Raw genomic sequence first — 72,089 nt, forward strand, 5'->3', positions numbered from 1 at the left:
ATGCCATTCCAGTTTGGACCCAGCCATATGCAAATCAGTCTTGACCCTGTTCCCCATGGGAACAGTCCAGCCCGAACTGCCAGGCCAGGTCTTCCCTGGAGTGGAAACAAGCATCCTGGGACTGGTTTCGGGGTTTCACCCCTCATCAGCCAGGCTAGCTTGAATCCAGTGGCATGGGAAGCACAGGACCCACGTCTGGGCATACCCTTCCCACTTAGGGCGACATTAACAACACAAAAGAATGATGGACGGAGTGCTGACAATGCAAACACTCACCCCCAGTCACAGATCTGGGTTTAATCCATCGTTTTTTTGCTGCCCATGCCATTCCAGTTTGGACCCAGCCATATGCAAATCAGTCTTGACCCTGTTCCCCATGGGAACAGTCCAGTCCGAACTGCCAGGCCAGGTCTTCCCTGGAGTGGAAACAAGCATCCTGGGACCAGTTTCGGGGTTTCACCCCTCATCAGCCAGGCTAGCTTGAATCCAGTGGCATGGGAAGCACGGGACCCACGTCTGGGCATACCCTTCCCACTTAGGGCGACATTAACAACACAAAAGAATGATGGACAGAGTGCTGACAATGCAAACACTCACCCCCAGTCACAGATCTGGGTTTAATCCATCATTTTTTTGCTGCCCATGCCATTCCAGTTTGGACCCAGCCATATGCAAATCAGTCTTGACCCTGTTCCCCATGGGAACAGTCCAGCCCGAACTGCCAGGCCAGGTCTTCCCTGGAGTGGAAACAAGCATCCTGGGACCGGTTTCGGGGTTTCACCCCTCATCAGCCAGGCTAGCTTGAATCCAGTGGCATGGGAAGCACGGGACCCACGTCTGGGCATACCCTTCCCACTTAGGGCGACATTAACAACACAAAAGAATGATGGACGGAGTGCTGACAATGCAAACACTCACCCCCAGTCACAGATCTGGGTTTAATCCATCGTTTTTTTGCTGCCCATGCCATTCCAGTTTGGACCCAGCCATATGCAAATCAGTCTTGACCCTGTTCCCCATGGGAACAGTCCAGCCCGAACTGCCAGGCCAGGTCTTCCCTGGAGTGGAAACAAGCATCCTGGGACCGGTTTCGGGGTTTCACCCCTCATCAGCCAGGCTAGCTTGAATCCAGTGGCATGGGAAGCACGGGACCCACGTCTGGGCATACCCTTCCCACTTAGGGCGACATTAACAACACAAAAGAATGATGGACGGAGTGCTGACAATGCAAACACTCACCCCCAGTCACAGATCTGGGTTTAATCCATCGTTTTTTTGCTGCCCATGCCATTCCAGTTTGGACCCAGCCATCTGCAAATCAGTCTTGACCCTGTTCCCCATGGGAACAGTCCAGCCCGAACTGCCAGGCCAGGTCTTCCCTGGAGTGGAAACAAGCATCCTGGGACCGGTTTCGGGGTTTCACCCCTCATCAGCCAGGCTAGCTTGAATCCAGTGGCATGGGAAGCACGGGACCCACGTCTGGGCATACCCTTCCCACTTAGGGCGACATTAACAACACAAAAGAATGATGGACGGAGTGCTGACAATGCAAACACTCACCCCCAGTCACAGATCTGGGTTTAATCCATCGTTTTTTTGCTGCCCATGCCATTCCAGTTTGGACCCAGCCATATGCAAATCAGTCTTGACCCTGTTCCCCATGGGAACAGTCCAGCCCGAACTGCCAGGCCAGGTCTTCCCTGGAGTGGAAACAAGCATCCTGGGACCGGTTTCGGGGTTTCACCCCTCATCAGCCAGGCTAGCTTGAATCCAGTGGCATGGGAAGCACGGGACCCACGTCTGGGCATACCCTTCCCACTTAGGGCGACATTAACAACACAAAAGAATGATGGACGGAGTGCTGACAATGCAAACACTCACCCCCAGTCACAGATCTGGGTTTAATCCATCGTTTTTTTGCTGCCCATGCATTCCAGTTTTGGACCCAGCCATATGCAAATCAGTCTTGACCCTGTTCCCCATGGGAACAGTCCAGCCCGAACTGCCAGGCCAGGTCTTCCCTGGAGAGGAAACAAGCATCCTGGGACCGGTTTCGGGGTTTCACCCCTCATCAGCCAGGCTAGCTTGAATCCAGTGGCATGGGAAGCACGGGACCCACGTCTGGGCATACCCTTCCCACTTAGGGCGACATTAACAACACAAAAGAATGATGGACGGAGTGCTGACAATGCAAACACTCACCCCCAGTCACAGATCTGGGTTTAATCCATCGTTTTTTTGCTGCCCATGCCATTCCAGTTTGGACCCAGCCATATACAAATCAGTCTTGACACTGTTCCCCATGGGAACAGTCCAGCCCGAACTGCCAGGCCAGGTCTTCCCTGGAGTGGAAACAAGCATCCTGGGACCGGTTTCGGTGTTTCACCCCTCATCAGCCAGGCGAGCTTGAATCCAGTGGCATGGGAAGCACTGGACCCACGTCTGGGCATACCCTTCCCACTTAGGGCGACATTAACAACACAAAAGAATGATGGACGGAGTGCTGACAATGCAAACACTCACCCCCAGTCACAGATCTGGGTTTAATCCATCGTTTTTTTGGTGCCCATGTCATTCCAGTTTGGACCCAGCCATATGCAAATCAGTCTTGACCCTGTTCCCCATGGAAACAGTCCATCCCGAACTGCCAGGCCAGATCTTCCCTGGAGTGGAAACAAGCATCCTGGGACCGGTTACGGGGTTTCACCCCTCATCAGCCAGGCTAGCTTGAATCCAGTGGCATGGGAAGCACGGGACCCACGTCTGGGCATACCCTTCCCACTTAGGGCGACATTAACAACACAAAAGAATGATGGACGGAGTGCTGACAATGCAAACACTCACCCCCAGTCACAGATCTGGGTTTAATCCATTGTTATTTTGCTGCCCATGCCATTCCAGTTTGGACCCAGCCATATGCAAATCAGTCTTGACCCTGTTCCTCATGGGAACAGTCCAGCCCGAACTGCCAGGCCAGGTCTTCCCTGGAGTGTAAACAAGCATCCTGGGACCGGTTTTGGGGTTTCACCCCTCATCAGCCAGTCTAGCTTGAATCCAGTGGCAAGGGAAGCACGGGACCCACGTCTGGGCATACCCTTCCCACTTGTTGTTTTTGCTTTGTCGCCCTAAGTGGGAAGGGTATACTCAGACGTGGGTCCCGTGCTTCCCATGCCACTGGATTCAAGCTAGACTGGCTGATGAGGGGTGAAACCCCGAAACCGGTCCCAGGATGCTTGTTTCCGGTCCAGTGAGGACCTGGCTTGGCAGTTCGGGCTGGACTGTTCCCATGAGGAACAGGGTCAAGACTGATTTGCATATGGCTGGGTCCAAACTGGGGTGGCATGGTGAGCAAAAAAACGATGGATTAAACCCAGATCTGTGACGGGGGGTGAGTGTCTGACAATGTTCAGCATTCCGTCCATCACTTGTTGTTTTTGCTTTGTCGCCCTAAGTGGGAAGGGTATACCCAGACGTGGGTCCCGTGCTTCCCATGCCACTGGATTCAAGCTAGCCTGGCTGATGAGGGGTGAAACCCCGAAACCGGTCCCAGGATGCTTGTTTCCGGTCCAGTGAGGACCTGGCTTGGCAGTTCGGGCTGGACTGTTCCCATGAGGAACAGGGTCAAGACTGATTTGCATATGGCTGGGTCCAAACTGGGGTGGCATGGTGAGCAAAAAAACGATGGATTAAACCCAGATCTGTGACTGGGGGTGAGTGTCTGACAATGTTCAGCATTCCGTCCATCACTTGTTGTTTTTGCTTTGTCGCCCTAAGTGGGAAGGGTATACCCAGACGTGGGTCCCGTGCTTCCCATGCCACTGAATTCAAGCTAGCCTGGCTGATGAGGGGTGAAACCCCGAAACCGGTCCCAGGATGCTTGTTTCCGGTCCAGTGTGGACCTGGCTTGGCAGTTCGGGCTGGACTGTTCCCATGAGGAACAGGGTCAAGACTGATTTGCATATGGCTGGGTCCAAACTGGGGTGGCATGGTGAGCAAAAAAAACGATGGATTAAACCCAGATCTGTGACTGGGGGTGAGTGTCTGACAATGTTCAGCATTCCGTCCATCACTTGTTGTTTTTGCTTTGTCGCCCTAAGTGGGAAGGGTATACCCAGACGTGGGTCCCGTGCTTCCCATGCCACTGGATTCAAGCTAGCCTGGCTGATGAGGGGTGAAACCCCGAAACCGGTCCCAGGATGCTTGTTTCCGGTCCAGTGAGGACCTGGCTTGGCAGTTCGGGCTGGACTGTTCCCATGAGGAACAGGGTCAAGACTGATTTGCATATGGCTGGGTCCAAACTGGGGTGGCATGGTGAGCAAAAAAACGATGGATTAAACCCAGATCTGTGACTGGGGGTGAGTGTCTGACAAAGTTCAGCATTCCGTCCATCACTTGTTGTTTTTGCTTTGTCGCCCTAAGTGGGAAGGGTATACCCAGACGTGGGTCCCGTGCTTCCCATGCCACTGGATTCAAGCTAGCCTGGCTGATGAGGGGTGAAACCCCGAAACCGGTCCCAGGATGCTTGTTTCCGGTCCAGTGAGGACCTGCCTTGGCAGTTCGGGCTGGACTGTTCCCATGAGAAACAGGGTCAAGACTGATTTGCATATGGCTGGGTCCAAACTGGGGTGGCATGGTGAGCAAAAAAACGATGGATTAAACCCAGATCTGTGACTGGGGGTGAGTGTCTGACAATGTTCAGCATTCCGTCCATCACTTGTTGTTTTTGCTTTGTCGCCCTAAGTGGGAAGGGTATACCCAGACGTGGTTCCCGTGCTTCCCATGCCACTGGATTCAAGCTAGCCTGGCTGATGAGGGGTGAAACCCCGAAACCGGTCCCAGGATGCTTGTTTCCGGTCCAGTGAGGACCTGGCTTGGCAGTTCGGGCTGGACTGTTCCCATGAGGAACAGGGTCAAGACTGATTTGCATATGGCTGGGTCCAAACTGGGGTGGCATGATGAGCAAAAAAACGATGGATTAAACCCAGATCTGTGACTGGGGGTGAGTGTCTGACAATGTTCAGCATTCCGTCCATCACTTGTTGTTTTTGCTTTGTCGCCCTAAGTGGGAAGGGTATACCCAGACGTGGGTCCCGTGCTTCCCATGCCACTGGATTCAAGCTAGCCTGGCTGATGAGGGGTGAAACCCCGAAACCGGTCCCAGGATGCTTGTTTCCGGTCCAGTGAGGACCTGGCTTGGCAGTTCGGGCTGGACTGTTCCCATGAGGAACAGGGTCAAGACTGATTTGCATATGGCTGGGTCCAAACTGGGGTGGCATGGTGAGCAAAAAAACGATGGATTAAACCCAGATCTGTGACTGGGGTTGAGTGTCTGACAATGTTCAGCATTCCGTCCATCACTTGTTGTTTTTGCTTTGTCGCCCTAAGTGGGAAGGGTATACCCAGACGTGGGTCCCGTGCTTCCCATGCCACTGGATTCAAGCTAGCCTGGCTGATGAGGGGTGAAACCCCGAAACCGGTCCCAGGATGCTTGTTTCCGGTCCAGTGAGGACCTGGCTTGGCAGTTCGGGCTGGACTGTTCCCATGAGGAACAGGGTCAAGACTGATTTGCATATGGCTGGGTCCAAACTGGGGTGGCATGGTGAGCAAAAAAACGATGGATTAAACCCAGATCTGTGACTGGGGGTGAGTGTCTGACAATGTTCAGCATTCCGTCCATCACTTGTTGTTTTTGCTTTGTCGCCCTAAGTGGGAAGGGTATACCTAGGGGTGAAACCCCGAAACCGGTCCCAGGATGCTTGTTTCCGGTCCAGTGAGGACCTGGCTTGGCAGTTCGGGCTGGACTGTTCCCATGAGGAACAGGGTCAAGACTGATTTGCATATGGCTGGGTCCAAACTGGGGTGGCATGGTGAGCAAAAAAACGATGGATTAAACCCAGATCTGTGACTGGGGGTGAGTGTCTGACAATGTTCAGCATTCCGTCCATCACTTGTTGTTTTTGCTTTGTCGCCCTAACTGGGAAGGGTATACCCAGACGTGGGTCCCGTGCTTCCCATGCCACTGGATTCAAGCTAGCCTGGCTGATGAGGGGTGAAACCCCGAAACCGGTCCCAGGATGCTTGTTTCCGGTCCAGTGAGGACCTGGCTTGGCAGTTCGGGCTGGACTGTTCCCATGAGGAACAGGGTCAAGACTGATTTGCATATGGCTGGGTCTAAACTGGGGTGGCATGGTAAGCAAAAAAACGATGGATTAAACCCAGATCTGTGACTGGGGGTGAGTGTCTGACAATGTTCAGCATTCCGTCCATCACTTGTTGTTTTTGCTTTGTCGCCCTAAGTGGGAAGGGTATACCCAGACGTGGGTCCCGTGCTTCCCATGCCACTGGATTCAAGCTAGCCTGGCTGATGAGGGGTGAAACCCCGAAACCGGTCCCAGGATGCTTGTTTCCGGTCCAGTGAGGACCTGGCTTGGCAGTTCGGGCTGGACTGTTCCCATGAGGAACAGGGTCAAGACTGATTTGCATATGGCTGGGTCCAAACTGGGGTGGCATGGTGAGCAAAAAAACGATGGATTAAACCCAGATCTGTGACTGGGGGTGAGTGTCTGACAATGTTCAGCATTCCGTCCATCACTTGTTGTTTTTGCTTTGTCGCCCTAACTGGGAAGGGTATACCCAGACGTGGGTCCCGTGCTTCCCATGCCACTGGATTCAAGCTAGCCTGGCTGATGAGGGGTGAAACCCCGAAACCGGTCCCAGGATGCTTGTTTCCGGTCCAGTGAGGACCTGGCTTGGCAGTTCGGGCTGGACTGTTCCCATGAGGAACAGGGTCAAGACTGATTTGCATATGGCTGGGTCCAAACTGGGGTGGCATGGTAAGCAAAAAAACGATGGATTAAACCCAGATCTGTGACTGGGGGTGAGTGTCTGACAATGTTCAGCATTCCGTCCATCACTTGTTGTTTTTGCTTTGTCGCCCTAAGTGGGAAGGGTATACCCAGACGTGGGTCCCGTGCTTCCCATGCCACTGGATTCAAGCTAGCCTGGCTGATGAGGGGTGAAACCCCGAAACCGGTCCCAGGATGCTTGTTTCCGGTCCAGTGAGGACCTGGCTTGGCAGTTCGGGCTGGACTGTTCCCATGAGGAACAGGGTCAAGACTGATTTGCATAAGGCTGGGTCCAAACTGGGGTGGCATGGTGAGCAAAAAAACGATGGATTAAACCCAGATCTGTGACTGGGGGTGAGTGTCTGACAATGTTCAGCATTCCGTCCATCACTTGTTGTTTTTGCTTTGTCGCCCTAAGTGGGAAGGGTATACCCAGACGTGGGTCCCGTGCTTCCCATGGCACTGGATTCAAGCTAGCCTGGCTGATGAGGGGTGAAACCCCGAAACCGGTCCCAGGATGCTTGTTTCCGGTCCAGTGAGGACCTGCCTTGGCAGTTCGGGCTGGACTGTTCCCATGAGGAACAGGGTCAAGACTGATTTGCATATGGCTGGGTCCAAACTGGGGTGGCATGGTGAGCAAAAAAACGATGGATTAAACCCAGATTTGTGACTGGGGGTGAGTGTCTGACAATGTTCAGCATTCCGTCCATCACTTGTTGTTTTTGCTTTGTCGCCCTAAGTGGGAAGGGTATACCCAGACGTGGGTCCCGTGCTTCCCATGCCACTGGATTCAAGCTAGCCTGGCTGATGAGGGGTGAAACCCCGAAACCGGTCCCAGGATGCTTGTTTCCGGTCCAGTGAGGACCTGGCTTGGCAGTTCGGGCTGGACTGTTCCCATGAGGAACAGGGTCAAGACTGATTTGCATATGGCTGGGTCCAAACTGGGGTGGCATGGTGAGCAAAAAAACGATGGATTAAACCCAGATCTGTGACTGGGGGTGAGTGTCTGACAATGTTCAGCATTCCGTCCATCACTTGTTGTTTTTGCTTTGTCGCCCTAAGTGGGAAGGGTATACCCAGACGTGGGTCCCGTGCTTCCCATGCCACTGGATTCAAGCTAGCCTGGCTGATGAGGGGTGAAACCCCGAAACCAGTCCCAGGATGCTTGTTTCCGGTCCAGTGAGGACCTGGCTTGGCAGTTCGGGCTGGACTGTTCCCATGAGGAACAGGGTCAAGACTGATTTGCATATGGCTGGGTCCAAACTGGGGTGGCATGGTGAGCAAAAAAACGATGGATTAAACCCAGATCTGTGACTGGGGGTGAGTGTCTGACAATGTTCAGCATTCCGTCCATCACTTGTTGTTTTTGCTTTGTCGCCCTAAGTGGGAAGGGTATACCCAGACGTGGGTCCCGTGCTTCCCATGCCACTGGATTCAAGCTAGCCTGGCTGATGAGGGGTGAAACCCCGAAACCGGTCCCAGGATGCTTGTTTCCGGTCCAGTGAGGACCTGGCTTGGCAGTTCGGGCTGGACTGTTCCCATGAGGAACAGGGTCAAGACTGATTTGCATATGGCTGGGTCCAAACTGGGGTGGCATGGTAAGCAAAAAAACGATGGATTAAACCCAGATCTGTGACTGGGGGTGAGTGTCTGACAATGTTCAGCATTCCGTCCATCACTTGTTGTTTTTGCTTTGTCGCCCTAAGTGGAAAGGGTATACCCAGACGTGGGTCCCGTGCTTCCCATGCCACTGGATTCAAGCTAGCCTGGCTGATGAGGGGTGAAACCCCGAAACCGGTCCCAGGATGCTTGTTTCCGGTCCAGTGAAGACCTGGCTTGGCAGTTCGGGCTGGACTGTTCCCATGAGGAACAGGGTCAAGACTGATTTGCATAAGGCTGGGTCCAAACTGGGGTGGCATGGTGAGCAAAAAAACGATGGATTAAACCCAGATCTGTGACTGGGGGTGAGTGTCTGACAATGTTCAGCATTCCGTCCATCACTTGTTGTTTTTGCTTTGTCGCCCTAAGTGGGAAGGGTATACCAAGACGTGGGTCCCGTGCTTCCCATGGCACTGGATTCAAGCTAGCCTGGCTGATGAGGGGTGAAACCCCGAAACCGGTCCCAGGATGCTTGTTTCCGGTCCAGTGAGGACCTGCCTTGGCAGTTCGGGCTGGACTGTTCCCATGAGGAACAGGGTCAAGACTGATTTGCATATGGCTGGGTCCAAACTGGGGTAGCATGGTGAGCAAAAAAACGATGGATTAAACCCAGATTTGTGACTGGGGGTGAGTGTCTGACAATGTTCAGCATTCCGTCCATCACTTGTTGTTTTTGCTTTGTCGCCCTAAGTGGGAAGGGTATACCCAGACGTGGGTCCCGTGCTTCCCATGCCACTGGATTCAAGCTAGCCTGGCTGATGAGGGGTGAAACCCCGAAACCGGTCCCAGGATGCTTGTTTCCGGTCCAGTGAGGACCTGGCTTGGCAGTTCGGGCTGGACTGTTCCCATGAGGAACAGGGTCAAGACTGATTTGCATATGGCTGGGTCCAAACTGGGGTGGCATGGTGAGCAAAAAAACGATGGATTAAACCCAGATCTGTGACTGGGGGTGAGTGTCTGACAATGTTCAGCATTCCGTCCATCACTTGTTGTTTTTGCTTTGTCGCCCTAAGTGGGAAGGGTATACCCAGACGTGGGTCCCGTGCTTCCCATGCCACTGGATTCAAGCTAGCCTGGCTGATGAGGGGTGAAACCCCGAAACCAGTCCCAGGATGCTTGTTTCCGGTCCAGTGAGGACCTGGCTTGGCAGTTCGGGCTGGACTGTTCCCATGAGGAACAGGGTCAAGACTGATTTGCATATGGCTGGGTCCAAACTGGGGTGGCATGGTGAGCAAAAAACCGATGGATTAAACCCAGATCTGTGACTGGGGGTGAGTGTCTGACAATGTTCAGCATTCCGTCCATCACTTGTTGTTTTTGCTTTGTTGCCCTAAGTGGGAAGGGTATACCCAGACGTGGGTCCCGTGCTTCCCATGCCACTGGATTCAAGCTAGCCTGGCTGATGAGGGGTGAAACCCCGAAACCGGTCCCAGGATGCTTGTTTCCGGTCCAGTGAGGACCTGGCTTGGCAGTTCGGGCTGGACTGTTCCCATGAGGAACAGGGTCAAGACTGATTTGCATATGGCTGGGTCCAAACTGGGGTGGCATGGTGAGCAAAAAAACGATGGATTAAACCCAGATCTGTGACTGGGGGTGAGTGTCTGACAATGTTCAGCATTCCGTCCATCACTTGTTGTTTTTGCTTTGTCGCCCTAAGTGGGAAGGGTATTCCCAGACGTGGGTCCCGTGCTTCCCATGCCACTGGATTCAAGCTAGCCTGGCTGATGAGGGGTGAAACCCCGAAACCGGTCCCAGGATGCTTGTTTCCGGTCCAGTGAGGACCTGGCTTGGCAGTTCGGGCTGGACTGTTCCCATGAGGAACAGGGTCAAGACTGATTTGCATATGGCTGGGTCCAAACTGGGGTGGCATGGTGAGCAAAAAAACGATGGATTAAACCCAGATCTGTGACTGGGGGTGAGTGTCTGACAATGTTCAGCATTCCGTCCATCACTTGTTGTTTTTGCTTTGTCGCCCTAATTGGGAAGGGTATACCCAGACGTGGGTCCCGTGCTTCCCATGCCACTGGATTCAAGCTAGCCTGGCTGATGAGGGGTGAAACCCCGAAACCGGTCTCAGGATGCTTGTTTCCGGTCCAGTGAGGACCTGGCTTGGCAGTTCGGGCTGGACTGTTCCCATGAGGAACAGGGTCAAGACTGATTTGCATATGGCTGGGTCCAAACTGGGGTGGCATGGTGAGCAAAAAAACGATGGATTAAACCCAGATCTGTGACTGGGGGTGAGTGTCTGACAATGTTCAGCATTCCGTCCATCACTTTTTTTTATTTTTTATTTTTTATTTTTTTTATCTGGGTTTTCTAACAATGTCAGCCAACAATCTGCCCAAAGTGATAGTTTTGATAGAAGATATTGCTAACCGAACTGTAGTGAGGTACTCTGGTTGTATTTTGTAAAAAATCAAATAATAAGGGGAGGTAAGTCTGACATTTAAAATGTGTAATATTTTTTCTAGCTGCACAGACCATTAGTGCCAGGGTCAGCGACAGTGTGTGAGATGCAGCAGAGAAGGCAGATCGAGTGGGAGTCCGAGCAGTGGCATGGATGGTTGGTGGTAAGTGGCAGGGACGGTTGGTAGTAAGTCACATTGCTTGCTTATTGACAAGTTAATGATAAAAATGTAAAAAATTATTCTTGACATGTACCACATTTTTCTGGCCACGTGATTTATGTATATATATTTCATGACCTCCATATTGGATTTATGCCTTTTCAAAATTTTCATTTGTCACCTACACTGACTGACTAAGCCAAAGCTTAGCAAATGATGGTCTGTGACACCACTATTTTATAGTCAAACCTTTACCTACCCTAATAACTCTAACTTACCCTGCAGTAGAGGAAGATTCCTTACTGACAAGTGAAGGCATTTAATGAAAGTAGTTTGTGGTGCAGGGCGAGCCCAGGAAGTAAAGTGGGAATAGGTGCCTGATTTAGAGTTTGGCGGATGGGATACTCTGTGACGAACATGGCAAACAAAATCTATATCCCATTCCTTTCCATGTACTGCAGTGGATAATTTTTTCCACTGTTTACTTACGGTAGACAGGATATCTGCATTTTATATATGACTTGTGTGATGTAGTATTACTGTTATTCATCTGACCGTATGAGTCAGGATAGAATTGAAAGGCAGTCAGAGAAGAGCAGGCCATTGGAATTAAAGTAAGATAGTAAATTTCCCATTTCAGCTGCCCCAAAAACCAGCTGCAGACTGGAGAGAGAAGCAAAGTACCCAGTATGCTAGCATGCTTCCATTAATTTAACACAACAAGAATACTTGTGCTGCTGTCAGAGTAACCAGATCCTTGGGGTCTGCGCACGTTCCCAACATGTCCACCACAAGACAGCTCCAATACTCTGATTAGAATGTCACAGAGTCTAAGAGAGTCCAAGTGGGGAAAAGAGGATTAGGTAGGAAACAGCTGGGAAGGAGACCTGTAGGAAGCAAAAGGTTAAACAACACAACATCAGAATAAAATCACATTGACTGTTACTAGATTATGATTCTTAGTATTGTCTTACTGTAACCATGCTCTAAGGAGTGATTTTTAACTAGGCCTAAAGAACGTTGTATACCTGGAGTAAAATCAAAGATGATTAATGCAATGTTTCATAAAAGCTTTTCATAACATGTCATGAAATGTCTAGAAATACAAGAACCTTCTAGAATTTAGCTTCAGAACAAACACTGCCTTTTTTTAACATAAGGACTAAAGGCTGTCTGAAAACCATCTCTGGAAAACAATTGGAACTATCCCAGGAACTTTATATGCACTAGAACGTCACATTTAGGTTTTGTCATTTTCTCAAAAAGAAATGTGTGCACATTAAATAACATTACACTTCAAAGTTCTTTTGTTGTATGGCCATGAACTGATTGTACACACTGTTTCCGATCTGGGAATCAAGTTTTACATGAGGGAAATTAATTGTGTACTCTGACGATTCCAACAGGAATATGTAAATGTCTTGAAATGATCGCGCAACCATTTGCCGATCTGAACACCAAGTTTGTCATGCAAGAAATGAATCGCGCACACAGCCGATTCTAACCAGAATATGTAAATGCCATGAAATGATCGCGCAAGTCTTTGCCGATCTGAACACCAAGGTTGTCATGCAAGAAATGAATCGCACACACTGATGATTCTAACCAGGATATGTAAATGCCATGACATGATCGCGCAAGCATTTGCCGATCCGAACACCAAGGTTGTCATGCGAGAAATGAATTGCGCACTGCCGATTCTAACTAGGATATGTAAATGCCATGAAATGATCGCGCAAGCCTTTGCCGATGCGAACACCAAGGTTATCATGCAAGAAATGAATCGCGCACACTGCCGATTCTAACCAGGATATGTAAATGCCATGAAATGATCACGCAAGCCTTTGCCGATCCGAACACCAAGGTTGGCATGCAAGAAATGAATCGCGCACACTGCCGATTCTAACCAGAGTATGTAAATGCAATGAAATGATTGCGCAAGCCTTTGCCGATCCGTGCACCAGGGTTGTCATGCAAGAATCGCATGCTCAGCCATTCCGATCAATGTATGCAAATGTCATGAAACAATCCCGCAAAACCTTTGCCGATCCGTGCACCAGGGTTGTCATGCAAGAAATGAATTGCGTGCTCAGCCGATTTGAACAAAGTATGCAAATGCCAAGAAACGATCGCGCAAACCTTTGCCGATCCAAACATCAAGATTAACACCAAAACAATGCTTTGCGTACTCTGAAAGTTTTTAAGAATAGGCCCAAGAATTCAAGAGTCTTTTTAGAGAGGGGCCGGGGGCCCAGCCCGACCACCGTCTTACCACCCTGCTCTAGGATCACCTAGATAATGCAGTGCAGGCCTGGAACTTCAAAGTAGGCCTCCAGAACAGGAGCTCAGGAAATTGCTGCTGCTCTGTAACGGGACCTCTGAATATTGAGCACATGGAGCTGGGCTGGCTCCCTTATATAGAGTCTGGCCCAGCCCACAAACCACACCCAGTCATGCTGCAGGGAAAGCTTCTAGAAGGGCCTAGAAAGGGACCACACCCTAACATATTCAATAAGCCTGCAGGAATACATTGCAAATGAACAGTTATTGCAAACATCATTAATAGTGTTTTTCAAGGTTAAAGTCTGCAATGCAAAAGGTTAATATACTGCATATAAATACAATGCATGAATTATACTCTTGCATAGAGAGCGCACTATCCTGATGTTGACAGCTGCACAGTGCATAATGCCTTACTCACTGATGAGAAATATATACTTTTCTTTTACACACAAAGGCCCTCATTACCACCATGGTGGTAAATGCCGCCTACCGCCGTCCTGATGGCCGACAAGATACCGTGACCCCGACAGTATACCGCTACGGGTATTATGACCCACACAGAAAAATCCGCCACTATACAGACACCCACACAAGTCCGCCAGACCAAAGGTCAGTGATAAATTGGCGGTACCAAAACTACACACACCTGACACACATACACACACCACACCCACACACTCAGACGACTGTAAAATACACACCCACATTACCCACAACCCTTTCAACGAAAAAAAAATATTGCCAACAGAGAGAGAGAGAGAGACAAGCCAGGCGCAGCCACTCAATATGAGCTACAGAACACCATCACCCATACTCCATCCATGCAGCTCACAGCACACACCACAACACATCATCCCACACACCACCACACACATCCTCACACATATCACTCACACCACATCCATGGCACCCCAAAGACACCCCAGGTTTTCAGAGGAGGAGCTAAGGGTCATGGTGGGGGAAATCATCCGGGTAGAGCCACAGCTATTCGGATCACAGGCGCAGCAGACCTCCATTGCTAGGAAGATGGAGCTATGGCAGAGAATTGTGGACAGGGTCAACGTCGTGGGACAGCACCCCAGAACAACGGATGACATCATGAAGAGATGGAACAAACTACAGGGGAAGGTGCATTCTGTGGTTGCAAGACACCAGGTAGCAGTATAAAGGACACCCAACCTCCTTCCCCACAACTAACAACATGGGAGGAGCAAGTCTTGGCGATCATGCATCCTGAGGGCCTCACAGGAGTAGCAGGAGGACTGGATTCTGGTAATCAAATCTTTACTACTATATCCCCCACCCTACCAGCATGCCATCACAAACTCCTACCCCTACCCTCACCCCATCACTCCACCCCCTCACATATACCCCACTATCACAACGCACCCATTCCAATACCAAGCCCTGCATGCCACAACAATCCATGGACCTCCATCACAGACCTGCATGGCACCCATCACCACAGCATGCCCATTAGAGAGAATCACCTAGCTCACAAAATCACCACGCACACAAGGCAAAGCTGACAGGGCAATCACAACCATACAGGGAAACACACCGATACACAAGATGGCACACGCAGATACAGTAACACTGCATTTGCATCCCCACAGGACCCCTACTCAACGTCACCGGAGAGGAGTTGCCAGCAACATCCAGTCCCCCCCAAGAGGAGGCCCGCAGTGATGACAGCAGCTCTGCATGCCTGGATCACACTGACCAACCTGGCCCATCAGGGACCTCTGGACAGTCGGTTACCCTGCCACAGTCCCAACCCACCACAGACCCTCCCCCCTCAGGAAACACCAGCACAGCACCCACCCAGCAGGCCCATGCCACTGTTCCCAGGACACGTCAATCAGCAGTGTGTCCACCACTACAGGGACCCCAGACAACCCCACAAACACAGGACAATCAGTGACCTGGGGTCAGTGGCAGTGGGAATAAAGTTCAGGGGACAGATGCACAGGACAACAGGGAAGCTGGGAGGACTGCTGTGCGACAGGGGGACGACAGGCCCAGGGAACCTACTCTCCAGGAGGCACTCACCAACATCCTGGGGCATACCACCATTTGCAAGAGGCGATGGGCCAGATACTGGCCAAGTTGCAGGAGACCCAGCGGCTGCTGTAGGGACAGTACCTAGGGATCAGGGAGGACCTCAAAAACATCTACACCATCCTGGTCACCATTGCAGGGGTGCTGGCTGACATGGGCAACACCATGAGGGAGGCAGTGGCACAACAACGGGCCCCTGACACTAGCCACACTGTAGAACAGCCCTCCACCTCCGCCAGCGCTAGTGGACAGGAGGCCCTGCCATAGGAACAACAGGCCACCAGCACCCCACCCCCTGCAGAAGGAGAACCACCCCACAAACGTTTCCTGCGATGCAGGCAGAAGCCAGAGAACATTGCCAAGACCCCCGCCAGGAAATAGGACTCTCCTGATTGGCACCCTTCTGTCCCACTTGTCACACTGTCCACTTGGAACTACCATTACCCCCCTTCCTATGCCCCATTGGACAATTCACCTGTGATACCAAGAGACTGGACTCTAACTGGACATTCATCCAACATCACCCCAGCCCATTGCACATCCCCCTCTACCTATGAGCACTTAACTAAACACCCTTGGAACAAATACAAATCTGGAGTCTGTCAAATGATTGAAATATGTATTAATACAACATTCAGAAAACATTGCAAGTCATATGTACAGTTATATATACATTGGTATGACCTTTAGTGGGCAGCAGTAAACATACCAGGAGCCAGAGTGGGTGGGCCACAGAGATCTGAAAATAGAGATGCCATCAGGTACAGTAAGTGGCCATAGACATAGGGAAATCAGGCTGCCATGTACAATGTCCAACACAAAACTGAAAAGTAAAGTGGTTACATTGTCTTACCTGTGTGTCACTGGAAGTACTGCTGTATGATATTACTTCTGTTGTCCACATCTTCTTCCTCTGCCTCCTCTTCCTCACTGTCCACAGGCTCCACCGCTGCCACAAGACCATCTCCAGACTCATCCTCCTGCAGAAAAGGCACCTGGCGTCTCAAGGCCAGGTTATGCAACATGCAGCATGCAACGATGATCTGGCACACCTTCTTAGGTGAGTAGTACAGAGAGCCACCTGTCTGAGGGAGGCACCGGAACCTGGCCTTCAGGAGGCCGAAGGATCTCTCAATTATCCTCCTTTTTCACCCCTGTGCCTCATTGTAATGTTCCTCTGCCCTTGTCCTGGCGTTCCTCACTGGGGTCAGTAGCCATGAGAGGTTGGGGTAACCAGAGTCACCAGCAAATATCGAGGGACAACTGTTAGACACACACTAACCCCTAGGGACATCCCATACCCAGACACCAACATATTCTGGGTGGGAACCTTGGGCTCACCTATTAGCCACACCCGGTGCCTCTGGAGTTGGCCCATCACATATGGGATGCTGCTATTCCTCAAGATAAAGGCGTCATGCACAGAGCCAGGATACTTGGCATTCACATGGGCGATGTACTGGTCCACTAAACACACCATCTGCACATTCAGAGAGTGATAGCTTTTTCTATTCATGAACACTTGTTCATTTCTCTGGGGGGGGACAAATGCTACATGTGTACCATCTATGGCACCAATGATGTTGGGGATATGTCCCAGGACATAAAAGTAAGCTTTCACTGTGGCCAGATCCTCCACCTGGGGGAATAAAATGTAGCTGCGCATCTGTTTAAGCAGGGCTGACAACACTCTGGTCAACATGTTGGAGAACATTGGCTGAGACATTCCTGATGCCATGGACACTGTTGTTTAGAAAGAACCACTTGCCAGGAAATGGAGCAGTGACAGGACCTGCACTAGAGGGGGGATACCTGTGGGCTGGCGCATAGCTGACATCAGGTCTGGCTCCAATTGGGCACACAGTTCTTTGATTGTGGCCCAATCAAGTCTGTATGTTAGGACAATGTTTTTGTCCTCCATTGTCGCAAGGTCCACCAGGGGTCTGTGCACAGGAGGATGTCGCCATCTCATATTCATCCTCAGCGGTTGACCTAGGGAGGAAAACGGTGGGCAGAGGGTCATAATCACACATCTACTGCAATAATGATGCATTTTTACATTTACAGAACCAGTATGTGAATCAGAGAGTCAGTTGCTGTGCCAATGTCTGCTGTGACGCAGTTAGGTGCCATGACCTGTGCCCCCCTGAAATGGCAGCTGCCTGACCTGTGAGGTGGGACAAGTGGAAATGAGATAATCCTGCTGGTGTTGTGCGCCGTTGCGGTAGGCGGTCGACAACCACCGCGCAACTTCGCATTGGTTATCATTGGACCCTATGGGTTCCAGGAATCAATGGCGATGTACGCCGGTGGTGACGGTACGCACCGCCGTGGACAAGACCGCCATTTTCTATCTCTTCACTTACTTGCTACCTGACCTTCAACAGGAGAGGACCTACACTGCAAGTGCTGCTGTAACCTGTGTCTGGAAGCGAAAATGGCTCATGTGTCTGTGGAAAAGGCCCCTGCCTTCACTGCAGAGGAGTTGGAGAGACTTGTGGGTGGGGTCCTACCCCAGTACACATTATTCTATGGTCCTCCAGACAAACAGGTGAGTACACTGTGAGCATGATGCGTGGGCCATGAATGTTTGGACTGCTGTGTGTGTAAGCCACATGTAGGTGGGGGCTGAGGCGTCCTGGCCAGAGTGCTGCATGTATGGTGGTCAATGTATGTGCCTCAGGGGATGGGAGGGATATGGTGGGCCATGAGTGTGACGGTCCGGACGGTTAACTAATTCTCTTTTCTGCTGTCTTTTTCCTGCAGGTCAGCACCCATCAGAAAAAGGGTATTTGGCGTGCCATCGCCAAGGAGGTGTGGACCATGGGGGTCTTTGACAGGCGGAGCACCCACTGCAGCAAACGGTGGGAGGACCTGCGCCACTGGGCAAGGAAGATGGTGGAGGCCCAGCTGGGGCTGGCTCCCCAATGAGAAAGGGGTGCCCGTCGTACCCTGACCCCCCTGATGTTCCGCATCCTGGCGGTGGCCTATCCGGAGTTGGATGGGTGCTTGAGGGCATCACAGCAGCCACAAGGGGGTGAGTACAAATTCTGATTCAGTAATTTCCGCATGTTAAGCTTTTAACTGGGTGGGGATGCGGACTGTGGGCACCCCTAGGCCAGGGCGAACATGGCAGGGTAGGTCCCTTGTTGGGCAGGCTCTGAAGCAGTCCAAACCCAATAGTGTTAGTGGGCATCTACTACTGGTCAGGGCCCTGTTTGTTTCAGGTGTGTAGCTGATGGCGCTAGGCATTGTACCCCATGGGCTGGTGACTGGCATTGTAACTGGTAGTGCATGGAACAGTGCGTAGGGCTGTTCCTTGTGAGTTGTGTACGCCAACGGTAGTGTTGTTGCTGGCATTGACCAAGTGTATCCTCTGTCACTCCCCCCTCTTTCTGTTTGTCACCCTGTCCTTGTGTGCGTTAGCATCATCTAGTGGAGGAGCAGAGGCACTGGCGACGGAGGGAGCTGCATCCCACATGGGCCTGGAGGCCGAATCCACCGACGGTGAGGGCACCAGTGGGTCGGGGGCGAGGGGAGCACCACGAAGGGGACAGGAGGGGACACCACTGACAGCAACTCCTCCTCTGATGGAAGCTCCCTGGCGATGGCGGACACCTCTGTGCCCACCCCAACAACAGGTACAGCCGCCACCCTCCTACCAACACCACCCTCTCAGGAGCCCCTCAGCGTGTTTCCTGTGCCCGCTCACCCAGGAGGGTGGGCATCTCCTTCGCACCTCAGGTCCTGCCCCAGTCAGCCTTGCTGCCCCCCTGAGGAGGCTATTGACCTCCTGAGACCCCTCACTGTTGGGCAGTCAACCATTTCGAATGCCAACAAATGCAATGTGACCACAGCACACAGATAAAAATAGTCCAATAACGTAGCAAGGATATGTATCCCTGGTAGAGCGGTTGGGGTTGGAGAAAGAATACGTGAAGATCCCAAATTCATTGGAGAAAGTGTCTTTAATTGTAGGCACAGTTTGCCTCAAAATTGTGCGTTCTTCAAAATACAGCCAACACGTGTTTTGTCACTCAGGTGACTTCATCAAGGCTAGGCCGTCTGGCCAGCTAGACAAACTTGGAGAGCATGCGGTAAGGCAAGGGAGTAGAACTCTTGCAAAGTAGAAGGTCAATTTGGGGTAGTAACTTCAGAGCATCGGGTGCTAGGGGTCCCAGTGATGACCAAGTAAAATGAGGAAGGCCCTGATAAGCCTTTTATCAAGAAACCTGGATGAAGAGCCGGAGCAGTCGTACGTACGTTGGGTAGCAAATATTCGAATGCCATCCAGGGTGTCGAGAGGCATTTACAACAAACAAATGCATACCTGGAGGGCATTCACTTTGGCTTGGTGGCCCAACAGAGAGCATTTCAGGCTCCGGCCTCTGCACTGATGGCAGCCATTGTCCCTGTATCCAGCCTCCCCCCTCCAACTTCCTCTACCCAGTCCCTATCCCCTCAACCCCAGACTATCCCAAGCATAACTTCAGACCAGCATTTACCCAAACCAACACACAGAAGTGGCTCAGGCAAACACAAGCACGACACGTCATCTCACAGGCACTCACACAAGCACCATCCCCATGCAGACACACCGACATCCACTGCCTCCACTTTGTCCCCCTCCTCCTCCTCGTCCACCTCCCTCCCAGTAACGTCTCCGCTCACACTTGTATGCACTACATCCTCATCCGCTACCTCCATCAGCAGCACGCTTATCACTACATACCCCTCCCTTGCAGTCACCACCCCCACATCCATGCACACGTCCTTTGTGTCCTCTCCTAGTGTGTCTGTGACCCCTCCTCCCAAAGTACACAAACACAAGCACCCACCCACCCAACAGCAATCCATCTCACAACAGCATTCCGGTCATGCACCTACACCCAAACTCAGCAGACAGACACCTCCTACAACAACTCCCTCTTCCTCCACTCCCAGACCTTCTCCCTCTTCCCACCCCAGTGTCCTTAAGAAGATTTTCCTGGCAAAACATTAACCTCTTTCCTATTCCTCCCCTCGCCCTTCCCCTCAGGCCAGGGTGGCCAAAACCCAGCCCAGCACCTCAGCCACCAAGTCCACGTCCGCTGTGGTTCCTGCAGCCCATCAGAGGATCAAAGGGGGCACCCGTCAATCCAGCCAGTGTGCCACCAACCCCATCCAAGGCAAAATCCATTCCACCACCTGGCAAGTGAAGAAGGGGACAGCATCCAGCAAGGGGAAGGAGCCACAACCACCCAGCAAGGCCACCTCAAAAACTCCAACTGCCAGACCCAAGCTGACACCATCTGCCAAGGTGAGGAAGGGGCACAAAACACCAGGCAAGGCACTCCAGCTGTCCGAGGCTGCAGGTGAAGGCCTGATGGCTACCAGCACAACCGCCAGCACCGCCACCTGCACCGCGGGCAGCACCACCAGCAGCCCCGCCACTAGCACTGCCGCTAGCACCGCCGCAAGCACTGCCACCTGCACCTCCACCTGCACCGCCGCAAGCACCAGTACTGTCAGCTGCAGCAGCACAGTGGGCAGCCAACCGAGGCTGCAGGAGAAGGGCTGGAGCCTCCCCCCACCACTGGCAGTACAGGCACCTGCACCGTGGCCAGCACCGCCACCTGCACCACCACAAGCACCACCGCAAGCCCCACTGCAAGCCCCACCACCTTCACCAATGACAGTAGCACCACTGCCAGCAGCCCCAGTGGGCAACCGTCCAAGGTTGCAGGAGAGGGGCTGGAGCCTCCCTCCACCACTGGCAGCACCCCCTAGCGGCACTGACCCTACCACCACTGTGCAGACATAGGGGGTCATTCCGACCCTGGCGGTCCATGACCGCCAGGGCGGAGGGCAGCGGAAGCACCGCCAACAGGCTGGCGGTGCTTCCTGGGCTATTCTGACCGTGGCGGTAAAGCCGCGGTCAGAAAAGGGGAACCGGCGGTTTCCCGCCGGTTTTCCCTTGTCCCAGGGAATCCGCCATGGCGGCGCTGCTTGCAGCGCCGCCATGGGGATTCCGACCCCCTTCCCGCCAGCCTGTTTCTGGCGGTTCTCATTGCCAGAACTAGGATGGTGGGAACGGGTGTCGGGGGGCCCCTGGGGGCCCCATACAGATTTTCACTGTCTGCTTTGCAGACAGTGAAAATCGCGACGGGTGCCACTGCACCCGTCACACCCCTGCAACTCTGCCGGCTCCATTCGGAGCCGGCTTCCTCATTGCAGGGGCTTTCCCGCTGGGCCGGCGGGCGGCCTTTTGGCGGTCGCCCGCCGGCCCAGCGGGAAAGTTGGAATGGCCGCCGCGGTCTTTTGACCGCCATAGTCCCCGCCGGATGGACTCTAGCCCTGCCTCCATGGACTATCATGCATCCTGGTCACTGCAAATCTCGTGGCTCAGACACCCAGGTGAGGGACTGTGAACTGCCACACCCCAAGTGTTACATCACTGGACACAGAGCCCCCACAAGAACCAGTGGAGAAATGCATCCACTCACCCTATCCTTGGCAGGATGAAGCACACTGGGCACCAAGCCCCCTCCAGAACCAGTGGAAGAAGGCATCCACTCATCCTATCCTTGGCAGGATGAAGCACACTGGGCACCAAGCCCCCTCCAGAGCCAGTGGAGAAAGGCATCGACTTGAGTGACTGTGGCTTTGCTCTCCCCAGGAGCAAGCAGTGGGCAAACCACCCACTAAAGAGACTTGAGAGATGGGTCTTTGAACTCCCAAGGACCAGGCAGTGGGCAAACCACCCACTTGGGAGACTTGAGAGACTGTGGCTTTGAACTCCCCAGGACCAGGCAGTGGGCAAACCACCCACTTGGGAGACTTGAGAGACTGTGGCTTTGAACTCCCCAGGACCAGGCAGTGGGCAAACCACCCACTTGAGAGACTGTGGCCATGCACTCCCCAGGACATCGCTGTGGGCATGGAGTCCCCTCCAGGAGCAGTGGCGTTGTCCCATCTTCCAGCTGAGGTGCCCCCCCTTCCCCGTCCCCCTGAGGTGGCGTTTTCGACCTGATGCCCCTGCAGTGTTCTCTTCGTATTGAGGCAGAAGTCAAGTGTGGACTTGGCCTATGTGATATAGTCCTGTGGCCCAAGGACATTATGAGTGGACAATGTACCGCCTTATGTACATATTGTATATATTGTAAATACTGTTTTTGAATTTGTAACGTATATCTGACTATTTCTAATATGACACTCATTTGACTCAATTCCGTTTGTCCTTGCGTTCTTCCAGAGGGTTACGGGGTGTATATGTAATGTTGATGCATGTGTTTGTGTGTATGGTGTTGGGGGTAAGGGTGGGGGTGTTGCGTGTTGCGTGTGTGTGTCACTGTCTTTTTCCTCCCGCCTCCCCTGTGTGCTAGGTGCAGTACTCACTGTGGTCGTCGCTGCCGTCCGTACTCCTGGTAGATGAGAAGATACACCAACATCGGTAACACCTGTAGTTCGGGCTCCATGGCGTCCTAGTTCTTCCTTGACTGTCGAGAGGTGAGTGGTTTCCCTTCTGTGTACTGTTTCCACCGTGCTTTTGATGGCATTGGTACCACCCCAGAAAAGCTGGCAGATGGCCAGGTTGTGATGTGGTGGGCAGTACATTGACTTCTGCCTGTCTGTTGGCGGGTACCGCTGCGGTGTTTGTTGCTACCGCCTTGGGAGTCGGAGTATTAAAGTGGCTGTCTGTGTTGGCGGTTTCCGCTGTGGTCATGATTCCATTTTTTTACCGCCAGCCTGTTGGTGGTATTACCGCCGCTTTAACACCGACCACCAGGGTTGTAATGAGGGCCTTAGTTTTAATCTGGTGGTATTCTGATTTAATTACTTTCAGTCAGTCAGTGATTTTATGTAAGACATATGTGGGGACAACTTGGTTCTGTGAATAGTACTTACATAAAAAATTGCAATGGCCGTAAGGGACCAGTAATGTACTGCTTAGGGGTCACTATATAAAATAGGGGTGGGCAACCCCACGCCCCAGAGTTTTGCCTACTTTGCCGTCCGCTTGGAGTGTAGAGTGCAAGCAAAACTCCACCAACCACCATGTGGTCAAGTTTTTTTCATGCATGGCTCTCCATATTAAGATGGTGAGCATGAGTGAGAATTTGAATCTCCTGGTGCAATTTATGGGTGCTAGAATGCCTGTAGGTGTGATTTCTTAATGCAGGCGGTCATGACAGTTGACTACTGCTCGCAGTGAGAAAGCTGATGCTCACTTTGAGAAAGCTGCTGCTCGAGTAGAAAATCTACTTGAGGTGCAGGAAAAAGCAGCGCCCTCTGGTACACCCCGTGGTGCTGATTGCACTGATTTTACAGCGTGGGACAAGCTCCAAGCACTAAAAATTAGTGCAAGCAGCAGAACGTACCAAAATTCTGCCACTCGCGGAACTCAAGGAAATCTGATGAAGTTTTCAAGTAACTCCCCAGAATTCTGCTGAGTGAAACTCTGTAAGTTCAGCTCAAGCCTATTGCACAGACCATTCTTTACAATCTGTCTTTTTTCTTTTTTTCTTCTTTGTTGATATAGCTACTCTTGCTAGTCCACCATTTCAGCAGGAGATAGCAGCCTGGCTCCAGCGGCACCTCAGGGCGGCAATCCAGACTGAATATCATCAGCTGGTGACGCTGGAGGAGGAGTAGGCAAAGCATTAGACCCTGCATCAGGCACCCATTCTTCCAGCCACCCACCAGCACCTCCATACTGGCCGCAACATCACCAGTTTCGCTAGCAGCTGGGATCCTTCCATTCCTTCATTGCTGCTCCCCCACCCAGAACTCTTCTAATGCTGCATTCTGCAAGACCTGCCACTGCTTCGTCAGGAGGTGACAAACCTTCACCAGGAGTTGGGAAGCCTTTGAACCAGCAGAGAGGAAGCCCTCTGATACCCTATTTTTATTTTTTGCTGTGCTGGGAGGCACTTGTGGGTGGAGAGGGTCAGAATAGGGAAGGGTACGGTATGTTGGACTTTTCTTTGGACATTTTGGACATTGGTTGGGGACAGGGTTGATTAGAGAGAGGAGTGAGCCTGTTCTGGGTGGAGAGGGTGGGTCTATATCTTTAAAGAAAATGAAAGGGAAATTATTCTTGTACTTTAGGCCTGAAATAATTTACTTTGCACTGCTGCCTTTTAGTGCAACCTGTTTTTTAATCCATTTATCAAAGTGTATACTAGTTATTTTTACCCTTGTCCTACTACCCTCTTTACCTATATTGACCACGAGGGGGTATGTTATTGCCTATATTGCCTACAACATCCTACATAAACAACACCTTAATCTACAATAGATGTTGGTTGCTAACTAAACTAGGTCACTTCACTCCATAGATCTCTGAATAGATGAAGTAATGGCTACTACTTTTCTCAATCTTCCAAAACCTTTCTCCAGGGTTTCCCAAGGCGCCTTCTTAATGGTGGTGGTAGTAGTAGCAGTCTAACACACTAAAAGGGAAGACATCACAAGCGAGGTTCCACTCCCACCTAGGGGAACTCCAACTGTAGGATTAATCAGAAGGAGTATCCATCACAGGCAACTAAATTGAGAGAAAACAAAAAAAGTTAGTGGGTTATCTATTTATATCATAACTTTGCAAAGCCTGAGGCCAGACTACTACCATGACAAAAAGACCTGATATTATAGCAAAAACTAGCAATAGTAACTTCTTCTAAGCAATGAGGAGCTTTTATTTATTTAAGCCTAATGAATCCTAGAGTCAGAAAAAGTGGACTCGGGAGTGGATAAGGCTAAGTGTTTATGCAACACAAGGCCTAATTGATGATGTTGATGAATGTTGTGAGATATATCTAAATTATGGATCATTTTATGTGCGGGTGGGTAAATGGGGCTGGATAGGGCAACTGCTCAGGTACTCACCCACAATGAGTTGGTGTCGCTTTCACCACATCCTCCCCACCAAGAGTCTGATGCATTTATGGTGCAAATTAAGTCACACCCAAATAAATCACACGGCCTGGGGGAAGTGGGTTAGGGGTCTGATGAATGGATGGGAAGGGGGGGTGGGGAACGGCGTGACAAATACAAACACTAAACAACAACAACAATATTCATCAGGATGATGTGCAGCACATCATCAAATCTGTTGTGGAAGGAAATTAATAAATGACAGTTCAATTAAAAGCATTGGAAACTGTCCTTCAGACCCAGAGACCCAAAAAATTATATATGTCATTGTTCTGTCATCTAGGTTTAAAAATACAAATTATGGCAGAGTGATTAATCCCACACAGTTCTAAAAACTATGACTGTTTAAAGTAAAATGATTCTGCATATAAATGCCAAATTGGATCGAGCAGCTGCATTCTTCTCCGAATGTCCATCTTGGGTGCCTGTCTGAACCAGTAAGGTAAGCAGGAGTATTTTTAAATCTTCTCCTTTCGTGTAGGAGAAGAGAAGGTCTGTGGATTGTATAAGAGTAAAGATATTGTAGAGTCAAGGAAAAGGACAGAAGGTAAGCTTCATGAGGAGTGGACCAAGAGGCAGAGCAAGGACATAGACTGCTACAATCACTTACACATGAGTCATCTTAATAAAAAGTGAGAAGTGGGAGCAATTATTTTACAATCAATGCCAGACCAGTAGCTGCATGTACCTGGATGATCAGTCTCACAACTGTCATAGCATTTAGCCAAGAGCGTCCATCATGTGATGCTGATGATGTGACATCATTGCATGTCAGTCTCCAGTTACAGCCCCCCTACTACAACCACACAATAGAGGAGTTTGACACTTATTTGAGCTAGCACACTACCTGGCATTTCCCAAATTAACACCCCTCTCTCCAGTCCACAGCACTGAGTAGGCCTCCTAAAGTCAACATCATATTGGTTAGGTTTCCCTTTGAAGTAGATAACTTTCTTCTTCTGGCTGTTCATATAGTCCTCCCCAAGTCCTGACTCTGAGTAACAAATCAGTCTGACTCCTGACCCAAATGAGATTGAGAGAGATAGACCTGTACTGCTGTTGATAAATGAGAAGAGCAAAAGATTTTGAGCATTTTGTGCAATCACCTTCAGGCAAAACCACCCATCAGCCCCCTAACATTGCAAAACATCAAAATCAACACCCTACCTTACAGTCTGCCACAACATGAATCATCAATCGTTACTCACGATCACTCAATAATACATCACTCATTGGTGCAATAGTTACCTGTTGTTGTTAGAAATCCTGTAATCTACAGGGGTGAGACTATACCATTTTAGCAGTGCCTCTTTGATAAGGGTATACTCCTGCCTGTCCCTCCCTTCTAGGGCCAGTAGGGCATCCCTCCTCTCCTCAGGAATATAGCTCTCTAGGCCAGTCCCCCAATCCTTCTCAGGGATCCTGCATGCAAACAGAGCTTCTTCATATTCCCTCAGCCACTGACGTATGTCTTCTCCCTTCTTGAACCCAGGCACTAGTCTGTGGGTAGGTAGGGATTGTTCCTGACACTACAGTCAATTAAGCTGACACCTTATGCTCCACCTAAGGTACGGATGAGTCCAGATTTGTCAGACTGCGCTCTAGGGTGAGTCTTTCCCTGGCAAAAGCCCTTTCAGCCTCTGCCATCCTCTCCTGGACTAAAGCCTTCCCCACTTCAACCCTTCTCTCTTCTACAGCCAGCTGGTCTAGCTGTAGCCTCAGGTCCCTCTCTTCCTGCTAATCTCTGAGCTCCTCAAGTGACAGGGAATGGGAGGTGACACTGCTCCTAGGACAGGACCCAGTAAGGGACTCCCTATCTATGAGGTCCTTACTCTCTACTGGTGTCTCTGGCCAGTCATCTTCTCCCTCTGTGTCAAACTCTCTGGGGTCACTGTCCCCCTGGGGTGTGGGCTGGGGACGCTCCCCCTCAGAGTTCTCACTAGTCCTATGGTCCTCTTCAGGGTCACCCTCACAACCATGACCCCCTTGGTCCTCCTTTACCGTTGTTACCTAGTGCGCCTCCTCAAAATTAAACAGGGCTCTCCTAAGGTCCCAGATAGTGGATTCCCCTCTCCCTGCAGAATCCCTTTAACTCCTCTTGATTGTAGAGCAACAACTCGTCTAGGTCACATGTAGATTACATTTTGATGAGAACAATCACAAGTGTAAAACAACAAGAGTCCCAAGTGCAAGAATATGACACAGGATTAATAAATAAAAAATGGCTATTTTGAGAGAACAGGAGAATAATTAAAAAAGAGAATTAGAATATGTAATGGTTTAAGTGCAATTTGTAGTGCAATAATGAGTCCCACCGCTGCCATCACTGTTAGAAATGGGGATTCTGGTTGGCTAGGTTAGGAACCTAAGCCAGGCCGAAACCACCCACTCTAGTCAGGTTGAAGGGGATACACACCCAGGATAACCCCTGCTCACCCCGTCGGTAGCTTGGCACACGCAGTCAGGCCTAACCCGGAGGCAATGTGTAAAGCGTTTGCCCAACACACACACAACACATGTGATGCAAAAAATACACCACAAAGGAAACACACCATTCAGTTATATAAAAATAAACGGTACTGCACAAAACATCATTAGACCAAACACAACATGTCAGTAATACCCTGCTACCTAAGCATTTGTCAGTACATTACCCAGGTTACTAGTACTCTGCAGAAGTAAGCAGTGGTCATAATAAAAGACATAGGAGGTCATTACAACCCTGGCGGACGGTGTTAAAGCGGCGGTAAGACCGCCAACAGGCTGGCTGTCTTTTTTTGAGTATTATGACCATGGCGGTTACTGCCATGGTCATCCGCCGCTTCCCCGTTTCGCCAGCCAGGGCAGAGACGACCGCTGGGCTGGAGACCTGGGTCTCCAGCCCGGCGGCCGTGAAAATACCGCCGCCGGTATTGTGACCCGGCTTACCGCCGTGGATTTCCAGCGGTAGGAACCGCCATGAAATCCATGGCGGTAAGCACTATCAGTGCCAGGGAATTCCTTCCCTGGCACTGATAGGGGTCTCCCCCACCCCCACCCCGACTCCCTCCCTTACACCCCCCACCACCCCTGCCACCCCCCAAAGGTGGCAGGGCCCCCCTCCCCACCCCGACCCCGACATCACCTTACACATACACACCCGACATGCACGCAGGCACCACCAACACACACACGCACACACCCCAACATACAGGCCAACATCCGCACACACACTCAGACACGTACACCCACATTCACACATTCATGCACACATCCATACAGACATTCATACAGACAGACACGCACACATTTCCGAAACACGCAACACCCCCGCAAGCATACACGCACTCACACACCCTCCCTACATACACAGACGCACACCCCCATGCACCCACACAACACCCCCCACCCCCCTCCCCTAACGGACGATCGACTTACCTGTTCCGTCGATCTGCCGGGAGGGGACGGGAGACATGGGGGCAGCTCTGCCAACACCACACCGCCAACTGAACACCGCCGCGCAGAATCACAGGACGTGATTAGCTCGGCGGTGTTCTGTTGGCGTGGCGGTGGAGGTGGAGCAACCTCCACTTCCCTGCCGCCCGCCAGTATGGCTGTTGGCGGCTCTCCGTCGGTAAAACTACGGAGGGCAGCCAACGGTCATAATACGCCGAGCGGCAAACCGCCACTATGGGCGGTCTTCCGCACGGCGGTCCCTCGGCGGTCTTCTTAAAAGACCGCCGAGGTTGTAATGACCACCATAGTTCGGATAGACACATAGGTTACTGCTTATCCTGCAACAGAAGAAGTAGTCAGGTTATCATTATAAAATAACATGGAGACCATGACTTCCTTATGAGACACAGTCCTAAGGATCTAGAGATGGCACTGGAAACAGATGCATCCCTCACTTTGTGTTAGGCTCACCAGTGTGGGTGAGCCTGATCTGGGGATAAACAGGGCATGGGGACGGGTGACCCCACTCCTCACTCGGGCCACCTCATCTTGTTGGTTTATAGCCATGCAGGAGCTCTCCTGGCCGCCAGTGTGGACAGCAACAAGTGCTCCAAACGGCACTCTGTTTCTTTTTGTAGGTGGGGGGCCTGCGGAGCAGGGGACCTCTGTCGAGGCTCCTACCCGCGCGCAAACTCAGGACTCCTGTGGGGACCCCAGTGAACAATAGAGGGGCCCAGCAGTATGGGGGACCTCCGATGAGGCTCCCACCCCACCTGTAAGCCTTACAACCAAAAATGGTGGCCTAGTGGAGCGGGAGGCCTCTGATGAGGCTTTCACCCCACCCGAGGGGAAGCGCCTGCACCTGACGCGAGCCTCCCAGGCTGCAGCAGTGAATCCTGGCCAAAGGAAGAGCTCACTGGTGCCCCGGGGGCACTCTTCTCAGCACGCCTCACCCCGGAGGCACCTCTAGGAGCGCGCTCGCTCCATCCTTCGCTTTTCTCGTGCCCCGGGGGCACCAACCACAGTGCGTCTCAGTCGCGCTTCGCTAAGGCAGTCAGCCCGGGCTGTGGCAGTGATTTCCTCCCACAGCAACACAGGAACGCGCACTCAAGACGCAATGTTTATAAAAGAAAGCGCTCTCCAGGTCCTTTAGCAACTATAACCAGGGTGCTCTCAAGGCGCTTAGAGGGATAATGGTGAGTGCTCCTCAGGCACTTTGCACCCCAGGCAAAGTCCTGGAAAACAAATAGATGAAGGGTGCAGGGACGACAGCCCCAAGCCCCAGGAGGACACAAGTGGAGCACAGGGTGGTAGGGCCCAACAGCAGGCCAGCACAAGGGGTATGCAGTCAGTTGCAGTTCCTCCTAGTGACCCAGCAGGTCACAGGTCAGCACAGCAGCAGCAGTCCAATGGGGTTCCTGTTGAGTCCCTCCAGCAGCATTCTGTGTCCAGCTCCAAGTATTTTTCTTGTGTAAAACATGGGGAAAACCACACTTATAATCCTTTTTTACCACTGTTACAAAGGGGGGAGAGGAGGCTCCAACCACCTAACTGGTTCTAGGAGTGTCCCCTCTCTCCTCCAGCACAGGCTACAGACATCAGTGGTGGTAAAAGAGCCCTTTGTGTGAGGCCAGGGCACAGCCTTTACAAATGCAGGTGTGCCCCACCTCTCCTCTCAGCCCAGGAAGACCATTAAATATGCAGATGCACCTCTGTGACACCTCTTCCCTCCCTTTGTACAGGCTGTCTGAAAAGTATGCACAAAGTTCAGCTGTCACTCTGCCCCAGACATGGATTGGAGTCAAGCTGCGAAATACCAGAGTTATAAGAGAAATGCTCACTTCCGAGAAGTGGCATTTCTATAATGGTAATAAAAAATCCACCTACACAGTAAGCAGCATTTTTCACTACCATTAAAACTATACCAAACATGCCTATGCTACCCCTCATAGATCAGACAATACCCCCTAGTCATAAGGCAGTGCCTTTCCAATGCAGTCCTTTGAGCAAGGCAGCACTCCCAGCAGTGTGAAACCAAATGGGATGTTTGCCACTGCCAGGACAGGCCACACAACCAGACACATGTCCTGCCTTCTACATACATAGAACCATGCCCATAATGGCTAGCTAGGGCATACCTTAGGGGTACATGTAGTAACAGGGGAGTTCTGGGCCTGGCAAGTAAATTTAGATGTCAGGTCCCTGTGGCAGAAAACTGCGCACACAGATCCTGTGCTAGCACGCCTGAGACAGATTTGAAAGGCTACTTCTGTGGGTGGCGCAAGCAGCACAGCAGTCCCACTAGTAGAATTCAATTTACAGGCCTTGGGTATAGGGATACCACTGTACAAGGGACTTACAGGTAGATTGAATATGCAAATCAGCTATAAGCCAATCATTCCAAGTTTACAAGGAAGAGCACATGCACTTTAGCACTGATCAGCAGTGATAAAGTGACCAGAGTAAGGACGTCAGCAAAAAGGGTCAGAAAAAATAGGAGATAGAAGGCAAAAAAATTGGGGAATGATCCTGTAGAAATGGCCAGGTCCAAACTCATCTAATTCAAGCATGGTGGCACACAATTGCATCTCACCTTTTGATGGAAGCAACACATTGGCAATTTGCCAGTATTGTAAATCGAACGCGTTTTACTGGGGCAGACCTGCTAGGAAATGTAAAAAAAAGGGTAGGCATGTGACGGAGGCAGGCGTTGTCTCCAATGTCTCCAATGTCCTTGAAGGAAATAAGTAGGCTTCTTCATTGCACACTAGTCCAAATCCAATCCGGCCACACATGTGCCTAAAATAGTGGGTCAACAACTAGGCCACCCTGTATTCCCAAGAACAAGGGTAATAAGGTATGAATGAAAAAAGTTCTGCCAGGAATTTTTAGATCTAATATAACAAGTAATGGGCCAAACTTAACATAAAAGAAGACAGACAGTAAATCTCAACAAACAAAAAATAAACAATAAACATGAGGATGTTCAGTATTGTATTAGAAAAAACAAATCAGAGAGACTGATCATCATACTGTAATCAACAATAGGTGCTCCAAGTGATGGCTCAGTGTAGGTGAAAATAAGTTAGACATATAGATTAGAAAAAGCACAAAAAATCAGTGTTTACAATATGTACAAAGGGCCAGTCCCCATTGGATGCCTAAATGAATCAATCACAGACAAATTTATATGAGCTTTTGAGTTGGGAGACCCTTCAATTAAAGATATGGGTAGGCCCATGATGTGTCGACGTTTGACCCCAATTAAAAGAAATTACATGCGGTCTTCATCAGGACAAGTAACTGGTAGTGACCTATAGACTAAATACATAGATAGTCAGTCTGAACTCAAAAGAAATCTACAAGACTAGGAGAGAGTGAAGGACAAAAGAATGAGTCCTACCTATTCAGATCGCTCTGGATAAATGTGTAAGCAAAGAATAATGGTTTTCACTCTCTTAACAAATGAAAGGGAGAAATAAGGACCTATACAATAATTTATCAGTGATGAATTTCCAGAGCAAGTGTGGGAACACGTGCACACAGAATGAGATGTGCAAGAGGTCATGCTGAGGCAGATCAAGAGTCAATTGATTGAGTGGAAACTCAGCCCATGCAATATATTATGTGAATCCTAATGCCATGTAGAGCATACCCACTAAAAATGTACCAAATGTACACATGGAACCTGATATGTAAAAACAGACATGTGAAAACACCTTTCATGAACATACCATGCCAAAATGTTGGAGCAGTAAACTATAAATACCATGCAATCCAAAAAGGGAACTGGCGTGCTTTGCCAGATCGAAGGCATATGCAGTTGTCTGTCAATTCAAAAAATACAGTGAAAATATGACCAGTACGGCTGGGTATGTGATAGACAGGCAAATGATAGATGCGGTCCATATGTGACAGACCAAAATGCACTGTAGTCGTGAGCACAAGTATAAGCGATAACATAATAGTCACCAAATCTGTATGGCTCATTTGCGGGGTAAATCACTGCATACTGGAATGAGCAGAAATGTAGTAAGACAAGTGATGGTGATACCATTTAAAACTGCAGGCAAAAAAGCAAGAGGTTACAATGTCATGTATGGTATATAATGCTAAATAAAAAGATATATGTAAAGCCTTCCAAAGGACCATCTCACACAAGGCAGTCATTACCTTAAGAAAACACCGGTCAGCAATCCCTGAAGCGTGTGGTCCCATCAGAGCAACATACAAGAATGAATGCTCCAGAGTGAAAGCCTCTGAAAAGGCACTGATTACACAAGGTAAAAGCTATCCGACCAATCACAGAAGCAGCACTGGTTTCTTAATACGTAGTGACACAAGTACGGCCCAGTATTGTGTATCAACTAGATTGGTGACTTTGAGAGGGTTCCTAGGCAACCAAATGAGTCCTAGATTGAGGCAGTGCAGTGTGATGTTCAAATCTAGTGAACAAATACACATAGGCTGCTAACAAGTATTATGCCAACAATGGTGAAGCTGCATAAGTCAGACACAAACAAAATATATAATGTTCCTCTAGATATATTCATTTTGTTTCTTGACAAAGCAGTTTAATGATAATCTAAAAGTTCTATGGTGGCATACTTAGTCATGGAAGTAGATTTCGTCCCCAAACTCGTGGTGTTCGCTTAGAAGTTGGTAAGTTAACACATTAAATTCTGATCAATCACTATCATCTTTCTCCTCCTCCTACTGAACATTGTAATTATGTGGTATGAAGTGTTGGTTCATTCTGATCATGTTCAATCTCTCCTCGTTTTGAGGTGAGAGCCTGGTCCTTCTGACTGTGACAACTGTCCCAGCTGCATTGAACACACGCTCAGCAGATACACTGGCTGCTAGAGAAGCCGGATACTTCATTGCCAGCCTGCTGAGCTCCTCCCATTGGTGCAACTTCGTCATACCAATAGACCAATGGGTTTTGATCCACGTAGACCTCTTTTGGGTCATCCATATAGTCCTTGAACATCCTCTGAATGGTCATTGGTATGATCACTAGCTCAGCCTCTTTTGCCTTCACCTCTGCTCTTGACTTACAGCCCTGCCATTTGAAACCAAGCCATTACAGAGGTTCCGTCCTATTCTTCTGTTGCTGTTGTTGATGGTGTTGACTGCTGTGAGACAGCAGCACTGCCCTCTCTGGAGGTTGAAGGCTGCATGCCACACCTTCTGTCCAGGCCTCTAACTTCCAGCTCTTCCTCTTCCAGGTCTCTCACTTGCTGAACAATACACCTCCTGTATAGTGAAAGGATTGAAAGTGGACAGTATTTTTTTGTACCCTGGATCCAGTATTGTGGCACAGATGTACTCTTTGGAGGACACAATGGCCCTCATTACAACACTGGCGTCGGTGATAAAGCGGCTGTAATACCGGCAAACAAGCCGGCGGTTAAAAAATTGAATTATGACCATGGCAGAAAACGCCAACACAGACAGCCACTTTGACACACCGACCGCAAACAAGAAACAAGAACCGCAGCGATAACCGCCAACAGCCAGGCGAAAGACAATGTTCCGCCCACTGTATTACAGCAGGCCTATCTGCCACCTTTCCCAGGGCTGTACCAACAACAACAAAAGCACAGCGGAAACAGATATCAGAAGTCAAAGGACTCACCTATGGACTCTCAGGGAAGAACCATGCCGCCATGGAGCCCGAATTGCAGATCTTCCCCATGATGGTCTACCTCCTCCTACACCAGGAATACCAATGCCGGCGATGACGACCGCGGTGAGTACTGCCGCCTAGCACACAGGAGAGGGGGCGGAAAGAGAGTGACACACAACACCTCCACCCCCAACAACATACACACAAACAGATGCAACAACATTACACATCCACCCTGTACCCCTCAGGAATAAAGCAAGGACAAAAGGAAGTGATTGAAGTGAGTGCAATAAGATAAAATTCTAGAAATACATTCTCAAAATTTAAGACAGTATTTACGGATATACAAATGGAGGGACACTGCCCAGTCCATAATGTCCGTGGGCCACAGAGCCACATCACATAGGCCAAGGCCCCATCTTACTCTTGCATCAACACAGAGACAACACTGCTGGGGCATCAGGTCAAAAATACACAGGCACCTCAGGGGGATAGGGAATGGGGGGCACCTCAGCCGGAAGATGGTACAACACCACTTATCCTGGAGGGGGCAACATGCCCTGTGCAATGTCCTGGGGAGTGCAAAGCCACAGTCTCTCAAGTGGGTGGTTTGCCCACTGCTTGGTTCTGGGGAGTGCAAAGCCACAGTCTCTCTAGTGGATGATTTGCTCACTGCTTGGTGCTGGGGAGTGCAAAGCCACAGTCTCTCAAGTGGGTGGTTTGCCCACTGCCTGGTCCTGGGGAGAGCAAAGCCACAGTCTCTCTAGTGGGTGGTTTGCCCACTGCTTGGTCCTGGGGAGTGCAAAGCAACAGTCTCTCAAGTGGGTGGTTTGCCCACTGCTTGGCCCTGGGGAGTGCAAAGCCACAGTCTCTCAAGTGGATGGCTCCTCCAATGGTTCTGGAGGAGGCCTTGAGCCCAGTGTGCTTCATCCTGGCAAGGAGGGGTTGAGTGGATGGCTTCTTCCACTGGTTCTGGAGGGGGCCTTGTGCCCAGTGTGCTTAATCCTGGCAAGAAGGGGGTGAGCGGATGACTTCTTTCACTGGTTCTGGAGGGGACTTTGTGACAAGTGTGCTTCATCCTGGCAAGGAGGGGGTGAGTGGATGGCTTCTTCCACTGGTTCTGGAGGGAGCTCTCTGCCCAGTGATGCAGATCTTTGGGAGTGCAAGGTCATAGTCTCTCACATGGGTGTCATACCAACAGGAATTGCACTGGGCAGGATGCAGCATCTAGCGGCGACGGCTGCTCAGTGGTGGCAGTGCCGGTGCTGGCGTTGATGCTGCCAGTGGTGGGGGGAGGCTCCAGCCCTTTCCCTGCAGCCTCGGATGGCTGCCCACTGGGGCTGCCGCTGCTGGCAGTTGTGCTGGTGGTGGTGCAGGTGGCCGTGCTGCCAGTGGTGTGGGGAGGCTCCAGCGCTTCCCCTGCAGCCTTGGACGGCTGCCCACTGGGGCTGCTGCTGGCAGTGGTTCTGGCAGTGGTGCTGGTGGCAGTGCAGGTGGCGGTGCTGCCAGTGGTGGGGGAGGCTCCAGCCCTTCCCCTGCAGCCTCAGACAGCTGCCCACTGGGGCTGCTGCTTCTCGAAGTTGTGCTTTCAGTGGTGTTGGTGGTGGTGGAGGTGCTGCCAGTGGTGGGGGGAGGCACCAGACCCTTCCCTGCAGCCTCTGATGGCTGAAGCGCCATGGTTGGTGTTGGGGCTCAGATTCTGTCACAGCATCAGGCCTCCTGTCCCTCCTGCCTGCAGAGGCAGGCCCTTTACCCTTGCCATCTGGTGGTGCCTCCTTGCCATCTGGTAGTGCCACCTTGCCCTTCCTCTTGTAAGCTGGTGGTATAAGCTGGTGGTGCCTCCTTGCTCTTGGCAGCTGGTGGTACATCCTTTCCCTTCCCCTTGGCAGCTGATGCAGGCACACTGCCAGTGCTGATGGGTGTCTCCTTAGAACCTCTCACACCTGCAGCTGCCGAAACTGCAGTAGCTGTGGACTGGGTGGCTAAGGTGCTAGACTGGGTTCTGCCCACCCTGGCCGGACGTGAAGGATAGAGGGAGGGAAGAGGTCAACGGCGGAAAGGAAAAGCTTCTTAGGGGCAATGGGGCGGGAAGAGGGTGAAGGTTTGGGAGTGGAGGAAGAGGGAGTGGTTGTAGGAGGTGTCTGTCTGCTGTGTTTGAGTGCAGGTGCATGGGCTGGATGCTGTTGTGAGGTGGATGGCTGTTGGGTGTCTGAGTGCTTTCGTTTGTGTACTTTGGGAGGAAGGGGCACAGACACAGTGGGAGAGGACACAGGGGACGTGTGCATGGATGTGGGGGTGGTGACTGCCAGTGATGGGCATGTAGTGATAGGCTTGATGATGATGGAGGCAGTGGGTGTGGATGTAGTGCATGCAGGTGTGAGTGGAGACGCTACTGGGAGGGAGGTGGACAACAAGGAGGAGGGGACACAGTGGAGGCAGTGGATGTTGTTATGTAAGCATTTGGATGGTTTTTGTGTGAGTGCCTGTGGGGTGATGTGTGGTGCTTGTGTTTGCCTGAGCCACTCCTGCGTGCTGTCTTGGGTGCATGCTGGACTGAACGTGTGCTTGGGATAGGTTGGGGTTCAGGGGCATGGGACAAGGCAGAGGAAGTTGGAGGGGGGGGCTGGAGACAGGAACAATAGCTGCCATCAGGGAGGAGGCCAGAACCTGGAATGATCTCTGTTGGGCCACCACGCCAGAGTGAATCCTCTCCAGGAATGCATTTGTATGTTGCAAATTCCCTGTCGGGCCCTGGATGGCATTCACTATGGTTGACTTCCCAACAGAGATGGATTGCAGGAGGTCAATAGCCTCCTCACTCAGGGCAGCAGGGCTAACTGGGGCAGGGCACGATGTACCTGGGGCGAAGGAGATGCCCACCCTCCTGGGTGAGTGGGCACGGGAAACTCGCTGAGGGGCTGCTTGAAGGGCGGTGCTGGTACGGGGGTGGCGGCCGTACCTGTAGTTGTGGTGGCCACAGAGGTGACCGCCACCATTAGGGAGCTTCCGTAGGAGGTATCACTTTCAGAACTGTCCCCTCCTGTCTCCGCTGTGGTGCTCCCACACCCTCCGTCCCACTGATGCCCTCACCGTTGGTGGTTTCAGCCTCATGGGCCCTGTGGGATGTAGCTCCCTCCGTCGCTGGTGCCTCTGCTCCTCCGCCAGATGATGCTAATACACAGAAGGACAGGATGACAAAACAAAAAAGGGGGGGAAGAGAGAGAGGATACACTTGGTCAATGGCAGCAACAACACAACTGTTGGTGTATACAACACACAGGGAACATCCCTATGCACTAGGCAATGCACTACCAGTCACAATGCTAGTCACCAGGCTATGGACAGTAATACCTAACGCTAGTTGCAGCATACCTGAGACCCACAGAGCCCTGCCCAGTAGTGGATGATCACGAGCTTGGTTGGAGGTGGAGTTCATCAGCCCCTGCCCAACATGGAACCTACCCTGCAATGTCCGGCCTGGCCTAGGGGCACCAACAGGCACACATCCCCCACCCAAAGACCACCCCACCATGCACAAGTAGTATATTGGGAACTGTACTCACCCCCTTGTGGCTGCTGTGATGCCCTCAAGCGCCCATCCAGCTCCGGATAGGCCACCACCAGTATGCAGAACATCAGGGTTGGTCAGGGTTCGATGGGCATCCCTTCCTCGTTGGGAGGCCATCACCAGCTGGACCTCCGCCGTCTTCCGTGTCCAACATCTCAGGTCCTCCCACCGTTTGCGACAGTGGGTGCCCCGCATGCCGTAGACTTCCAGGGTCCGCACGTCCTTGGCGATGGCACACCATAAACCCATTTTTTTGATGGGTGCTGACCTGCAAAGGAAATACACATAGAAAAAGGAGATCAGTCATATCGTCCGGCCTGTTACACTAATGGCCCACCATAGCCCTCCCATCCCCTTACGCACATACATTGCCCATCATACATGCAGCACGCAGCCCAGCACCCCTCAACCACCCCCCTTACACGAGGCCCTCACATGCAGCACTCCATGCATTCATGCCCCATGCATCGTGCTCACAGTGTACTCACCTGTTGGGCTGGAGGCCCATATAGCATTCGGTACTGGGGTAGGACCCCATCCACCAGTCTCACCAACTCCGCAGCAGTGAAGGCAGGGGCCCTTTCCCTAGTGACTCGAGCCATGGTCGGTTCCAGACACAGGTCACAGCAGCACTTGCAGTGTAGGTCCTCTCCTGTTGAAGGTCAGGTAGCAAGTGAGTGAACAGATAGAAAATGGTGGTCACGTCCGCGGTGGTGCGTACCGTCACCGCCGGTGTACATCGCTATTGGCTACTGTATCCCATAGGGCGCAATGTTAACCAATGAGGAGTTGCACGGCAGTACTCGACTGCCTCCAGCAATGGTGCAAAACATCAGCGGCATTACCTCATTTCCACCTGTCCATCCACACAGGACAGGCGGCCGCCATTTCAGGGGGGGCAGGCCATGGCACCTAACTGCGTCACTGCGTCTCCGTCACAGCACACATAGGCACAATTTGGGCCTAAACATGAACATACTGTTTCTGTCACAACATGAAATGCACTGTACATTTAGGAAATGTTGAAAACTGACCAGATGCTCATCGTTTTGCCCCCTAGATTACAACCGCTGAGGATGAATAGGAGATGGAGACATCCCCCGTGTACATGCCCCTGGTGGACTTGGCAGCAATGGAGGACAGGCACAGTATCCTCCCATACAGACCTGATAGGGCCACAATCCAAGAGCTGTGTGCCCAATTGGAGCCAGACCTGATCTCAGCTATCCGTCACCCCGCTGGGATACTTCTGCAAGTTCTATCTGTGCTCCATTTCTGGCAGCAGGAATGTCACAGCCAATGTTCTCATACGGGCTGACCAGAGTGTTGTCTGCACTGATGAAACACATGCGCAGCTATATCGTTTTCCCCCAGGTGGAGGATTTGGCCACAGTTAAAGCTGACTTCTGTGCAATGGGACACATCCCCAACATTATTGGGGCAATAGATGGTACACATATTGCCTTTGTCCCCCACCCGCCAGAGCATTCACTCGATGAATGTGCAGATAGTGTGCCTGGCGGACCAGTACATTTCCCATGTCAATGCAAAGTATACTGGGTCTGTGCATGATGCCTTTATCCTGAGGAACAGCAGCATCCCATATGTGATGGCTCAACTCCAGAGGCACCGGGTGTGGCTAATAGGTGAGCCCATGATCCCCACCCAGTGGATGGTGGTGTATGGGTAATGGGTTGGCCCTAAGGGTTAGTGTCTGGCTAACAGGTATCCCTCGATATTTGCAGGTGACTCTGGTTACCCCAACCTCTCATGGCTACTGACCCCAATGAGGAATGCCAGGACAAGGGTAGAGGAACGTTACAATGAGGCACATGGGCGAACAAGAAGAATTATAGAGCAAACCTTTGGCCTCCTGAAGGCCAGGTTTCGGTGCCTCCATCTAACAGGTGGTTCCCTGTGCTACTCACCCAAGAAGGTGTGCCAAATCTTACTGGCATGTTGCATGTTGCACAACCTTGCCTTACGTCACCATGTGCCTTTTCTGCAGGAGGATGAGGCCGTAGATGGGCGTGTGGCAGCGGTGGAGCCTGTGGACAGTGATGAAGATGAGGCAGAGGATGAGGATGAGGATGTGGACAACAGAACAGCAATCATTCGACAGTACTTCCAGTGACACACTGGTAAGGCACTGCAACTTCACCTACCATTGCAGTTTTGTGTTGTAAATTGTAACTGGCAGGCTGATATTCCCACTACTATGACCACTTACTGTACCCTTTGACATGTCTATTTACAGATATCTGTGCCCCACTCTGGCTCCTGGTGTGTTGACTGCAGCAAACTACAGGTCAAACCTAAGTATACATTACTGTACAGTTGAACTGCAATGTCTACAGATTGTGAAACTAATACATAGTTCATTCACTTGACGGACTCAATACTTGTATTTTTACAATGATGTTTATTCATGTGCTAATAAGTGGATGGGGTATTGCTATAGGCTCGGGGGATGGTGGTGGAGGAAAGTCAAGGATATGTATACATTAATGCACAGTTGAATTGCAATGTTGAAACCTTTTTAAACAAATACATGCTTAAATCATTTGACATACGCCATACTTGTATTTTTTCAAAGTGTGTTTATTGCAGTGCTCTGACAAAAAGGGGGAAGTGCAATGGGCTGGGTTGATGATGGAGGAAAGTCCAGGTTAGAATCCAGTCTATTTGTAGTACATGTGCATTGTCAAAGGGGGCATAGGAAGTGGAGCAATGGCAGTTCAAGGTGGAGAGGGTGACAGAGTGGGACACAAGGGTGACAATCAGGCGAGTCTTATTTCCTGGAGGGGGTCTTGGCAATGTTCTCTGGCTTCTGCCTGGATCGTAGGGACCGTTTGCGGGGTGGTTCTCCTTCTTCAGAGGGTGAGGTGCTGGTGGCCTGTTGTTCCTGTGGCGGGGCCTCCTGGCCACTAGCGCCAGCGGAGGTGGCGGGCTGTTCATCGGTTTGGCTAGTGTCAGGGGTCCGTTGGTGTGCCACAGCCTCCCTCATGGTGTTGGCCATGTATGCCAGCACTCCTGCAATGGTGACCAGGGTGGTGTGGATGTCCCTCAGGTCCTCTCTGATCCCCAGGTATTGTCCCTCCTGCAGCCGCTGGGTCTCCTGCAACTTGGCCAGTATCTGGCCCATCGTATACTGGGAATGGTGGTATGCTTCCAGGATGTTGCTGAGTGCCTCATGGAGAGTGGGTTCCCTGGGCCTGTCCTCCCCCTGTCACACAGCAGTCCTCCCAGTTTTCCTGTTGTCCTGTGCCTCCGTCCCCTGAACGATGTGCCCACTGACACCAGGTCCCTGATCGTCCTGTGTTTGTGGGGTGGCCTGGGGTCCCTGAAGTGGTGGACACACTGCTGATTGACGTGTCCTGGGGACAGAGGTATGGGTCTGCTGGGTAGGTGCTGTGCTGGTGTTTCCTGAGGGGGGAGGCTCTGTGGTGGACTGTGCCTGGGTAACCCACTGTCTGGAGGTTCCTGATGGGCCAGGTTGATCATCCTGATTCAGGGGAGCAGAGCTGCTGTCATCACTGTGGGCCTCTTCTAGGGGGGGACTGGATGTTGCTGGCACCTCCTCTCCAGTGATGTTGGGTGGGGGAGCTGTAGGGATGGAAATGCAGTGTTATTGTTTCTGAGTGTGGCATCTTGTGCATGGGTGTGTTGGCCTCTATGGTTGTGAGTGCCCTGGCAGCTTTGCCTTGTGTGAGTAGTTATTTTGTGGGCTAGGTGATTCTCTCTAGTGTGCATGCTGTGGTGATAGGTGTCTATGCATATCTTTGAGTGGTGTCCATGCATTGGTGGTGCATGCAGTGCTGGCTACTGGGATGGGTGGGCTGTGATGGTGGGGTGTATGTGAGGTGGTGGGGTGATGGGGGTGAGGGTAGGGGTGGGGGTATGTGATGGCATGCAGATAGGGGGGTGAAAGTAGTAAAGATTTGACTTACCAGAGTCCAGTCCTCCTGCTACTCCTGCCAGGCCCTCAAGATGCAGTATTGCCAAGACTTGCTCCTCCCATGTTGTTAGTTGTGGGGGAGCAGGTGGGGGTCCACCGCCAGTCCTCTGTACTGCTATCTGGTGTCTTGCTACCACAGAACACACCTTCCCACGTAGGTCGTTCCACCTCTCCCTGATGTCATCCCTTGTTCTTGGGTGCTGTCCCACGGCGTTGACCGTGTCCATGATTCTCCACCATAGCTCCATCTTCCTAGCGATGGATGCCTGCTGCACCTATGATCTGAATAGCTGCGGCTCTACCCTGATGATTTCCTCCGCCATGACCCTTAGCTCCTCCTCTGAGAACCTGGGGTGTCTTTGTGGTGCCATGGGTGTAGTGTGAGTGGTGTTTGTGAGGGTGTGTGGGGTGATGTGTTGGGGTGTGTGCTGTGAGGTGCGTGTATGGTGTATGGGTGATGGTGTTCTGTGGCTCTCGTTGTGTGGGTGCTCTTGCTGTATCTCTCTCTAGTGGCAATTTTTGTTAGTTGTAAAGGGATGTGGGTAATGTGTGTATGTGTTTAATAGTGGTGTGGGTGTGTGGGTGTCAGGTGTGTGTAGTTTAAATTGACCAATGTAGTGTTGTTTTATTAGGTTTTGTGTATTTTGAGCGCAGCGGTATGTACCGTCAATGGTTTACTGCGGTTGAATTTCCGCTGCAGTGATTCGTGGGTCATAATGTTGTGGGCGTTATTTTGTTGGTGTAACGGTGTGGGTTTTGGTACCACCAGTTTATCAGTGACCTTTGGGCTGGTGGACTTGTGTGTGTGTCTGTATAGTGACGGATTGCTATGTGTGGTTCATAATATGGGTAGCAGTATACCGCCACGGTCGCGGTATGTTGGCGACAGTCAGCATGGAGGTAAGCGGACTTAACGCCAATGTCATAATGAGGGCCAATGTCTCCTTGCAGCCTTGGAGTAACAGCCAAGCAATGGATTAATCTCTCAACCAACTCATGCGCTTCTCTGTTGCGGTTCACACTGGAGAATGTTTGTGGCACATTTTTAACTGGCCATGTAGCAGATGCAGAAATGGGATAGCTTGGCTCATCGTACTGTCCTCCTTGTTGACTTCCCGTGTGAAATCCTAAAATGGAAGTAGCATCTGTGCCAGACATTTGACTAGGCCCTGTTTGTCCGCATCCATGGTCATGCTTTTCCCAATTGCATCCCCGCCTCTTTGAATGACATAGTCATTTATCAGGTTGTACTTCTCAAACAGACGTTGCAACATGTAGAATTTCAAGTTCCAATGTGTTGGCAACTCTTATATGGGGCTTTAATTGGTACTCTCTTAGCACACTAAATGGTTCTCAGAAAATGGCTGAAATAATTGCAGATTGTTCTGCCAATGCTCAGTATGTCAGTATGTTGCTGACTATATCTTCTTTTTGAGAAAGTCCTGCACAATCAGGTTGTTGCAGTGCACCAAACATAGGGCCCTGAAATAGCCATCAGCTGCCATGGCCTTGGCTATATTACTTCCGTTGTCTGTGGCAACAAATCCAATTTGGAGTCCTCTGGGTCGCAGCCATTCGCACATCTTGCTGTTAAAGTCTTCCAAGATGTTTTCAGCTGAAAGGGATATCTCCAAGGTGAACATGGCTACCGTAACCTGCTGCTGAATGCCCTTAAAAGTATCTTCAGTGCTGGGACCTGTAGATAGCTGTTGCCTAGACCCGGCAAAAGAGATTCAGTGTGCAGTGATGCACAGGTAAACAATTGCTTGACAACTGGTCCATATTTTGTCTTCAGGTGAATATTGTGAACAGCACTCTGATGAAAAAGCTTGTCCAACCAGTTGCAGCACATCATTTCTTTTCTGGTGCTACTGATGCAGGCGACTTCTGAGAACTCGGGGTGGTAGACTCAATGTGCTTCTTGGGGCAGTCACTGCATGCTGTGATGTCTCTAGCTCACTCTTGTGCCATTTTGAGGCTGCTGAGGTAAGTAATAATGGTGCACTGCTGGGGACAGGGCTGTTTTGCGTAAAGCTGCCATCCTCTCCTACAGAGCTGATTCCCTTCTCTCATCACCATCACCACCTGCAGCATTTTTTTAAGGTGCTCCTTGTACTGGATTTCTTGATGTTTTTTCATATGGGTTGTTTGGCCTCCAGTAACACAGTATGAACCAGGCTTATCTCCACGAATACTTATGTGACAAATGGAGCATATTGCAATGTTAGCCTCCTGCTAGCTAATCATAAAAAACTCCCAAACTGGGGAGGAGAACTTTCTTAGTGGCCCACTGGTGCCACTGCCATTATCTGAAGAACTGGAGGTAGATGGGTGTCTCAACGATTGCCTTTCTTCAATGTGTACTTAAACTGAGGTAGTGGTGGATGCAGGTCTTCGAGGGAAACTTACAAATATGAAGGCTGGTGGTGGTGGTGATACTAGTGCCACACCCCTAAAAGCAGGTTGAATAAGAGGGGTAATGTCAGTGTCCTCTGAGCCATCTTTTATGACAATTGTTGGCTCATCCTCCCCATCCCCTTCCAAAATTGTAAGGCTTTCAGGAACTTTCCTTTTCTCTTATCTCTTGTGGTGGGTCTTGGACTCAGTCATGGTCCAATCCATGTTCAGATCGTCAGATGGGGGTCTTGGAGTATCCTTCCTTTTTCTTGCTGGAGCTCAGGAAGCTAATGGTTTAAGAAGAGGTACATCTTGTGCCACAAGAAGTTCAACCACCTGTTCTGCTCCTACTTCAAGAAGATCTACTATTGTTGGCTGCGGCACCTATTGTCTACTTTGCTTAGTTTCCTGAGATGACTGCGTACCTGTTTGTGGCTGAGACATGGGCTTAAGTTGGGGTGGTGCTCTTGATGCGGGAGTGCTGCTCTCAGCATGCTGGCTGAAGGACAGTGCAGCAGGCACATGCTTCTCCAAAAATGTTTGCAGCTGGCTGCACAAAATGAATGTCGGCCACATGGTCAACCAACAACAAGAAGGATGCATGGCCACAAAAAAGAACACATGCAGGTTTATGGCAAAAGCACACCGAATGCCTACATAAAATGACCACCGGCCAAATGGTCAAACAACAAGCAAGGAGGAATGGACAACAAAGAACACATGCAGACCTATGGCAATGGCTGGCTTTACGAAACAGCCGCCAGCAACATGATCACACAAAATCAACAACAGCAAGCAAGGAGAACAAGAAAGCATGCAGGCCTATGGCCAAAGCAGAACCACACTGACTGCCTACAAGAAATGACAGGCTGCCACATGGAGGCATTGGAGAACAAAGGGCCCATGCAGGCCTATGGCAAAAGCACACTGACTGCCTGTAGAAATGGCTACCAGCCACATGGTCAACCAAAAACAAGCAAGGAGTCTGGACAACAAAGAACACATGCAGGCCTATGGACAACAATGAAGAACAAATACAGACTTATGGCAAAAGCACATTGAGTGACTAGATGCAATGGCCACTGGTTACATGGTCAAACAACAACAATAGCAAGCAAGGAGGTATGGATAACAAAGAACACAGGCAGGCCTATGGAAAAACACTTAGGCCCTCATTCCGACCCTGGCGGTTTCAAACTGCCAGGGTGGAGGGCAGAGGAAGCACCGCCAACAGGCTGGCGGTGCTTCCCGGGCCATTCTGACCGCAGCGGTAAAGCCGCGGTCAGAAAAGGGGAACTGGCGGTTTCCCGCCAGTTTTCCCCTGGCCCAGGGAATCCTCCATGGCGGCGCTGCTATGTGGATTCCGACCCCCTTCCAGCCAGCCTGTTCCTGGCGGTTTACACCGCCAGGAAGAGGCTGGCGGGAACGGGTGTCGTGGGGCCCCTGGTGGCCCCTGCACCGCCCATGCCACTGGCATGGGCAGTGCAGGGGCCCCCTAACAGGGCCCCACAAAGATTTTCAGTGTCTGCTTTGCAGACACTGAAACTCGCGACAGGTGCCACTTCACCCGTCGCACCCCTGCAAATCCGCCGGCTCCATTCGGAGCCGGCTTCCTCTTTGCAGGGGCTTTCCCGCTGGGCCGGCGGGCGATCTTTTGGAGATCGCCCGCCGGCCCAGCGGGAAGGTTGTAATGACCCCCGCGGTCATTTGACCGCGGTGCGGTCTTTTGGAGGCTTCCGCCCGGCGATGACCCCCTTAGGCTGGTAGGTACACAAAATGGCTACATGGTCAAACAACAAGCAAGTAGGGATGGATAGCAAAGAACAACACATGCAGGCCTATGGCAAAAGCACCCTAGCTGGCTTCAAACAATGGCTGCCAGCCACATGGTCAAACAAAAACAGGCAACAAGGAGGTATTGGAGAACAAAGAACTCATGCAGGCCTATGGCAAAAGCACACTGACTGCCTTTACAAAACAGCTGTCAGACACATGGTCAAACAACAAGCAAGGAGGCATGGTCATCAAAGAACACATGCAGGCCTATGGTAAAAGCACACTGGCTGGCTACACAAAATGGCCACCGGCCACATGGTCAAACAACAATCAAGGAGGCATGGATAACAAAGATCACCTGCCAGCTTGTGGACACTGACTACACAAAATGGGCCACAACCACATGGCATAGAGAACAAACAAAGACAAATGGTGGCCTATGTCAAAAACATACATACACATACACACACACTGGCCAGGCAAAGGAGGCATGGTTACAATGAAGAAAATACTACCATTAATTCAGCATTGCGCAAAATGAAAATTAAGTGAGCTATAAAACTTTTACAACACACATCCTCTCCAGGCATCAAATATTACCCCACCAAACTACACTTTTGCATAAAAAAACATGAAATACAATTTTTTTTTTTTTTATTCAATCTAATGCTATCCCTGGCCTAAACAATGTTTTAAAACAACATATACCACATTAAGAATTGTTTCATGTACCCATGAGTAGTCCTGGCAGGATGCCCGTGGGCAGACTAGATCACATAGCAAAATAAATAAGTAGTGCAAATTTAACAAATATGGAGAAAATTTACTCAACTGTGCATTCTATTCCCTTTATAAAAGATACAAAACTAAATGCAAAATAATAACTAGGCCCATACTGAAACACCAGGCCACCCATCACAACCACAATCAAATTTAAAAAATGAATAAAAGTACAAATAAATACTGGTGCATTCCCTCTATCAAACAAATAACACCTTTATAGAAACGTTTTTTCAACTCACTTGTGATATCACAAAAACAAATTCCTTAAAATCCAATGTTTTTCTGCAGTGGGAATTGCAGACAAAGAGAGCGATTCTTTCACCTTGAAATCCAAATGAAAAGTGACCAGGAGATGGACAAAACACTGGGAGGTGCCTGCTGGATAGGAATAGGAAGTTGGAGGCTCTGGGGCACTTCATTACTGTTGAAAAAAAAGGAAAATAAAAAAAATGCTTTTTGCAATCAAAAACAATCTAAACAGTCATTTGGAGTAGAATATTCACTCAAAAACGTTTTTTCGAGTAGATTTAGCTGCTTCTCAAGTAGAAAATGTGCTCAAGAAACAGCTACAACCACTCACGCTCGCCAGCGTCATGAAAATGCCACCTGGAAGGCTCCATGGTGACTGGAAGCTACTCAAGCAGCCAGCAAACTTTGCATGGGCTTGCTAGCGGGCAGTACATTTTGTTGTGCTTGCCAGCATGTGCCAAAACAAGTCTTCCACATGTCAAAGGAAAAATATTCCACCACATGGCGGATGGCGGAATTTAGTAGGAGCTCCTTGTTACACATGTAGCACAAACTTCCCGAATTTCGCAATCTACACAAGCTGAATTATATTTCCACCCAGGACTAATCTGCAGCCCCTTCTGGCACACAGACCTATTGTGCCCCAGGACAATGTATCTCATAGAAGTGTTTTGAAGAAGCTGTTGTTCACTTAATAGTAAAATTGTGTACAGTGTTGGAAACAACATGTTAAAGGAATTGTGGAATGCTAGTACCTGAGGAAGCCCTGGCTATGGTTAAAACAAATCCAACGCAGTAGTACAATTATTACCAAACAGTACATACATTCTGGATTAAAATTTCAAACATGATGGCATGTGTGACTAATTAGGGCATGGAACTTCAGAATTTCTTCATTGAGGGCTAAATGGAGTATTCTCAGGTGGGTGTGATTTGTAAGTGAGGCAAACAATTTTCCACACATTTCCTAATTTGCACCCAGACCCTTCTTATAGAAAATAGCAAGTGACATATTTATGAAAAGTGGTGCTGTAAACAGTGAACCGCCACTTTTCTTGCGCCCTTTAGTGCCCCCCTACTGCCACCATATTTACGCCGTATTTAAAATACGGTGCACCATGGCGCAGGGTAGGGGGCAATAGCATCATTTTTTTTACGCTATTGATGTACTCTGCAGGAGTAGTGGCAAACTTTTGGCGCTACTCCTGCAGAGTACATAGGGGCCCATTGTATTCAATGGTATGCCCCCTTTTAACGCCTGCTCCGAGCAGGTGTTAAAAGTGCTGAGAAAAATGGAGCAAGGAAATCTCTTAGATTTCCTTGTGCCATTTTGTGCCCCCCCCCCCCCCCAATGGGGGGAACACCCCCTTTGCATACATTATTCCTGGTGCAGGCATAATGTAGCGCAAAGGGATACAAAGTGGCGCAGTGCATGCATTTCGCCCCTTTGTAAATATGGTGCAGCGTTTTTGGCTTTCTAACTCCACATTAGCATAAAAATATGATGCTAATGCGGCGTTCGAATGGTGCTAGGGGCTCTTAAATATGCCCCCAAATGTTGTTATGATCTAGGTGTTGGCGCTTGAAGTGATGTTGCCATTTTCAGCCTCACAGGTGTTTCAAGTGACTCTTGTTGTATTCACTTGCATGGTTGTAGATTTAGGATATGTTCAGCATCTTTGTCACCTTAGCAATGACCAGCAAAATAGCAATGGTGCTGAACCACATGTGAGCTGAAGAGGAATGTGTTTTGAGGCTCAGACGTGTTTTTACTCAGTGCACATCTACAGTTTTCAATCTTGATACTCCCTTAGGTGTAAAGTTGCAGGGGACCTACCTGATATGTGGACATTTAGTGGGACATGAAGGTCATGTCCTTTAAATCACCGGGAATGTTAATTACTTATGTCACGTTCAGGCCCAAGGTAATGCTGTTGCAATAATACATTTTGGCGAATTAGCAGGAATCCAGACATTTAGGAGTCATAATAACCTGTCACTTGTGTTTCATCTAGATTTTGCATACACGTGTCATCCTAACGTTTGGAGTGGGGTTCATTTTAAGCTTACAATTTAATACAAGTCTACACTAGTGTTGCTCCCTTGATAAATTCTAATGAGAGTGAAATGCGATACACCAATGATTGTATGCATTGTAGGTGTTTATGGCTTCGATTTTACTAGTGTATATGATCTGATATGTCACCTATAATGGTAATTGAATGTGTCATTTTATGATTTAAATGCTGATTATGAGTGGGAAAGGGGTTTACAGCTAGGGGTTCAAATTCTAAGTTGTGCACAGTTTACCACTTTCGTTATTTACTGGATGTAATACATTTTGCAACCTTTTTTTAATTTCAGCAGGTCAATCTGTCATAATTTTAAATGGGAAAACAGTACGTTATTTATCATAACATGGAATACTAAACAGTAAAGTCTGCATGTTATTCCCTCAAACATATGTATAGGTGCGAATTACGACACCCGAATAATATGAAAATCTGGTGTGTCAGATTTTATTGGGTATGATACACAGCACCTTTTCTCTAGGGCATTCAGAATCAGGGCTTTAGAATAGAATTGGTATGGGTGGCTTCTGTGTTGTGGTGTGTGAATATGCTTTGCTCACATCAGCACGAGCACTTTTACTTTGTGAGCCTGATGACATGTATTAAGAGGAGTTATTTGTTACCTCTCAAGAGGCGTCAGACTCGAAAAACTGTAGGGGGCAGGTGCGTAATGCAGACTCCTGTGAAGTAGGGGTGCTCCGCCCTTCAGAGGTACCTGTTTCAGCCTGTGGTCTATGACTACCTGCCAGTTGTGAGAATCTCAGGTGCCCTCAACATATTCTGCAGGGTAACTCATCATTCTGTCTTACACCAACGGCAGGAAGACTGCAACTGGAGAAAACTGGGTTTAGGTCATGCTCACATTTATAGGAAAATGACGGAGTGTGATGCTGCGCCAAAATTGGCAGCCCCACGCTCTGTCGTTTTCACAACGCAGGGAGGCACCGTATTTAATTGAAAATGGTGCACCCCTGTGTTGTCCCTTGCGCTGGCACTTAATTTAGCTGCCAGCGCCAAAGCAGGCATCCTTGCACCATTGTGCAAGGATATCTGTGTTGAGGGGTATGATTGTTTATGTGCAGGAAGGTGTCCCTTCCTGCACCTAAACAATCACTAATGGCGATTTGGCACTTCTGTGTGTGCTGCAGAATGCAGCACACACAGAAGTGCCAAATATTATTTTTCAAATGATTGTTCATGTGCAGGAAGGGACACCTTCCCACACATAAACAATCATGTCTGGCATTTTGCTCCTTCTAAGCATGCTGCAGAATGCAGCACGCATAGTAAAAGCAAAATACGAGGAGGAATAACAGTATTCCTCCGCATTGCGCCATGCTGACGCCACCCCTGGAGGTAGTTAGGGAACTAGTGCCAACATTTTTGATGCTAGTTCAGAGCTTGCAGGATTTGCATCGAAAATGTTGATGCTAATCCTGCAAAGCCAATTGAGGCCCATTATGAATAATGGTGTGCCTTCTTTTAATGCCTGCTCTGAGAAGGCATTCAAAGTGCCCCAAAAAAATGACAGAGAGAAATCTCTTGAATTTTTTGTGCCATTTTTTCGGCCACCCTAATGGGGGAACGCCCTCTGTGCATACATTATGTATGGCGCATACAAGATGTAGCGCAAAGAGTTACAAAGTGGTTCAATGCATACATTGCACAACTTTGTAAATCTTGTGCTAATGTGTCGTTAGATGGTAGAAGGGGCTCTTAAATCTACCCCTTAGTATTTATTGGGTTTTTAAATGTTATTTCCTATCTTATTTCAATGTCTTACCATAACAACGCTTTGACATTTGTTGAATTTCTGGAGTTTTTTTATTATATTCAGCCAACTCCCTGGCTACATAATGAGTTTCGCCATGAGCAGCTGGAGGGGGGAAATATGGCCATAGGGTAGGCCTTGCGCAAACTTATTATGGGTGGGAAGCTCCCCACTGCACATGACCTTCAACACTGTGTAGTCATGTATTGGTCCTGCATTGCAAATAATGTAAGCACCCAACCCCACAGTGGATTACCTAGGTCTTGCAGGGTGACGGATGGCCACAGTGTCTAGTTATTTACCAGACCCTTCTATTTTTACATTTTCTTTTGGTATTGCAGTACCACTACTAGTACCACACTAGACTATTGAAGAGTGTTCCATTTTCAGTACAGTGGTTCCAGTGGCTAGGCCCTATGACTCCGGGGGTCAGGTGTGCCCCCTCCCACAGGTCCTCGATTGTCAGCTTTCTTCCTCAGCCACTCCCGCTTGCCATGTTTTGTCATCTTGCTGCCCCAACCCCTCTCGCCCACCGAGCAGTGTCAACATGCTACCCAGTATCTCATGCCTACCCTCTGTTCTCAGCTTGCTGTCCCAGCGCCTTGACCAGCCCTCCATTATCAGCTTGCTGCCTGAGCCCTTCCATCCATCCTTTGTTGTCGGCTTCGTGTCGGACACAAGGCAAGCTTCACAGATCCATGTTGACCTACTGGTGGATTCCTTGGTCAGGTTCAGAACCGCAGTTCTGACACAGGTCCATTAAGCTTGTTCTGGTGTCACAGTATCAGACATTGAAGCTTGCACAGAGCCTGACTTTGGACAGCACATCCAATTTTGTGATCAATGAACCATAAAAGAAATTTAAATAAAAAGTGGGGCTTGGCCCTAGATCACGAAGTGTGGCCAGTCTCCGCTTGACTACACCTCCACTCATGGAGGGTATGGTGCAGGTAACTAACTAATGGATGTGGTATATGATCTAAAAATACAACTTTACTGAAAATAAGCAAAGGTTCATGTGAAGTTATGAAGAGCATTTGGTTTTAACACTGCAATGTATGTTAAAAAAATCTCAGGAATTCACAAAATACACAGTTAAAGTGCAATTTTGGTTATGAAGTTAAACAAAAAACAATAGCACTCACAAGATTTGGTTAGAGCCACAATCCATAACTCGAAAAACATCCATGCCAACTATGGCCCAGATTTAAGAGGGCCTGGCTCCTTCTTGCGCCACCTTAGCGTAATTTTTTAAGACGCTAATGTGGCCCAACAAGGCCAAATTCGCTGCACCATATTTACAAAGTGGTGCAATGCATGCATTGCGCCACTCTATAATCCCTTGCGCCACATTATGCCTGCACCAGGGCAGGTGTTAAAAGCGGGTATACCATTTTTTTCAATGAGCCTTATGTACTGTGCAGGATTAGCATCAAAATGTTAGCACTAGTCCTGCCCAGTACATTGCCCCTACTCTGCGCCATGGAGCGCCATAACTTTAATACGGCACATACATGGTGGTGGTAGGGGGGGGCAAGGGGCTGCAAGAAAAGTGGTGCTACATCTAATGTAGCACCACTTTTCTTAAATCTAGGCCTATCTTATTATATATAAAATGCAAGACTTAACACTGAACAATAATTTTACCAATAGAAATTAATACAACATAACCAAACTGGTAAATGATACTACATTCACTGTTGTCTCTGTCAAAATGCAAGAGTAATGTGATGTGTAATCCCATCTGTAAAATGATTTATAACATGTGTAGCTGCATTTTTTACACTAGGGGCAAAGTCATGAGCATTGCATTTGGTGCGCGGTTTGATCATGAAACTTGCATGTTACTGTTCTCCTTTCACTTAATTGTGCTTCAAATCATCTTCGACAATTCGGATGGTCCATAAGGTCTATCTTATGGATGCCTGTCAAAGATCACAGATAGAATTCGAGTAAGAGAATTCAAGGAAGGACAAGTGTATTCAAAGTGATCAGTCACAAAGGGCCATTTTGCAGATGGATCCAGCATTCCCTGGAAGAGTGAGAAAACAAAGCCATAAGAGTAATGGTTAGGGACAAGAAGACATACTGACCTGACTAAAATGGAGGAAGGCAGGATATATGGGCAGTGGAAGAGAGATGTGTGACAATAAAAATGATGTGAATATGGAATACAAGGAGGACAAGTTGGAAATGGAGGGAGGTACTGGGGTGACTGCAGCTGTGGATAGCAGTAACGCAAGGAAAAGGGTGCTTGCTAGGAGTATCATTGTCTAGAGCGAGAGGAAGCAGGAATACCTTGAAGCTCAAAGGGTGATAGAACCCAGATGCGTCCAGTAGGCCCCCTGCACCAACACCCGCCAAACGTAAAACCGACAAAGTCTGATTGTTTTTTGGCAGTGGAATCATTTTATTTACAAAAGTCATTTAATTAAAATCATAAATCATAAAAAACATATTGTCGTAGTTTGGACTCTTGCTCTAGGCAAGACTGCTGATTAAAGGATGACAGTACTTTTGTTTGTGGGTGACTATGCCTATCCTACAACAAGTTGCAACTGTTGTCCCAACCTTACCGGCTCACTAGCAGCACCTCACCAGAAACACAACAGTAAAAGGTGATTTGTGGCAGCCTTTACGCATGGACTCGAGAATAAGACATCTCAGGGAGTGTTGTGATTAAAGGGACATTACCCCTTTCTCACAGATATATCATGTCTCATACAAACAGAGGCAATGACAAAGATGCAGTAAAGTTTCATAGTTTTTATTCAACACAACTGCAATTTGCGATATTTTTCATGGGCTGCAATGATTAGGATAATGAATAATGCAAGGAACAGAATTGTGAAGACGAGAGTCATTATTACAAAGACCCCCACCATCTTGCAATGCATGTAAAAGACATACGAGATGTAATATGCCCTAATATCCTAATGTGATAGGCCTAACCTCCTACCTAAAGGAGAGCTGGGTTTGCTAAACATAATCTGCCAATGCCAGGTCCATGAGAGGAGCCCCCAACCCTCGTTACCTTGGAATGAGGCCTCTATCTCAGACTCCTCAGGGACACAAAGACTGGGTCAGCATCAAGAAGACGTGCAGCATCGGTATCAGCGATGGTGGCTATGCCCTCTGGTCGGAATCCCTCTGATTATCTGTCTAAAGTGCAATGTATTTATACAGATCTACCAGGACCCTGACGTAGGTGTGTTCCCAAACAATAGATAACAGACATGCTTGGGACAGCAATTATTAGAAAACAATCCCTCAAAAGTATAGAGAGGGAAAATCCCTAAGTGTGAACACCTACTGTTTGTTTGTCTTTACTGCTTGATCTTGACGCCTTAGCCCAATGGCAATGATAATGCAATACATAACAAGTGGCCTAACTATAAACAAGGCAGCCATGTTAGATGAATTAAATAATTAAATGGCTAAAACAGAGCAAGCTAAGTAGGTTAAAAGTCACTAGGTGACAGGGGCATGAGTCTGCAAGCCAGAGGCTAAGCTAACTCCTGTTATCTCATTAAAACAAACTAGGATTCACTACACCCTCCCCATTGCCGTAACAGGTATGACGAAGGTACAGGAACCCAAACACTAAAATTGTTCTGAACTAAAAAACTTGAAAAACTAGCTAAAAAACTTTAAAATGTGTTAAAAAGGTAATAAAAACAGTTCAGCTAAAATACATACTGAGATGTTAATGTCAACCATGACAAGCACAGCGTGCCAAAGCAAGTTAATTTAAATGCATAACTTTAACCGGGAACGGCAAGCCAATTCACCAAATTATTTGCTGTACGCATGATCTCGATGAGTGTCATCGAAGTCACCAACCAAGGACCTAAAAAATGAGTCAACATCATCTGATGTTAAATCGAGTGTTGGGCGGACAAACGGATCCACAGAGCAGTAGTGAGCAGTACTTTCTAGTGTAAAGTCATCCGTTGCAGTGCCGTCGTCCATGGTAGATCTCAAAACGGAAGGCTCATAAGTGGCCTCGCGGAGCAACCTCAGTCTCAAGGGGCATGACCGTGTATGAACCCTTATCGGGGACATCAGCAGTTCATGGTCCACAGGAGATGTCGGTGCAACAGCAAGAGAGACCATAGGCAGATGTTCAAAGAGGCACCATATGCAGCGGAAAACTGGTTGTACGCACCAGAGAAGGGGCCGAAATGACAACAACCAGTCATGCTCCAGTTCCACCAGCAAGGGTGCACCGAAGATCCGAACCATGCGTTCATGGCACAGTGGTGTTGGTGGGAGCGGCTCCATTGCTCTGCGTAGCTGGAAAAAACAACCACTGCGAATCAGAAGAAATAGCAGTAGTAGTCTGCCAATTAAAGCCAAAATAATTGGAAAGCCACCAAACACACTTGAAAAGAGCGAATTAATGGCCGACGGGATGACTCCGAAGACAGTCTGGAAGATGAACACGAAACCAGACCCAACAGCCTTAAAGAAATGGACAATCCCAGTAGTGCTTGAAGTATTGAATATTCTGGATACCAGTTTTCCAAAGTGCTTGGAGAAGTTGGTATTTAATAGGGATTGTATATCGGCTGATGATCTTGCAATCTGGAGAGCATACGTCTCCCTTGCGGATGGCAAGGCAACCTGTTTTTTAAACAATAGCGCCTTTAGCCTGCTCAACTTGTCATAGTTCACATTAATAGTATCTATGTGGGGCCACATGTCAGATACTTTTATCTCTCGTGTGGGGGGAAATAAAACATGTCCACAACACGTAACGACCTTCGAGACGGAGATTGCGTAGGCAATTCCTGGTCGCATGCCTCAACAACTTTGATCGTTCAGTACCACATAACTTCCATTGGAAAGTACATGAAATACCGGGCGAATCAAAGGGACAGGAGTACCCTTCAGAAAACAGGCTAAATTTGCGAGCCCCGCATTGAAAAGACCGTGAAGGGACACCTGCTTGCATATCATTGAATGACTAACAGCAGTCTCACATTCGCTAAGAAAGACCTCCTTTTCGCAGTTCAGACATTTATAATCAAAGGGCAACTGTCACTATCCTTAATATAGCTATCTCCTAGTTGCTCGTACCTTCCCACTGCAAGATGTTTCAGGCAGCTTGAGAAACGAAAGGTCAAAATGGGTAAATTAATCATGCCATGTAAGAGCCAGATAGTTGAAGGACTCTCTGCTACCGTGAAAGGCAACTTATCTAGTTTTTCCACATGTGGCATGGTGAAACTAGCCTCCCTTTTAGCTATTGTCTGTTGTTCCCTGGAACAATTAAAAGCAATGAAGAATTCACTCCTGTTAATGTACTTCCATGGAATACGGCCATTTTTCAGTGTCTGAAGAGTCCAACCCAGCTGCATGATGGAACGTAGCTGTGTCTGTCCATGATATAACCAGGACAAGTCTGTCTGAGTGATATATATCAATAGCAGACAACACTATATTTGATAGTGAATAAATCCTGTTGGACAGAGTATTCATGCTGTTGTCAACAACCGCTAAAGCCTTCTCTAAATTTTCCTTATCTAATTGCCTTAAACGCGCAGCAGCCTCAGTCTGTGAAAGTTTCTAGATCTCATTGTACATAGCATATAGGAACCTTTTTGAGCGCTGTTTTCTAGGACCCAGCAGAAACTCCTGCAAGTCTACATCTTCAGAAAGAATGTTCAGATGTTTCTTAACTGTGGCTAATGTGTTAGACTGTACCCATTGCTGGCACAGTTTACCCACATTGTATGTCGTAATTATACCTGTATGTTGACCCGATATAAAGCGAGGGTCTGGCCTGTTAATTGAAAAAAAACCTGAAGAGTTCAAGAAACGTGCTTGACACTCATTAGTGTCAGTGGGCCATATTTACCACCCGCCTGGACTGGAAAGTGAAAAATTATAGGTACCACCCTTGACCATTGCATCTAGCCTTTCCTCAGTGACATTAAGGAAGTATTGCCAATCTTTAAACCTTGCAGGAGTGGGGATACTGGGCGTGTTCATGTCTTTAATTTTTGCTAACCCTAGACAGGATGTCTGCTGAACAGTGTAATTTAAAAAAAATCATTTGCACAGGAATCAGGCATGCTCGAAATAAAGCTTCCCTACCCTGTATCTGCCAACCTTGTGTTCCCCATACACTTTTTAAGTCAATAGTGCTCTTCCAGTATTCGTAACCTTCAACTGCAAGCCGGGAACAAAGGGATCTGAATAAATCAGTTTTGTGTCAGTTAGCAAGATTTTCCTAATTTGTGCTGGAGGTATTTTAAAATAATACAACTCTGCTTTTTTGTGTCATGCCCAGAAAAATATGTACATTTATTACTATAGTATTTTGGGCTCCTCACTGGTGGTGTAGAACAGTGTTCCCACTAAGTGTAGTTCAATATTGGCCTGTATCTAGTGGCACGGTGTAGGTAGTAATGTCCCCAATTGTTATAGCAGAACATTTCCCCGTAATTCATTGTATGTTCATATACATCATCACTTTCAAATGTGGAATAGTCCTTCATTTCAGTTAGCATGGAATCAACTGTTTGGACATCCCAATCATCAGAGACAACATCAGGTGTAATTACATCTGTCATAGAAATTTTGAACACGTATGGTATCTGAATAATCTCTGTAGACCCGTATATATCAAAGGGAACTCTGTCCCACACAACCCCATCAGAAATCAGTATTGCTGTAACATTTACAGGGGACAAGTCTCTTTGAACCTTATGTGAGGAATTATATGGAGTTAAAACTTCAACAGGCTCAACAGAGGTGCGATCAGGAATATAGTGACCATTTATGAGCAAAAAGAAAACAGTCACAAAACCAATCCATAAAAATAATGCTGATAATCTCAAACAGAACCATAAATAGTTCCACGGATATATCAAATAGTTCTTTTTAAGCCATTGAAACAGCTTACTTCTTGTTGAAACATTGTCAATCACAGTAGTGGATGAGTCTGAAGAAAAGTCATCAATGTCAATGAAATAGCCAGAGGTAGTCTCTGTAAACACGGGAGCCGGTGCATTACTTGTACTTTGGCCCACTTTGCGTGCAGGCTCTTGTTAGACAGTGTCATTAGTCTGTGAGGTTTTTGTGTAAAAAACAGCCAAATCTTGGACAGGAGTGGTCATCGAAGTGGTGACTGGAACTAGAAAAAGTTCATTTTCCACCCTCCCCATGGTCGAGGAGGTGTCTCGAACAGCATTGGACATTGTTGCATAGTCCATAGTAGTGTTGTTCATCCTACTATGTAGATGTATGTCCTGTTGGGTAGTGAGAGGGGATTGGGAACCACCCAAGGGACCACTTGGTCTACTGTGAAGGATCGGCCACATGGCGTAGTTTGATGTCATCAATGGAAATTAATCTGTTAGTTCGAGAACCAGACAGTGGTGGTAAGATGACAGTCCTGGTACCTTGAATTCCCAAGACCGGTACAGGTGCTCTGTGTGATGGGCCGAATTCCTTCTTCACAGCAATCTTCTCACAAACCAGATCCCCAACTTTAGGAATCCAGCCAGTCAAAGTTTTCGCCTAAGGTCGCAGCACTGGTAGATAATTTATCATCACGAAATTGCTGAAGCTCCTGTAAGACAGTGATGCATTCATTTATGTCAAATGGTGTTTCTGCTGCCACCATACCAGAGGCATCAAGATCTGGGACATACATAGGTATCCCAAAGAGAACCTCATAAGGAGTGCGTCCCTCCAAGGACCATCTTGGCAGATTATTCAGTGCTCTCAGGACCCCATATAGGCGATGTAACCAACTGCGGCCTGTACCTAATACTGGATCTGTTAAGGACTGCTTTAGACCACGATTCCGCCTCTCCACGACCGAATTTCCCTCGGGATGGTATGGTGAGGAGTAATGGAGTTCAACACCCATCGTCCCCATGGTGTCCCTGAATGTCTTAGAGGCAAATGCAGGGCCCTGGTCCGAATGGAATGCTGCAACCGCATATGTACCGATAGAAATCAGCAAGTCTTTTATAGCAGTCCAGGCGTCAGCTGACCGCTGTGGCCATACCCACAGAAATCTAGAACAAGAATCTACAGTGACTAGAATATATTTGTATGCACCATCAGGCTGTAAGGGACCACAATGGTCCAGGGACACACACTGTAGTGGCCTGTTGGACACTAAGGATGTCTGCGGTGGGCGTTTGATATTAGAGTCCTTTATCTGCTGGCAAATGTCACAACAAAGGACATACTGTTTTTTTTGTCTGCATAGACCAGGCCACCAGAAATGTTTCTGTAAGAGTGTTATTCTGGCCGATATGCCAGCATGTGCTGAAGCGACACCCTCATGCGCTGCTTTTACTAGATCTAATCTCTGGTCTTCGTTTGGGATCACACGATCTCCAACCCCAGGAATTGTTGCGTAGGCAACATTCTGTGCACTGATATGGTAAGTATAGTTTATAGGGTATCCCTTTGGAAGGCGCTTGCCTGGAGCCGAAGCTTTCACGGCAATCAGTATTTCATTATCCAATCTCGTTTTTGAACGAGTCACTGCAGCCACAGAAGCCATAGCTACTGCTGCTTTGGCCGCTTCATCAGCCAATGTATTGTCAGTAACGTATACTCCTACACATTGGTGGCCCAATGTATGTACTACATGGACACACTGTAGCTTATCCTTAAGATCAGCCACCCTCCCCCACAATATTTTGTGTTTAATGGTGTTCCCTTTAGAATCTCTAAACCCGTTCAGCTTCCAATGATTGGGATAGTTATTGTATGACTGAACGCAGTAGTATGAGTCACAGACTATTAAAGTCAGTCTTCCTGGCTCAGTATGTTCGAGCGCTAGTATAAGAGCTTTAAGTTCAGCCAACTAGGCTGTGCAGTCCCCTAGGGTCTGCGTGTAGGTATTGTGAGGGTGGAAGGCTCCATCTTCCATCACTCCGCTCACGGCTGCAAAAGCTGCGGAGTATTGATGTTTAGTACCTACAGCCGGTTGTGCTGAACCATAAGTGTATATGATGGTATGGTATCTGTCTAGTGGCAAGATATTTAGAGGAGCGGGGTACTCTTGTTCGTACTGGAGAAACTCTTGTGTCTGAAGTTTTGGATCAAAAATATGATCGACATCAGTGTCGGTCAGAGACGTTGCCCATTGAATCCAGAGTGGATGTAATGCTTTAGCGTTTGGAACGCTTGCCTTGGTGACAGCCTCCAAGGCTGGCACCGGGGAGACAACAATAATACGTTTTCCCTGGGCAAGTGGCCTCTCTTTTATGACGGCCATCTGAACTGCCATCAGACTCTTTTCTGTAGGTGCAAAACGCTATTCTGCATTCAAGTATAAATGTGATTTATATGCTATGGGTACCGTGTCACCCTCGTTGAAGGTGACATAAGTAAATCCAATGGCACTAGCAATTATTCTGATGACAAAGTTTGTTTTATTATCACATGTGTGAAAGTGTTTAGCTTCTAGCATGTCCTGTTGCATTTCCCTAAGGATGCATGTGTGTTCAACCGTCCAGTGTCTGCTAGAGAAATTGGGCTGAATCAAGTCATAAAGTGGCTTGAAACGTTGTGCATATTCTGGAATGTATGTTCTATCAAAATTAAAGAAACCTAGTAATGACTGCAGTTTCTTAAGTGTGTTAGGGGGTGCAGTTGAGTACATTTCTCTAGAAAGTGCGGGCCAGGCTCTTACCCTCGTCTAATAGCTCATATCCCAGGAACAGTACACTGAGAAAAGCAATCTTACTTTTTTTAAAGTTGAATTTGTAACCGAGGTCTGCGAATCCCAAAATGATCCGATCGACCCTTGCAAGATGAATGTCGAGGTCGTCGTCTGTGAGATATATGTCATCCACATAGGATAACGCCTCAGAATCAATATCATGCAATATTGATGTTACACGGGCTGAAAACAGCCCTGGGCTGTTTTTATAGCCTGGAGGTAAACAACAAAAGCATTTCTGAGAGCCAAATGAGAATGCGCTCAGGTCCCGACTTTCGTGTGCTAAGTTCTGGCAGAAAAAGCCATTAGCTATGTCTAATGTTGTTTTATATTTTTTACGCACTATATTGTTTATTAGTGCTGTGCTGTGTGAATTTTGTATAGCCTATGTTTATGTATGACTATTTAAATGTCTATAATCAATGACTATTCTGTATGAATGGTCCGGCTTTGCAACAGGGAATAACAGGTTATTCATAGCAGATGTACAGGGCTCAATAACTCCCTGGTACTCAAGCTGGGTGAGGATCTCCCTCACCGGAGCTTTTGCTTCATGTTTGACAGGATATTGTTGCTGCGGTTGGGGTGTAGACCTAATGGGAATGACATGACAAGGAGACTCCTTGTCCCAACCTACATGATTGCGGTATAATGCAGGTGCCTGCGCTAATGCCCATTCAACAGCATAGGCTTCTTTTTCTGCTTCAGGAACAAGATCGGAGAAAGAAGGCAAAATGACATCTTCCCCATGCGGGAGCTTACAGATGTGTTCAGGTGGCCAGTCTCTTTCGGCCAATAGGATATCACTAGTAAGTTCATCCCAAAATATCACACTAATCGTGCGCTCCACGTCTCCTTCTATCTGAATTTTTAAATCAAAAACCCTGTCGGGAGGGAGAACGCAGCCGTCCGCAGTTTCAACTGCGATAAAGTCGCTAGTTGCTGTCACATCCAGCTGATCTTTCAGACTCTGGCGACATATCATGACCTCTGCTGCGCTGTCTAACAGAGTCACTGCCCACGTCTTGTTCCTCAACAGTGTTCTCAAGTATACTGGCATTTTTAACTGTCAGTGCTGCCACCTTTTTCTTTTTAAACAGTGGCTTTTGCTGAGGAGTCTTTTCTTCTTTTTTAATAGTAGACTGCGGCGAGTCTTTCTTTTGTTTTGCGTATTCAGGACGTCGGTCTGGACGGCCCCTTCTCTCACTATTCTAACCGGTGCATCCTGAAAGGAACGAGAGGGACGTGAATCAGTATATCTGTCTGGAGTTTTAATGTTCTCCCTATTTCTGAGATTGTATCTCCTTTCGGAGTTCTCTGGGTGTGGAGAATCAGCTCTCTTATTTCTTTTATCTTTGAAATGTTTTGTTTTTCCCAGCACTTCTTAGAGCCCTCTTGTGCCTGCTTTGTACCCTCCTTATGGGCGGTACCTTGTAACTCCAATTTCTTTGGCTTAGCTCCCAAACTATCACAGTCTATACTAGGATAGGTGTCGGAAATAAGTTTCGGCAGCTGTCTCTCTTGTTCCAGGTGTGGAGTTTCCCGGAGACGCTGGCGCATTGCCAGTGCTACCGCCTCCCCTTTAATATTACTAAGTACTATTGAGGAAACTGCGTCAAAGTTACGCATTAATTTCATCCCCAAATCCAAGGCTGGGGCAGCCCCGTTTTCATTCTGTATTTGTTGTAACACTTCTGGTAAATTGGCAAGTGTTGAGGTACCATGTGTGGTAGTATATATGGTAGCTAAGACTGTACCCCATGTGGCGCAGTCATCCACTGAGGGAACCATCCCAAAGGGCAAGCACATAGTGAGCAGTCTATGTTTTTTCTGTGGTCCCATATGGGGAAACACAGCTTCCAGCTGATTAGTTTGCTGGGCAATCCAGAACGGTTTTTTTTTCCCGTTCTGTGGGTACCTTACCCATGATAGTATGCACTGTTTGTGGATTAATCCCAGTAGCCAATTGATAACCACCAGGTGCTGCCGGTGCTGGACGCGCTGGTGTGGTGTTCAAAGTCCGCATTACAAACTGAACTAATCGTCTATATAATGTCAATAATTCATTATATGAATCTCGCAGATCTGCTATGGTCATATTTTGAATGCCCGGGTGAGGTGTGTATGTGGCAAACATGGGCCACGTTGGTCCGTCATTACTTAAGGGACCTAGCCTCACTCTTTGTAGTATATGTGGTAGGGCGCCTTTAAACCAGTTCTGGTGCTCTTGGTATGTGAGCGATATTTCATGATACTGGTGTGCTCGGTACCGTTGAGGTACGTTTGCAATTTCATATGTATGAAATGTATGTGTTCTTTGGTCCACCTCAGGAAAGGCGACCCAACAGTAAAATATTTTTGTTTGGTATGCTTCATTAGCCTCTATTATAAGAGTAACATCCCCGCCCTCATCTGTAAAGCTATGCTTTAATAAATGTTGCGTTAGAGCTTTTCTAGCATTTTCAGGAATATCAATGGCAGCAGCCATTTTTGTTTAGAAAACGGAACACCAAAAATGGGGAGTATAAGTCCTTTTATGAGTTCGAGCTCGAACAACCTATAGCTTAATCAGGTAACACCTTTTCAGCTGAGGAGGAATTTCCCAAAGACCACGGACGTCTCTGAGTAATGGTACTAAGGGTACCTGTTGTCTGTGAGACAGTGATAGTCGGGGTATCCGTAAATTAGTGCCTAAACACCATCCTTGGTGGTGCCATGTCGTAGGTTGGACTCTTGCTCTAGGCAAGACTGCTGGTTAAAGGATGACAGTACTTTTGTTGGTAGGCGACTATGCCTATCCTACAACAAGTTGCAACGGTTGTCCCAACCTTACCGGCTCACTAGCAGCAACTCACCAGAAACACAATAGTAAAAGGTGATTTGTGGCAGCCTTTACGCATGGACTCGAGAATAAGACATCTCAGGGAGTGTTGTGATTAAAGGGACATTACCCCTTTCTCACAGATATATCATGTCTCATACAAACAGAGGCAATGACAAAGATGCAGTAAAGTTTCATAGTTTTTATTCAACACAACTGCAATTTGCGATATTTTTCATGGGCTGCAATGATTAGGATAATGAATAATGCAAGGAACAGAATTGTGAAGACGAGAGTCATTATTACAAAGACCCCCACCATCTTGCAATGCATGTACAACACATACGAGATGTAATATGCCCTAATACCCTAATGTGATAGGCCTAACCTCCTACCTAAAGAAGAGCTGGGTTTGCTAAACCTAATCTTCCAATGCCAGGTCCATGAGAGGAGCCCCCAACCCTCGTTACCTTGGAATGAGGTCTCTATCTCAGACTCTGCAGGGACACGAAGGGTGGGTCAGCTTCAAGACGACGTGCAGCATCGGTATCAGCGATGGTGGCGATGCCCTCTGGTCGGAATCCCTCTGATTATCTGTCTAAAGTGCAATGTATTTATACAGATCTACCAGGACCCCTGACGTAGGTGTGTTGCCAAACAATAGATAACAGACATGCTTGGGACAGCAATTATTAGAAACAATCCCTCGAAAGTATATAGAGGGAAAATCCCTAAGTGTGAACACCTACTGTTTGTTTGTCTTTACTGCTTGATCTTGACGCCTTAGCGCGGTGGCACTGATAATGCAATACATAACAAGTGGCCTAACTATAAACAAGGCAGCCATCTTAGATTAATTAAATAATTAAATGGCTAAGACAGAGCAAGCTAAGTAGGTTAAAAGTCACTAGGTGACGGGGGCACGAGTCTGCAAGCCAGAGGCTAAGCTAACTCCTGTTATCCCCTTAAAACAAACTAGGATTCACTACAATATCCTGTAAGTCAAAATTCCATCCTGTCATAAATCATGATAACGAGACAACCAAGGATCCTCCCGCGTCCCGAACACCGTTGGACCTCACAGGTGAACCGTACTTCACCTGTATCCTTGGGGGAGCGGTTCCCAACACCTCACTGTCCCTTGTCCTCGTGCTCCTGGTTCTGCCCCCACCCCAACACCAAGCTACCATGGGGTGCAACGGGGTGGCCAGGAGCGGGAGTCCCATGCCCACCCCAGCGATCTGGGCACCCTAACCCCCAAGCTGGTGTGTACATCTGCCGGTTGATTCAGGACTGCAGGATCCTACCTTCGGTGTTATCCAGGGTACCCTGCCTTGGGTACTCCTCTGTTGCTTAGGGTGAATTTATTATCTCATCTCACGCCTAATATTCTACCTCACACATTATCCTCAAATCTCATGTCTAAAGGGATGGGAGGGTGGGTTAACGCCGATCACCGGTCGCACCGCCCACGTCGCATTCACGGAAAAGGCTGAGGCCTGATCCGGGGGGCACTTAAATACCCCCCAATGGATGCGGCGGTGCAAGCGGCGGCCGGAAGTGACACGCGTGACCTATGTCTTAATTCATGCTCTTCTGCCGTCTTCCCTCGTGCGAGGGTGGAAGCGCTGGCCAGCAAACGTAGGACAAGCGTGCAGGGCTCGGGCCCCGGTGGCCCCAGGTCCTAAACGCCGCACCCCCCTAAATGGGGGAGGCGCTCTGTCATATGTGTGGCGTTTGGTGACTGCGATCATGTCGAAGTCTCAGATGGAGGGTGGAGCAATCGTATCAGTTCTTAATTTGCAAAAACAAAATGAAGTGTAGGTGACTAAGGGGCAGATTTATGAAAAGTGGGGCTGCAACTAGTGCAGCACCATTTTTCTTGCACCCCTTAGTGCCCCCCTCACGCGACCATAGTAGGGCCGGATTTAAAATACGGTGCACCATGGCGGTAGTTAGGGTGACTAGTGTCATAATTTTTTGTGCTAATCCGACGCAAAGGAATCTCATAGATTCCTTTGAGCCATTTTTACCCCACTCCTTAAGGCTGGAACGTCCCCAGTGCATAAACTATGCCTGGCGCAGGCATAATGTGGTGCAAGGGGTTACAAAGTGGCGCAATGCAAGCATTGCATCACTCTGTAAGTATAGTGCGGCGTTTTTCCTCTTCCAATGCCACATTAGCATTAAAAAAATGACGCTAATGTGGCGTTAGAAGGGAGCAAGGCCAGCATAAATCTGCCCCTAAATATTTCTTAGGAGCTACCACCATCGCTGCCCAGTGCTGGGATTGCTGAACACCAAGGCTGCTTAGCTTGATTCCAACTCATGCCTTATTTTTCAATTGCCATTTCATCAGGACTTAAAAACTTTATTAGTGCATTTAAAATCTAAACTAAGGATGAGCTTGCACTGAAAGCTGGAATATACAATACGCCCTCCTGTGACATAAACAAGTCTATTTTCCCACAGGCTACGTCCGGTCATCGAACTTTGGCGTCATTGAGCCTTTCTGAAAATCAGCCGTTTATACTTTAATCATGATGGGTTGGAATTGTTGTGTTACCTAAAGTGCAAAGGGGAAGTATGTCCTGAAAGCTACTGTGTCAGAATAAAGGAAAGGCCTCCAGTTACTAATAACATACTTCAGTATCCTGCCAGATGGGTAGAAATATACAAGAGCTTCTGTGGTAATTGCCGAAAAGATTTCAAGAACCTGTTTTTTTTCCTATTGTTTTCAATGTCATATATTTTTCAACAATAAAGAAAGCGTGTTTCCACTTCCTTGTGGTCTCAATAAATCCTGTCTCAATACACTCCTTTGCCTTAACGGCCTGCAGGTTAATTTGAAAGCAGTGAGTATTCTCATGTCTGTTTTTGCATTTGAGTGGGTGGTTTTATTGCCGGTTCTTACTCCTTTGTCATAGGTTCTGACATGTTGATTGTGTATTCAGTTCAAGGTGTGTGCTGCACCTTTTGGGCATCATCAGTCACAATAAAAACATCAGCATAACCCTCTTTTTAGAAAAAAAACAATTCATTGATTCCACAGCAGAGGACATGAAAGAAGGGGGGATAAGGAAGGAGACAGTTCCTGGGCGGTGACAGGTAAGCTGCTTGTAAGACGATCCCGTATGATTATGTGAGATTAGTGCTCTATCACACAACATGACATGCTCCAGACATGAGGTAAATGCACGGATTAGGGCTGCGAGCATTTTTGACTCAGCCCCGAAAGGGTAAATAAATGATGGCAGAGAAAGTAACCTATGGTGCCAAGCGTGGCATGAACAATTTTATTTTATGCTGAATACACCTTTTATTTATTTTATCACTTATTATAGCGCTCCTGGATAGGAATAGGTAGTAGGACTCTTACATTTAACAATAATGTTGAGATGGGTTAACTGATATGGGAAAAGGAAATATAAAATAGAACGAAAACAGCCAACCAGCTGTGTGGCAAAGTGTGGTTAGGTCCAGATTAGCCACTGCTACAATTGCTTAGGAATTGTCTAAAAAGAAAGGCCTTGATGTGTTTCTTAAAGGTCAGGGCCAGCTTTATCTTTGTTGGTGCGGAGTGTAACAAACTTTGTTAGCGTCCCCTGCCCCCTCATAGTGGATTCTCTCACTACCAACTTCCAATTGAGCCACTAACATCTGCTTAGCCCTGTCTCACATTTATATATTTTACAGTTTTACTCATCCCATAAATCATACAGGTGTGTAAATCAATGGTAGAAAATGATTATTAAGACAAGAAGGGCTACAATTTCTAGGAGTCACAAATCATCCATGCTGGTAGACACTTTGGCCCAGATTTAAGAAGAGTTAGTGCTGCCTTTGCGCCATTTGTTTGACACAAAAGTGGGGCTAACCCAGCACTATATTTGGGTTTTGCACTAGAGCAGTCTAGCAACAAAATCTTTGACTTTGTGTATTTTTTGGGAGCACTGCTTCACCATTTGTCATTTTACGACAATGACATGCAAGATAGACGTTACCTCCCACAAATCCCGCTAGCGCCATATTTACAACTCAATGGAAAAATTTGCACACAAAGAACCGGGTCCACAAAATGATGCTAAGTCTGATTGGCGCCAAAATTTTAACGCCCGGTCAGACCAGGCATTAAAATGAGGGCCACCCACTACTACTTAAGGGAAACACACAGAAGGAACATTGGCAAGCAACTAGATAACATGAACTTGTTACTGCTACAGATCGGCACCCGGAGAAGATGACAGTGACAATGCCAAGTGCCATAAGCACCACCGCAGCAACTGCAAAAACCAACACAGCAGCCACAAAGGCAGCACAGAAAGCGGGAGAAGATATTTTGCCAGCGTGCAACCATTGTTGCCCTCAGGGAAAAAGAGGTGATCAGACTCAACCATCTGAAGCAGGAGTCCATTGTAGGCCTGCTCCACCACATTGCACCAGACATCACAGTAGAATGGCACTCAACAATTCCACCCATGACCAAACTCACGGCTGTCCTCCACATGCTGGCATCAGGATCATTCCAGACCACTGCTACACAAGTGGGTGGTATCTCCCAAACATCCCTCTCTGCTTTCCTTCCGAAGGTCCTGGATGCCATCATCAGCCTCACACCCCATCACATCCAATTCCTCAACACCAGGCAACTGCGGCAGGAGACCAAGCAAGGTTTCTATCAGATAGCTGGCTTCCCGCACGTGCTGGGTTCAATGAACTGCACCCATGTCCAACTTGTTCCTCCTGCTGCAACTGAACACTTCTACATGAACTGCAAACGTACACACTGTATCAATGTGCAGGCAGTTGTGGACCACCATTGAATAATCTCCAGCATCCTTGGAAAATATCCTGGCAGTGTCCATGATCCTTACATCTTCAGGCACTCAACTATCAACCAGCAATTCCAGGATGGACAATATGGCAATGCCTACTTGTAGGTGAAACAGCATACAAATCATAACACAGACAACACGCCACACTGGTAGTGCAAACAATACATACACCACACTAAACACACATGCACAAGGAAACACAGATGTGTAGACCACAACACATATGCCACATGCCACACTACACCACTTTCAATGACATCACCCTCACATACACCCATATCTATAAATCCCTAGTACCACCTGACTGACACATTACACGATGAACAGGTGGAGCAATATACCCTTTGAATACAAAAGCTGTGCTCAAACCACTACATGTGACCACAGGTTGACACCGACAACAAAACACAGATCCTTCACAGATGACACTTACCAAGGAATAGCTCAGCTATGTGAATTGCATCGACCATTCCACCTTCAAACAACTCACATATTGGCACTGCCCCACATTAACCATGCTGTAGAAACCTCAGGCAGCACCAATGTCATTTGCCACCCGAGTGGTGCCATCACCATCTACATACCAGCAAAACATTACAGATATACTCATTGTGTTCAACTTTCACTTGCGTGGTGCATAGCGCAGCACACATTGAAAAGCAACATCGCCATCACTGAAAGATCATGTGCAGGAATGGACACCTCACAGCACACCAACAATCATACCTGTAAATCCCACATATCCTTACCATGATACAAGGGTACCAACAGTGGACTGTGGCAGCTGAACTACTGACAACGTACAGAGGGAGGCAAGAAATTCATATGAATGAGGAGACATGGGACTTAGCAGGGCTAGACTCCTGATGTAGGGCAGTGCAGAAAAGAACATCATGCCCTGTCCTGTCCCACAGCTGTCTGAAAACTTTTGCATACATCACAATACATCCTATACAACTGTGCCACACCGGGCATATGAACCTCATGCACATACGTATGCCAGCCAGTAACAGGTGACAACAACAATTTGTGCAACAGAGGTATTTCAAGTGCAAAGGGGTGGGATTCACATGCCACGCAAAGGGCGCTACACCTGTTACATGGCACACAACTCGCAAAATAGGTAAACATTTTCATAACATCACTCCTCTGCAGGTCTAAAGTGAAAGCACTAAGGGTCACATGTCAGAAAAGTTCTGCAGCATCTAAATCAGCTTCTTTACTTGCACACTTTAGCACCCACCTACCGCCAACATATGTGTGCTGTATTTAATATATGGTGCACCAAGGCACAGAGTAGGTGCAATAGTGTCAAGATGATGAATGTCATAGATGGACTGTGTAGGATTATTGCCAAATTTATGGTGCTAATCCTGTACAGTAAATAGGGGCCCATTTAAAGCAATGGTGTGCCCCCTACTAATACCTGCTCTGTGCAGGCATTCAACGTATCTGCTAAAAATGACACATTGCAACCTCTTATATTTCTCTGCACCATTTTTGCTTTTCTGCTAACGTGGTAACACACCTCTTGCAAACATGATGCCTGGCACAGGCCTAATGTGGCGCAAAGGGTCACTAAGTGTTGCACTGCATGGGTAGTGCCACTTTGTAAACATAGCGCTGTGATTTTGGCATTGTTGGGCCACAACAGTGTTAATCAAAATGAGGCTAATGTGGTACAAGGAGGTGCTAGGTCCTTCTAAATTTGGGCCTTAGGCTCAAATATAGACAACACCACACATATTCGGCATGGGTGAACTGTCAGACCAGAATTCAAATTACAATCACCAGGTACCTGAGGCACAACCCATGATAGGAAAGTGCACCACCACACACCAATGCAACCATCCATCCAAACAGGAACACACACAATACCAGATGCAAGTCCATGCTGATGTGGCCCAACAATGCCAAAATCTATGCACCAGAAATAGGAAGTGGTGCAGTGCATTCATTGCACCACTTTGCAACACCTTTTGCCACAATATGCGTGTGACAGGCATTAAGTATGAAAGGTGGCATACACCCAGTGGGGGGGGGGGGCAAAATGGCACAGTGGAATCTAAAAATATCAACTGTATCAAATTTTGCTGCTACTTTTAATACCTGCTTAGAGCAGCTGCTAAAAGGGGGCACATCATTGGTATCTATGGGCCCTATGTACTGTTCAGGGTTAGGCCCAAAATGTTGGCGCTAACCCTGAACAGTAGATCAATAGCGTCAAATACCTTGATGCTACTACCCCCTACCCAGTGCCATGGTGTGCCATCTTTTAATTTCTGCGCACACATGGTGGTGGTAGAGGGCGCTAAGGGCTGAAAGAAAAGTGATGCTGCACTTGAATCTGCCCAATAGCCAGGAATAAAAAACATTTAAAAGAATTCACTACCACATGAATGTGTGGGTGGAGTGTAGGCATAGTTTGAAGCAAATACATTTTACATTGACACACACATAGCACACAAGTTGTTGGCTTGACATATGCCTGTAGCAATCCTGAAAATACACATGAAGCCTGCTGTGCAGATGTATGGCTAGGTAGAAAAGGGCTAGCAATTACCTACAGTGACAGGTTTGTGTCTGCTAGATAACCAAGCAAAGTCTGAATGACAATATCATACGTGAGTACTGAGAACATACTTCCCAGTGCCACTCACATGTTTGACCAAGAGAGAGTGACATACAGGACTGATACACTAAGGTGGTCATTCTGACCTCGGCGGTAAAAGGCGCCTACCGCGGTCAGAAATCCTCCATAATTCCGCCGCGGTCGCGGTAACCCACCACGGTCATTCTGACCCGCAGCAGCCAAACCTCTGAAAATCCGACAGCCACAACAGACCGCCAGACCAGCGGTCGGCGGAAAAGTGGAGGTGACCAAACCTCCACCGTCACGCCAACAGAAATACGCCCATGCCATTACGACCCACGAATCCACGCGGCGGTCTTTCAAACGCGGTTTTCCATTGGCGGTACACACCGCCGCGGTCAGAATACACACAAACTAACAAAACTCAGCCACATTGGCCGATTTGAATTCCACACACCTGATACACATACACACACCACTCCCACACACACAATACAATATAAAACACACACCCACATCACCCACAAACCCCTTCGACCAAAATCCAAAAAGAAGCACTGAGAGACACAGCAGCGATTACAGAACACCATCACACAGAGGCACACTACACCGTCACCCACACAATATCCACACACAAAACAACACACACCACCACACTCAACACACTTAACTACACATACTCCACCCCACACATCATACACACCACTCCATGGCACCCCAAAGACACCCCCGCTTCTCAGACGAAGAACTCAGGGTCATGGTGGAGGAAATCGTTCGGGTAGAGCCCCAGCTCTTCGGCACACAGATCCAATACACCAGCATTGCCCGGAGGACGGAGCTATGGCAGAGGATTGTCGACAGGGTCAACGCTGTGGGACAGCACCCCAGAAATCGGGAAGACATCAGGAAGCGATGGAACGTCCTACAGGGGAAGGTGCGTACCATGGTATCCAGGCACAACATCGCCGTGCAGAAGACTGGCGGAGGACCCCCACCTCAACCCCCACAATTTACAACATGGGAGGAGGAAGTCTTGAACATCCTGCATCCTGACGGCCTCGCAGGAGTCGGCGGAGGAATGGATTCTGGTAAGTTGAAGCTTCACTACTGCTTCCCCCCCACCTGCATGCCAAATCATACCCCAACCCTCACCCCCATCCTCGAACCCC

The sequence above is a fragment of the Pleurodeles waltl genome, chromosome 11 (assembly GCF_031143425.1).
Source record: "Pleurodeles waltl isolate 20211129_DDA chromosome 11, aPleWal1.hap1.20221129, whole genome shotgun sequence".
Classification (NCBI taxonomy): Eukaryota; Metazoa; Chordata; class Amphibia; order Caudata; family Salamandridae; genus Pleurodeles; species Pleurodeles waltl.